This window comes from Manihot esculenta, chromosome 2 (assembly GCF_001659605.2).
Source record: "Manihot esculenta cultivar AM560-2 chromosome 2, M.esculenta_v8, whole genome shotgun sequence".
NCBI lineage: Eukaryota > Viridiplantae > Streptophyta > Magnoliopsida > Malpighiales > Euphorbiaceae > Manihot > Manihot esculenta.
The window spans coordinates 32,096,880-32,168,968 of record NC_035162.2 but is presented as its reverse complement, the minus strand read 5'-3'; the positions used below and the strand labels follow the sequence as shown (position 1 = coordinate 32,168,968).

The 72,089-nt window shown below is 40.0% G+C and overlaps 1 protein-coding gene across 1 annotated transcript; it reads right to left on the bottom strand.

Moving 5' to 3' along the window:
• Nucleotides 1-20,338: 20,338 nt before the first annotated feature.
• Nucleotides 20,339-26,400, bottom strand: LOC110607282 (3-ketoacyl-CoA synthase 11). The gene is made up of 2 exons (XM_043953486.1): nt 25,744-26,400; nt 20,339-21,226 (listed from the first exon to the last, which is right to left on the bottom strand). Exons 1-2 carry the CDS (start codon nt 26,374-26,376, stop codon nt 20,444-20,446), a joined length of 1,416 nt encoding a protein of 471 aa, XP_043809421.1. The 5' UTR covers nt 26,377-26,400; the 3' UTR covers nt 20,339-20,443.
• Nucleotides 26,401-72,089: the final 45,689 nt, after the last annotated feature.

Sequence of the window (72,089 nt, the reverse complement as noted above, 5' to 3'; positions counted from 1 at the left end):
AAGTAAATAATAAATGATTCAGCATGATTCATGCATCACGAATGCCATGTGATATAATAGGTTGTTGCATTAGAATCCACGAATATGTTGCACTGCATTCTTGTTGTGGATGTGGGTTAATGCTGTATGATCCAATTAGTCCCTGAGGAAAGGCCAGGACCCCATTCTACGGTCTGGCATGGTATGAAAGACCAGGACCCCATTCTACGGCCTTGCACGGTATGGAATGCAAAGACCAGGCGCCAGATGAGGCCCCTGGGCAATGGTAAGTAATGTTATGATATGACAGGAAGACAAGGACCCCATTCTACGGCCTGGCACGGATATGATGTTGGGACTATTTGGTGACAGGTTCACCCTTGATGTGAATTGTCTGTGATGTGAAGCATTTCATGAAAGCATGAATGTTAATATATGCTTTTACTATTCTGCTCACTGGGCTCTAGTAGCTCACCCCTCTCCCTTAACCCCCAGGTTTGCAGGTACAGGGTAGACCAAGAGGTCAGCAAGAGTATTGAAGTCATGGTCATGTAATAGCTAGAGTGGACATGATAAATGTTGTTATGTTATGGAGTACAGTCATGTAAAAGTATGATATAGGATGTCATGTAATAATGCTTATGAAAGTTTAGAGTTGTGCTTGACCATAGTATTATGTTAATCCCTTTCTAATACATGATCTTAATGTTTAATGATGATTATTGTCAACCAAACTCAATACATGTTATGTCACCCCAGTGGGGCAATGATGAGGCTCCAAAGAGGAGTTAATGTTTATGACTATGTTTATGTATAGTGCATGCACAGATTGAGTTTGGTGAATGAATGAAAGAATGATTGAATGTAAGGAAAAGTTCAAAATTTTTATATATGTGTTGATTATGTATGGGATTAAACAGGTTCACAGGATGATGGTTAGGCTTGCTACGGGTCCCGGCGGCCTTATGCCGACCTGGATCCTAGCGCCGGTAGCACTCCGGATTTTCGGGTCGTTACAGATTGGTATCAGAGCCCTAGGTTCATATGGTCGGACCTAGAGTGTTGGGCTCATAGATGTTCTAGAAGGTCAAGCACAATAGGAAGATCATGTCCACTAGGATAGGATGTAGAGTCCTGTCTTGAATGATGATGTGAAATGCCATGATTATATGCATGTGCATTAATAATATGATATGTATGTGATGTATGTGATGAGGGTTCATGTGTTTGCACATGAACCATTTGATGCTAATGTTTATGTGATGTGTGTTGTTTTTCAGTAAACAGGATGAGAGGAACTCGTCGATCTGCACGATTGACTGGAGTACCACCCCAGGACGAGGGCACTGATGCCCGTCCTCTTGCATTGCCTAGGGCAATGTCTAGTAGGTCCAGCAGAGAAAGAGCAGTAAGATACCCTAGAAGGTCTTTGGATCTGGGTAGAAGCAGATCAGTGAGGGGAACAGTGCAAGGGGATATGTCAGAGGATGTGGGGGATCAGATGGATGTGGATTAGAGGAGGGATGGCAGTCTCGGAGTAAGTATGTCGAAAGAGGGAATGGGAGAGTCCCAAGGAGGCACTCAGGCCTCGGGATTTGTTCAGCCACCTTACTACCCACCCTTTTCACATAATCCCGGGTATTCGATGGGAGGTACATCAGATTACCCCAATTTTAACCCTTATCACTCTCAGATGCCATACCCACCGTACCCACAGTACCCCATGTACCCACCCCCATCTTTCTATCCAGGTACAGCAAACCCTACCCTAGGGGATGCTGCACCTCCTCCACCACTAGCAGCACCTACTGTCCCAGAAACCCAAATGCCTAAGCCTAGCTCATCTGGTGGGAACAAGGTCAAGATGACCAACTACATGAAGCTGGGTGCTTCCCAGTTTGAAACCGGTGATGACCCGTTTGTGTACCTTGAGAGGGTCAAGACAATTACAGATGAGATAGGAGCTGATGACAGTAGAGCCATCCAGATGGCTGGGTTCACATTAAAATGCAAGAAGGCACGAGAGTGGTTTAAGAACTATGTGAACCCGAGGTTGGACAGCCTATCATGGGAGGAGTTTGCAAATGAGTTTGCAGGATGGGCTTTCCCTGACAGTTCCAAGGAGCTAAAAATGATTGAGTTTGAGCAGTTGAGGCAAACAGATGAGATGAGCATGGATGAGTATACAGACAGATTCTTGGAGCTGTTGCCGTATGCTGGGCAGAATCTGGACACAGATCAGAGGAAGTCAAGGAGGTATATCATGAGGCTCCATTCCAGGTATTCCTCCTTGATTCAGTCAGTAGAGAGGGAGAGTTTCCATGCCATAGTGGATATGGCTTGGAGGATGGAGGCTAGTGCTATCATCGAAGGGAAAGTCAAGCAATCAGTGGCACAGCCTTCTAGTTCCAAGACCCCAGGTGGGGGAAAGTTAGACCCTTCTTCTCTCAGTTCAGGCAGTAAGAGATGGGGTAAGGCCAAGTCTAAGAAGAACAAGTTCTGGAGCAAGATTAAGTCAGGTCTGGAATTAGGTAGTGGCTCAAGCTCTGGTGCAGATAATGCAGTTTGTGCAAGGTGTGGTAAGCCACACAAGGGAGTCTGCCGGGCTGGGACGACAGCCTGTTTCAGATGTGGGCAAGAGGGCCACATAGCTCGGGAGTGTCCTAGGGCAGCCTTTGGGGCATAGTCTCAGCAGACAGCTTCAGGTAGTGTGGCACAGCCCGTAACTCCAGCCGCGACTCCGGCTAGTGGCAGAGGCAGAGGAAGAGGGGCAGCCTCTTCTTCAGCGAGTTTCAGGAGTGAGGGTCCGTCAGCTCCAGCACGGATCTTCACCATGACTTAGCAGGAGGCAAACACATCTAACACCGTGGTGTCAGGTAATCTCATCATTGGTTGTTCAGATGTGTATGCATTATTGGACCCTGTGCATCTCATTCTTTCATTGCTCTGAGGGCCGTCGAGAGGTTGGGATTGATGGTCTCTGGGTTAGAGTGTCCCCTATGGGTCAGTGGACCCAAGTGTGACCCATCAGTGGTGTAACAGCCCGGAAATCGGTACCTCTCTGTTTGTGGGAAACGAAGGATGAATCCTTGAGATTTTGGAGTAACTTTAAGTGGTTACCAGGTATTCCTAGTTAGGATTGATTTAGTGGAACAACTAGTAAGAGCTGAGTGTGGTTTTCCTAGATAGATTAAAGATTTGAGTATCCTATTGAGAGTTAGAAAGTGAAAGTTAGAAAAGAGATCAGTGGTGAAAAGATGAATAGAAAACAAGGATAAAGATCAGAGTGCGCAGTGGAAGCTGTGGATTTCAGGAGTAGGTTGAGGACTTGATTGCTTATTTGTTTGTTTATTTGTTTGTTTTTAACATTCGAGGACGAATGTTTTTAAAGGGGGGAAGATTGTAATACCCGGCTAGATCAGGCATCGGAATTCTTACCGTCCGGTGGAATTCGAGGATGTCAGAGTTTTCTAGAAAGGTAAGAAAATAGTGGCAATTGTCCCCATAGTCTTTTTTTCTTCCAAACTTGATCCTATCTCATTCAAAATCTGTAAAAACTTAAAAACATTTTAGAACACTATTTTCTTACCTTTCTAGAAAACTCTTACATCCTCGAATTCCACCGGACGGTAAGAATTCTGATGCCTGATCTAGCCGGGTATTACAAGTGGCAGAGTCAGTCTGCCAGTGTAGTCCAGTTTTTGTGGAGGGAAGATGCTTGTCCGCCGACCTTGTGGTTCTAGATTTGACAGATTTTGACGTCATTCTAGGGATGGATTGGCTATCTACCCATGGTGCTACCTTGGATTGCAGAGACAAGGTAGTCAGGTTCAGATGTCAGGATGGGTCAGAGGTTGTCTTCAGAGGAGACAGGGGGAGTACACCTAGAGGTTTGATATCAGCCCTTCAGGCTCGTAGGCTACTCAAGAGGGGTTGTCAGGGTTTTCTGGCTCATGTGAGGGAGCTAGATAGTCATGTTAGAGAGTCCGCCTCAGTGCCCGTGGTCAGTGAGTTCTTAGACGTTTTCCCATACGAGCTGCCAGGTTTACCACCTGCTAGGGAGATAGAGTTCGAGATAGAATTGATGCCTGGAACTAGACCGATCTCTATCCCTCCCTACAGGATGGCACCAACAGAATTGAAAGAGTTAAAAGAACAGTTGCAAAAGCTGGTAGATAGGGGTTTCATCCGACCGAGTACCTCACCTTGGGGTGCTCCAGTGCTATTTGTGAAAAAGAAAGATGGATCCCTTAGACTTTGTATCGACTACAGGCAGTTGAACAAAGTCACTACCAAGAATAGGTACCCATTGCCAAGGATTGAGGATCTATTCGACCAGCTAGCAGGAGCAGGTTGTTTCTCCAAAATAGATCTGAGATCGAGGTATCATCAGCTGAGGATAAGAGAAGAGGATGTGCCGAAGACAGCATTCAGGACCAGATATGGGCACTATGAGTTCCTTGTAATGCCGTTCGGGTTAACCAATGCCCCTGCAGCATTCATGGATCTCATGAACAGAGTGTTTAGTCAATACCTGGATCACTTCGTTATTGTAACAGCCCAGAAACCAGTACCTCTCTGTAATGGCCCAAACTGCTCGGCGCTAGGATCCAGATCGGCTTAAGGCCGCCAGAACCCGTAGCAAGCCTAACCTGAACTCCAAACATCCCATACATGATCCGATTCGACTACTAGTCTTTTAAACTTTTTCTATAAAATTACCAGACTTAACCTTTAAAACATCAGACATCTCAATCTGAAATAGCCCTCAGGCTAAACCAGTGATACTCTACCAAGTAACCTCCATGCACTATGCTCTGAAACATAGAACCCACTCTGTAGGGTCAGCATATCTTAAATTAACCTTGGCTACCATAGAGTCACAGGAATCAAACCTGGTCTTCCCTCTGCACTGGTCTTGGGTCAAGGGAATTAAACCCTGTCTTCCCTCACAGTTATAATTCACTGGGTTTTCGCAACACAACATCTATTAAGTCTGGTTTGACTCATTTATCATCAAGAAACTGAAAACAGGATACATGCATACACTAGGGATCAACATACTATAAGGATCAACATACATTATAAGCAAAGCACATTCTAACTCATATATACACTCTCTTCCTCACTATTCCATGCCTTTACATCTATCTCTTTAATTTACATCATGTCCACTACTCTATTACACATGCAGTCCCATAGCTGATACACTCTGCTGCTTCTCACTCCCCAGCTAACTCGGTACCTGCAAAACTGGGATTACGGGAAAGGGATGAGCTATAAAGCCCAGTGAGTAGAAACACTGAAAACAGTTCATTAAATACACTCTGTCATGAAATGCGTCACAACACAATCATTCCACATCTTGGATTAGACATGACCTCAAAACTCCCTCGACGGGCTATTGATGTCGCCTTGGTCCAATCCTCACTGTCAATGAATAAAGCAATGCACCAACTTCGTGATTCTACTGTAAGCACCCTATATAAATCATAGCATTCATGATGCATGAACTATGCTCAAACATTATGTCTTTCTGTAAAAAGATTAAGATTAGTTCTACTCACCTCTGCTCCTCAAGCAGAAACCTGACTAACTCAGCAACTACTAATCCTGACGACCTCCCTGCACTGTCGGGTCCAATCCTACACAAATGGACTCGAATGAGGTGTCAAACATACTCTTATTAACTCACAAACAACTTCCCAAAATCCCTCTAAAAGCTCCTGAAACAAGCACACAAAGCATGCAAAAGAAGGCTGGACAGAACACATTCGGCGGCAGGTTCGGCGGCCGAATGTCCTCTCCAGAGCCGAAACTCATGCATGTTCGGCGGCACCTTCGGCGGCCGAATGTGCATGACAGATCCGAATGTCCATTCTTTCGGAGGCAACCTTAGGCAGCCGAAACTACCTCCACAAGGGGTTCGGCGGCCGAATCCTCCCTTCGGCGGCCGAATCCTCCCTTCGGCGGCCGAATCCTCCCTTCGGCGGCCGAACCTGAGGTCATCCAAAACTCAGCCTCGTGCATGAACAAGCCTGCCAAGCACTAACTCCACTCCACAAGAGGTTCGGCGGCCGAATCTTCACTTCGGCGGCCGAAGCTGGGTTCGCCAGAAGGCAGAACCTTGCTTCCTCTCATGCACAACTTCTCCAACACACTCTAATATGCATAACTCAACTCACATATACTCTGGTATATGCACAAAGGGGTCCAAAACTACCTATTAACCCCAACAAAACAACAACTATAACACACAATCATGCTTTCACCATTAAAACATCAAAACTAAACTCTAAAACCTAAACATGCAACTCTACCCTTAACCTCTTTAAAAGCTGTTAGAAATCATTAAAACAAGTATAAAGACCTCTCTTACCTCCTGAAACTAGAAGAGGAACAACTTGAACTCAGCAAATCCCCTTCACAAGCTTCAAACCACCAAAACCTCTCTTTTCTCTCACAACCTTCAAAACTCTTTGAAACACGACCAAACCTTCTGCATGAGCTGATAAAAGCTTGCAGATGAGTCAAGGGAGACGTGGCCAAACCTCTGGTCATGATCTGGAGGTGAACACCTGGCCAAACCACGGACTGAGGAGTGTGCACAACTAACCGACCACCTCAGCTTCGGCTGCCGAAACTGCATGCAAAACCATGCAACTTTCGGGGGCCGAACATAACCTTCGGGGGCTGAACATTGGGCACTTTCGGCGGCCGAACTTAACATTCGGGGGCCGAACATGACAGAAACTCCTTTGGCTAATTCTCCACAAAACTCAACTCTTTTCTTAATCAAATCCTTAACAATACTTAGAACAATCATTCTTAAAAATCTTTTAGAAAACCTTCACTCTACCCTTCTAGAAACCTCTGACATCCTTGAATTCCACCGGACGGTAGGAATTCTGATGCCTGATTTAGCCGGGTATTACAATCTTCCCCCCTTAAAAAACATTCGTCCTCGAATGTTAAAAACAAACAAATAAGCAAGTAAGCCTATCACTTCTCTCCAAAGAGAGAATTCCTAATTTCCTGATCTGAGTCCATACTCCAAGATATATCTTAATCCTTTTCTAAACTCCACAGCTTTCGCTGCGCTACTCTGATCCTTATCCTTTCTAACTTTCACTTTCCAATTGTCAACAGGTAATACTCAAATCTCTGATCACACCAAAACCATAATCAACTCTTTCACTGTTCTATAAGATCATTAATCTTAAGGATCTATCCTTCGTTTTCCACACTAACACTGGAAACATTCCAGGGTGAGGTACTAAGTCGGATAAAACTTTTATCTATTAAACTTCTACACTACTCTGACTATTCTCTCAACTCTGCAGGTACCATCCTGTAGGGTAAAGGGAAAGAAATGGTTCCGCGTCCAGATACCATTCTCATTCCAAACTTTAACTTTCTGACAGATGGTAAACCTGACAACTTGCCTGGGAAATATCTAGTACTCACTAGTAAAGGGCACTGAGGCTGATTCCCTTATCCTGACAAACTTGCTCACAAGAGCTAAAACAACCCTCTGATAACCTTTCCCAAATAACTATGAGCCTATAGGGCTGACATCAACTTCTAGGCTCCTCTATACGCTGTCCTTCTAAAGGACGACCACTGATCCATCCTATACTCTGAACTCTCCTACCTTGTCTCTATTGACACAGGTAGTATTGTGAGTAGCTAGCCAATCCGCCCTAGATTGACATCACACAGTCAACTCTAGACCCATAAGATCAGCTGGATTGCGTACACTACTCTCAACATACTCTGAACTGAACCGACAGACTGACTCTGCCACAGATGGATCACACTCGGGTCTACCACCCAAAGAAAACTCTCTAAGCCCAGAAGTCATCAAACCCATCCTATCAACAGCTCACAACAACAGGGAAAGCGAAACACTAGGGTCCAACACAAACAACATACACATCCGAATACTTACAAACGAACGTACCTAACGTCGCCGTATTCGATGTGTTAGCTTCCTACTAAGTCAGGGTGAAGATCCAAGCTAAGGCTAATGGAACTTCCCTCGGGAATCGACTGAAGAAAAGGCTCACCCTTTTTCCTTGCCTCACTACCACTGATCCCAGACTAATTCTAATCTCTTTCTGAACTCACTCTTACTTCTTCTTTTCTTATTCTGTTCTATTTCACTTATTCTTCTGCTTCTTGTTTTGTTCTCTGCCTTACTTACTCTATCCTTCTTCCTTTTACTCCTACTCTTTCTTTGAGAAATCAATTCTTACTATGCCTGAGTTTATGGAAATTTGAGATCATAAAATCTCACAGCAACTTGCTCTCTAACTCTTCTTTGGTTCACTAACCTCTAACTACCAATTTCTTTTCTATTTACCTTTTACTTTTGTCACATAACTACTATCTTACTATGATTCATACAAACACAAATCAGATCACTCAAACATGAGCATACCTGGCACAGAGGTGTCAGATGTGTCAGCCTCTCCTCCTTGCCTATTAGCCTGAGCTGCTCTACCTGTATCTACCCCCTGCTGTATATCTCTACCTGAAAATGTCCGCTGGGACTGAGCCAACTGGGGCGCAAAAGGACACTCACGCATCATATGTCCCTCCTGTCCACACCTATAACATCCTGTCGTGCCAACAAGACAAACTCCCTTATGCGACCTTCCACACCTCAAACATTTTGGTCTGCCTCTACCAGAACTTGCACCACCCTCATATCCCAGACTAGCCTTTTTCCTATTCCAGAACTCTCGCTTCTTTGACTCCTTAAGGCCTCTCACTTTTTTCTTGCTAGTGTTCCCCCATTTCACTCCTTTCCAGGTAGCGGTACTCCAAGTGGAGGGTTCACTCTCTCCTATCCTAGAGTCCTTGGTCTGAGCATCCTCTAAAACCTCTTCATTCAAATTCACCTGTATACCTACATCCTTTCTTTGCACATCTCCTCCTATCTCTCTCCTATTTCCTGACATTCTTCCTAGATCTATTCCTTCTCTAACTTCCTCAAAAGACTCTTCAGATGGATCTGATTCCACAAGGTAACCAGCATCACTCATCTTAGCTCTCCTGAAGAACAACACACAAGAAACAATCATTAGCACACATAGAGTTCATATGAAAACACATGAACCTACAAAATATATACATGCATACACAGTACAACATTTATGCACATGCATATATTCATGGCATATCACATCATCCTCAAAACAAAACTTAACTTCCTTATCCTAGTGGACATGAGTTTACTTATTGTGCTTGCCTTCCTAGCACATCTAAACCAACCTCTTTCCGATGTGGGATATCTCTAATCCTTGAACAAAAATGCTCAACACACCGTACTTAGGAGGCCCTATGCTCTGATACCATCTGTAACAGCCCGGAAACCAGTACCTCTCTGTAATGGCCCAAACTGCTCGGCGCTAGGATCTAGATCGGCTTAAGGCTGCCAGAACCCGTAGCAAGCCTAACCTGAACTCCAAACATCCCATACATGATCCGATTCGACTACTAGTCTTTTAAACTTTTTCTGTAAAATTACCAGACTTAACCTTTAAAACATCAGACATCTCAATCTGAAATAGCCCTCAGGCTAAACCAGTGATACTCTACCAAGTAACCTCTATGCACTATGCTCTGAAACATAGAACCCACTCTATAGGGTCAGCATATCTTAAGTTAACCTTGGCTACCATAGAGTCACAGGAATCAAACCTGGTCTTCCCTCTGCACTGGTCTTGGGTCAAGGGAATTAAACCCTGTCTTCCCTCACAGTTATAATTCACTGGGTTTTCGCAACACAACATCTATTAAGTCTGGTTTGACTCATTTATCATCAAGAAACTGAAAATAGGATACATGCATACACTAGGGATCAACATACTATAAGGATCAACATACATTATAAGCAAAGCACATTCTAACTCATATATACACTCTCTTCCTCACTATTCCATGCCTTTACATCTATCTCTTTAATTTACATCATGTCCACTACTCTATTACACATGCAGTCCCATAGCTGATACACTCTGCTGCTTCTCACTCCCCAGCTAACTCGGTACCTGCAAAACTGGGATTACGGGAAAGGGATGAGCTATAAAGCCCAGTGAGTAGAAACACTGAAAACAGTTCATTAAATACACTCTGTCATGAAATGCGTCACAACACAATCATTCCACATCTTGGATTAGACATGACCTCAAAACTCCCTCGACGGGCTATTGATGTCGCCTTGGTCCAATCCTCACTGTCAATGAATAATGCAATGCACCAACTTTGTGATTCTAATGTAAGCACCCTATATAAATCATAGCATTCATGATGCATGAACTATGCTCAAACATTCTGTCTTTCTGTAAAAAGATTAAGATTAGTTCTACTCACCTCTGCTCCTCAAGCAGAAACCTGACTAACTCAGCAACTACTAATCCTGACGACCTCCCTGCACTGTCGGGTCCAATCCTACACAAATGGACTCGAATGAGGTGTCAAACATACTCTTATTAACTCACAAACAACTTCCCAAAATCCCTCTAAAAGCTCCTGAAACAAGCACACAAAGCATGCAAAAGAAGGCTGGACAGAACACATTCGGCGGCAGGTTCGGCGGCCGAATGTCCTCTCTAGAGCCAAAACTCATGCATGTTCGGCGGCACCTTCGGCGGCCGAATGTGCATGACAGATTCGAATGTCCATTCTTTCAAAGGCAACCTTAGGCAGCCGAAACTACCTCCACAAGGGGTTCGGCGGCCGAATCCTCCCTTCGGCGGCTGAACCTGAGGTCATCCAAAACTCAGCTTCGTGCATGAACAAGCCTGCCAAGCACTAACTCCACTCCACAAGAGGTTCGGCGGCCGAATCTTCACTTCGGCGGCTGAAGCTGGGTTCGCCAGAAGGCAGAACCTTGCTTCCTCTCATGCACAACTTCCCCAACACACTCTAACATGCATAACTCAACTCACATATACTCTGGTATATGCACAAAGGGGTCCAAAACTACCTATTAACCCCAACAAAACAACAACTATAACACACAATCATGCTTTCACCATTAAAACATCAAAACTAAACTCTAAAACCTAAACATGCAACTCTACCCTTAACCTCTTTAAAAGCTGTTAGAAATCATTAAAACAAGTATAAAGACCTCTCTTACCTCCTGAAACTAGAAGAGGAACAACTTGAACTCAGCAAATCCCCTTCACAAGCTTCAAACCACCAAAACCTCTCTTTTCTCTCAAAACCTTCAAAACTCTTTGAAACACGACCAAACCTTCTGCATGAGCTGATAAAAGCTTGCAGATGAGTCAAGGGAGACGTGGCCAAACCTCTGGTCATGATCTAGAGGTGAACACCTGGCCAAACCACGGACTGAGGAGTGTGCACAACTAACCGACCACCTCAGCTTCGGCTGCCGAAACTGCATGCAAAACCATGCAACTTTCGGGGGCCGAACATAACCTTCGGGGGCCGAACATTGGGCACTTTCGGCGGCCGAACTTAACATTCGGGGGCCGAACATGACAAAAACTTCTTTGGCTAATTCTCCACAAAACTCAACTCTTTTCTTAATCAAATCCTTAACAATACTTAGAACAATCATTCTTAAAAATCTTTTAGAAAACCTTCACTCTACCCTTCTAGAAACCTCTGACATCCTTGAATTCCACCGGACGGTAGGAATTCCGATGCCTGATTTAGCCGGGTATTACAGTTATTGTCTTCATAGATGATATCTTAGTGTACTCCAGGAATGCAGAGGAGCATGCCCATCATCTGAGGTTGGTTTTGCAGACCTTGAGGGAACATGGCTTGTATGCCAAGTTCTCCAAATGTGAGTTATGGCTGAGGAGCATTTCGTTCTTGGGACATGTTGTGTCAGAAAATGGAATCGAGGTAGACCCCAAGAAAGTGCAAGCTGTAGCTAACTGGCCTAGACCCACTACAGTGACAGAGATCAAGAGCTTCTTGGGTTTGGCAGGTTACTACAGGAGGTTCGTTCAGGACTTCTCTAAAATTGCAGCTCCCATGACCAGACTGACTAAGAAGAACCAGAGGCTTGCGTGGACCGACCAGTGTGAGGAAAGCTTTGAGGAGCTAAAGAAGAGATTGACTTCAGCACCAGTGTTAGCTCTGCCATCTAGTAATGAAGACTTCTCAGTCTATTGTGATGCGTCCCGTGTGGGACTGGGTTGTGTGCTGATGCAGAATGAAAGGGTGATTGCTTATGCTTCTAGGCAGCTAAAGAAGCACGAGTTGAATTACCCTACACATGACCTAGAGATGGCAGCGGTAATCTTTGCACTCAAGATGTGGAGGCACTACCTTTATGGGGTAAAATGTGAGATCTTCACAGATCATAAAAGCCTGCAGTACATCCTGAGTCAGAGAGATTTGAATTTGAGGCAGAGAAGATGGGTAGAACTGCTCAGTGACTATGATTGCAAATCCAGTACCATCCGGGTAAGGCGAATGTTGTGGCAGACGCCTTAAGCCGGAAATCACTTGGCAGTTTGTCCTATATTTCAGCAGAGAGGAGGCCAGTAGTAAGGGAGTTCTTCGAGCTCATGAATGAAGGTCTACAGTTGGAGTTGTCTAGTATAGGTGCTTTAGTTGCCCAGATGAGAGTGGCACCCGTGTTTCTGGAGTAGGTGGCTCAGAAACAACATGGGGACCCAGAGTTAGTGAAGATTGCCAGGACTGTTCAGTCAGGCAAAGATAGTGAGTTCAGATTCGACAGCAAACGGATCCTCCGCTATGGGAGCAGATTGTGTGTACCAGATGACGTAGGACTGAAGGGAGACATTATGAGAGAGGCTCATAATGCCAGATACAGTGTTCACCCTGGAGCCACCAAGATGTATCAAGATCTGAAGAAGGTTTATTGGTGGCCAGCTATGAAAAGAGAAGTGCCACAGTTTGTGTCAGCCTGCGAAGTGTGTCAGAGGGTGAAGCTGGAACATCAGAAGCCGGCTGGAATGCTTAACCCACTACCTATTCCAGAGTGGAAATGGGAGAATATAGCTATGGACTTCGTGGTGGGGTTACCGGCGACATCCAACAGATTGGACTCCATATGGGTGATTGTGGACAGACTGACCAAATCTGCTCACTTCATCCCTGTCAGGAGTGGCTACTCTGTGGATAAGTTAGCGCAGGTGTATGTTGATGAGGTCGTCAGGCTGCATGGGGTTCCTATCTCAATAGTGTCTGATAGAGGGCCCCAGTTCACCTCCCGGTTTTGGCGGAGTCTGCAGAACGCTATGGGTACTAGGTTGGATTTTAGCACTGCATTCCATCCTCAGACGGACGGACAGTCAGAGAGGACCATCCAGACGATAGAGGATATGCTCAGAATGTGTGTGTTGGATTTTGGCGATTCTTGGAGGCAGCATCTACCTTTAGTAGAGTTTGCCTACAATAACAGCCATCATGCCAGCATAAGGATGGCCCCATATGAAGCTTTATATGGAAGGAAGTGCAGGTCGCCTGTCTGTTGGGAAGAAGTAGGAGAAAAGGCTGTGGCAGGGCCTGAGCTAGTAGAGATCACCAGCAGAGTGGTGCCCATAATCAGAGAAAGGATCAAGACTGCTGCAAGCAGACAGAAGAGTTATGCAGACATCCGCAGAAGACAAGTAGAGTTTCAGGAGGGGGATTTGGTATTGCTCAAAATGTCTCCAATGAAAGCGGTGATTCGGTTTGGGAAGAAAGGTAAGCTAGCTCCACGGTACATCGGACCCTTTGAAGTCTTGCAAAAGATTGGGAATGTATCATACAAGCTGGACTTGCCTGCTTCAATGGAGAGAATCCATCCGGTTTTCCATGTTTCCATGTTAAGGAAGTTCGTGTCAGATCCGGGCAAGGTTCTTAGTGAGCCTGATATGGAGATCCAAGAGGATCTCACCTATGTTGAGCAGCCGGTACGGATCCTAGACACCCAGATCAGGAAGCTAAGGAACAAGGAAATCCCGATGGTGAAAGTCCTTTGGAATCACCACAACATCGAAGAGTGTACCTGGGAGACACGGGAGTCCATGCTCCGGCAATATCCTCATCTCTTCTAAGGTGAGTTTTATGTGCTTTGTATGAATGTTTATGTTTTATGCTATGCATGTGTTGCTTGGTGAACATTCGGGGACGAATGTTCTTAAGGGGGGAAGAATGTAATACCCGGCTAGACTCCGGCATCGGAATTCCTACCGTCCGGTGGAATCGCGGATGTCAGAAACCTCTAGAAGGATAAAATCATGTTTTTATAAAATATTTTAATGTATTTTATGTTTTTAAGTGAAAAGGAAATTGAGTTTTGTATGAAAATGACCAAGGAGGCATTTCCAGGTTCGGCCGCCGAACGTGGGATAGTTTAGGGGGGCATGTTAGGCTTCCGAAAGTCTCAAAAGGTTCGGCCGCCGAACCTCATGTTCGGCCGCCGAACTTGCATGAGATGTGGGGGCACGTTCGGCTGCCGAAAGGTGGTCTGCCCGCCCTATAAAAGAGCTCCATGGCCGAAACGGGCGAGTTTTCTCCCCATTTTCGGCCACGGTGAGTGCATGCTCTCCTTTGGTTCGTTTTTGCTATTGTTCCTCCGATCTTTCATATTTTAACAAGCTTTATGTTGATTTGAAGAGTTTTGAGCAAAAAGAGCAAGTTTTGGAAACTTGGAGACTAAAGAGCATATCTCTCCCATCTCCGAGTCGGATCGTCTCTCCTCTCGTTCTACAAGAGGTAAGAGTAGATCCATAGTTCCTTTCATGTTTTAAGTAAGTTTTATGAAGTTTCTTGGGGTAGAAATGCATGTGTAAGTTTATGTTGAGTTTTTGGTTAAATGTGTGTTTATGAGCAATGTATGTTGGATATTTATGTTTGATGTGTTGTAGATGGGGTTTAGGATAGTTTGAGGCCCCTAGGAGCTTGTATGCTTGAGTATGCATGTTGTAGAATAGGAAAATGCATGATTGAATGAGTTGGGAAGCGTTTATGCATATTGAGCTGAGTTTCTGCCCTTTTGGGAGAAACCAGGTTCGACAGCCGAAGGTTCTTTCGGCCGCCGAACCTGCCTGTGGTGGCATGAATCGGCTGCCGAACCCTGCCCCCGAAAGATGACTTTCGGCTCTGGAAGGGACTTTCGACCGCCGAAGGTGCCGCCGAACATGCATGAGTTTCGTCTCTGGAGGGAACCTTCGGCCGCCGAAGGTGCATGAGTTTCGGCTCTGGAGGGCCTTTCGGCCGCCGAAACTGCCGCCGAAAGTGCCCTGTTCAGCCCTCCTTTGCATGTTTTCTATGGATGCTTTAAGGTGTTTTAGGGGGTTTTTGGGGAGTATTTTCAGAGTTACGTTCATAGATGTTTGGTCCCTCATTTGAGTCCACCTGTGTAGGTTCGGACCCGAGGAACCGAGGACCCCAGCAGTGAGTGAGCTGCCCCATTGTCTGGTCTGAGCTAACCAGAGGTGAGTGGAATAACTCTTTACATTTTAAAGTAAATAATAAATGATTTAGCATGATTCATGCATCACGAATGCCATGTGATATAATAGGTTGTTGCATTAGAATCCACGAATATGTTGCACTGCATTCTTGTTGTGGATGTGGGTGAATGTTGTACGATCCAATTAGTCCCTGAGGAAAGACCAGGACCCCATTCTATGGCCTGGCACGGTATGAAAGATCAGGACCCCATTCTACGGCCTGGCACGGTATGGAACGCAAAGACCAGGCGCCAGATGAGGCCCCTGGGCAATGGTAAGTAATGTTATGATATGACAGGAAGACCAGGACCCCATTCTACGGCCTGGCACGGATATGATGCTGGGACTATTTGGTGACAGGTTCACCCTTGATGTGAATTGTCTGTGATGTGAAGCATTCCATGAAAGCATGAATGTTAATATATGTTTTTACTATTCTGCTCACTGGGCTCTAGTAGCTCACCCCTCTCCCTTAACTCCCAGGTTTGCAGGTACAGGGTAGACCAAGAGGTCAGCAAGAGTATTGAAGTCATGGTCATGTAATAGCTAGAGTGGACATGATAAATGTTGTTATGTTATGGAGTACAGTCATGTAAAAGTATGATATAGGATGTCATGTAATAATGCTTATGAAAGTTTAGAGTTGTGCTTGACCATAGTATTATGTTAATCCCTTTCTAATACATGATCTTAATGTTTAATGATCATTATTGTCAACCAAACTCAATACATGTTATGTCACCCCAGTGGGGCAATGATGAGGCTCCAAAGAGGAGTTAATGTTTATGACTATGTTTATGTATAGTGCATGCACAGATTGAGTTTGGTGAATGAATGAAAGAATGACTGAATGTAAGGAAAAGTTCAAAATTTTTATATATGTGTTGATCATGTATGGGATTAAACAGGTTCACAGGATGAAGGTTAGGCTTGCTACGGGTCCCGGCGGCCTTATGCCAACCTGGATCCTAGCGCCGGTAGCGCTCCGGATTTTCGGGTCGTTACACATCACGTCTTCCACAAGGTGAGCTGCTGAATTTTACACCTGGTTTCATAATAATTAGCTCCTTGCTGACCATAATCTCCATGCACAGACCATTACAAAGGTTTTTCGAACCTTATCTTGGGACTTCAAAATCTGAAGTAAAAAATTAAAAAAATTATCATTAGGCTGCAAATCTCCCACTCCTCCTAACCTCCAAACTTCCTTGGACACAAGACAATGCAACAAAATATGATTGACACTTTCATCTTCATGGCACCAAGGACATCTAGCATCTATAACCACACCCTTTTGCCTTAAATTATCCTTTGTAGGCAATATATTTATACAAGCTCTCCAACAGAAATCCTTCACTTTTGGAGGGACCGAAACATTCCACAAACTAGTCCACAACTCACCCCCACATTAAAAGATGATCTTCCTAGCAAGTCCATACACACAAAATATGCGGACTTTACCATATATACACCTCTTTTATTAAAGTGTCACAAGAAGGAATCTTTCTTATTGGTAATACTAATAGGAATACTAGTAACAGCTCTGGTATCTCTTGAAGAAAAAAGTGTCACAAGAAGGAATCTTCCTTATTGGTAATACTAATAGGATTACTAATAATAGCTCTAGTATCTCTTGAAGAAAAAAGGTCCATTAAAAGAGCAATGTTCCAAACCCTCCCATTACCTTCAAAAAGATTACAAACACGCAAATGTGGTTTAATAAAATCGGGGCCATCATCTGCAAAAAAGGTATCCTCATTAGGAATCCAGGGAGCTGAAGCCACTAAAATCTTCTCTCCATTACCCACCCTCCACCTTGTATCCCTTCGAATCAACTCTCTTGATGCCATCACACTTTTTCAAGCAAAGCTAGCTCCATTTACATTGGCGAAAAATAAATCACCATTTGAAAAGTACTTTGCTTTAAACATTCTATAACAAAGAGTATTAGGATTTGTTAAGAACCTCTACAATTGTTTGCCAAGTAAAGACAAATTAAAACTCCTAAAGTCCCAAAACCCCATACCCCCCTCCTTCTTTCTACTACACATCTTCTCCCACGCTAGCCAATTAATACCCCTCTGCCCTTCTCTTTTACCCTCCCACCAAAAGCCATTGACCATTCTATGCAATTCATTCAAAATAGTAACAGAAATCAAAAAAAATATTCATGCAATATGCAGGTATAGCCTGCAACACAGATTTTATGAGAACCTCCTTGCCTGCTCTAGATAGGAATCTACTGCTCTAAAAATTAATCCTCTTCCATATTATTTCTTTCAAAAAATCAAAAATTGCTTTTTTGTTCCTTCCAATAAGAGAAGGTAACCCCAGATAGGCACTATGACTCAATGGTGTTTGAACATCCAAGATATTACTGATATTAGACCTTACAGAGGAGACCACATTGGGACTGAAGAAAATGCCAGATTTGTTGAAGTTCACCACTTGTCCAAAAGCAGCCACATAGGTATTGAGAATAGATTTAATACTATCTGCTTCCTCCAGTTTAGCATTAAAAAATAGCAGAGAATCATCTGCAAAAAATAAATGTGAGATATTTGGGCATCTAGCACCTGCCCTACAGCCTTGCAACCAGCCCTTAGATTTAGTTTCTTTAAGTAGTAACGATAAGCCTTCCGTACACACCAAATAGAGATACGGAGAAATAGGATCCCCTTGTCGAAGACCTCTACTAGGCACAATAGGACTAATCCAATCACCATTAAAATTGATATTGTAAGAGACTTTCGAAAAGCACATAGTCAACCATTTAATCCATTGAGTAGAAAAACTAAATTGTTCCAGCATGCCTTTTAGAAACCCCCACTCTAACATATCATAAGCCTTAGAAATATCAATTTTAAGTGCACAATTACCATCATTTCTGCCCTTATTAGTTTTCATATTGTGTATCATTTGAAACGCAACCATAGCATTATCGGTAATCAACCGATGAGGGACAAAGATCAGCATTATCGGTATCACTAATTACCAACTCAAAAACCCGTTCACAATCCACAGAACCACCATAAAAAATAGACTGAAAATAATGCAGAACATGATTTTTAATTTCCTACTCATCCTCAATCCAAGTACCCGATGACTCCTTTAATTTAGTAATATGGTTTATTCTTTGTCCACCATTAATTTGTACATGAAAAATTTTTTTATTTCGATCCCCATTTTTAAGCCAAAAGCACTTTGCCTGCTGTTTAAGTCTAACTTCTTCCTACTCAATGAGACAATTCCAATCTTCCTTTAAAGAGGCGTGAGAAACAGTACTGGGCCTATTATCCAATAATCTCTGTATAGTCTTCTTCTTTTGCCAAAACTCTTTATTTCTACTCCTACCCCACAACGAAAGAGTAGAAACTAAATCATCACATTTCATCAAAAGGTTGCGTGGTATAGAATTAACCCAAGCTTCTTTAACAACCTCAGCAGACCCCATCACATAACCATGCATTATCAAATCGAAATCTCCTTCTATCTCCCATATTATCCTTAGGAGCTGTATTAATCACCAACGATTTGTGATCTGATCTAGGAACATGAACAACCGAGCAGACAACATTAGTGAATTTACGAGCCCAATCCTCAACAGCAAGGGCTCTATCAAACTTCTCTCTAACCAGATTATTCGACTCCTTGCCCTTCTCCCATGTGAAGAAAGAGCGAACAGTGGGTATTTGAACAAGATCACTGTCCTCAAGTGCCTGTCTAAACCCCTGCATAAGATAATTTGGCAAAGTTGCTCCTCCTTCTTTCTCATCTCTCGAGCATAAATCATTAAAATCTCCTGAACAAAGCTACGGAAGAGAGTTTCTATGAGATAAAGCTCGAATAAAGTTTCAAGATTGACGTCGTCGTTGCGATTTTGAAAACCCATAATAACCAGTAAACCTCCATTGGACATTACCTTGCGAAACAACCGAATCAATAAAATTTGAAGAAAAGCAATCATAGAAACAGACACATTGACTCTTCCACATTAACGAAAGGCCTCCTCCCAATCCTTGTCTATTGACTGAAAAGAAACCATCAAAATGTAAAAAATTACGAAAAAATTCCATACGAGAACTAAGAGCTTTTGTTTCCATTAAAAATAAAATGTCCGGCTTGTAACTAGTAACCAAATCCTTCAATGCATTAACTGTCCGAGGATTGCCGAGTCCTTGGCAGTTCCAACACAGGACGATCATTGCTTTCGACTATCTTGACCTTTGACAAGATGAACAGCTTCGATAGTCAATTGACGCAGATCGTCTTCCATGGGAGAAGGGAAAAGAAGAAGTTAGATTTAGAAAGAGAAAAATGCGAGTATCAAGTCACAGAGAGACAGAAGGAAACCTGGTCAAAAAATATTTTATTATTTTTTATGAAGTAAAAAATACACAAACTTTTAGTTATAAAATTTCAATATATTATTATTTATTTTTATTAATCATTATGAAATTTAAATTTTGCAAGTATTTTTTATTATATAAAATTGAATACTATATTTTGGATAATTTGAACTTATTGTTATAATTGTAACTTTTCTTTAAGTTTTATTGGTTTATATAAAATTAAATAATAAATTTTATGACTTTTTGTAGTTTTATAATTTTAAAATTAATATTAAATAATTTTGTTATCATGATTTGTATTCCTCATAATATAAAATTATAGATTTCCAAAAATTTTCAGATAATTTGTATTATATAATTAGCTTCAACTGTAACTCGAATTTAAGACTTTAAAATTAAAATTCTGAAAATAATGTCAATATCAATGAGTTAAAATTTATTGATAAAATTTAATTGAATTTAAAAATAAATTATCATTTATAAAAAAAGCCATTGTTATTATAAATTATATTTTTTGAAATCTAACTAGAGCTTAAATTCGAAACCTTTACGGTAGAAAGCCCATTAATATTATTATAAGTTATAATACTATTACAAAACGCTGGAATTTCTAAAATGAAAAGTTTAGCCCAAAACAAGAGAAAGAAAGATTTAATATATTACAGGTGTAACTTTAGGTACGACAACAGGAAAATCATTAATTTCATCAATCCAAGGGTTCTTCTCATTGGCTGGATTGATAGGCCTTATAGCATGCCACACAACGCTGTTGCACTTGAACCCTGAACCAAAACCTAATTGCAACACCTTATCACCCTTCTTGATCCTTCCCTTAGCTTCTGTGTAAGCCAATTCATACCACAATGAACTACTTGAAGTGTTTGCAAACCTAAAGAGAGTCATTCTTGAAGGCTCCATGTGCCATTTACTGAGACCAAGGCTTTTTTCTACCTCATCTAAAACAGCTCTTCCTCCAGGATGTATGCAGAAGTGTTCAATTGCCAACTTGAAATCTGGAATATATGATTTTATCTTCATTTTGAAAATCCTTTTCATTATTAAATTTGCAAGAAATATCAGTTGCTCAGACAATGGAAGAACTAATGGTCCAAGTGCGGTGATGTTTGCCTTAAGGGTATCTCCAGCAACCCTTATGAGTTCTTTTGACAATGAGACTCCCAATATGTTGTTCTCATCTTCTTGTTGCATTATACTATTGTAGGACTTATCATCAGCACCATTGTGTGTTCGTACACTATACATGAGCCGATATTTAGAATGTCGACGATCAGATGGTAGGTTGGACAGAAGAATTGCAGCTCCTCCAACGCGAAATAGGGAGTTTGTAACAAGCATCATGCGTTCATTGCCGGCATACCAACTACTAGTGACATTTTCTGTACTAACCACTAGGGCATAAGAGTCTGGATGGACCTACACAGAGAATAATAGAGATTATTTATTATTGAAAAAGTATGATAGAATAATAAAATTTGAATCGTGTTGGACACTAGTTTTAAAGATTTATTTTGCAGTCTCTTATCATAAACCAGTTCTTTTAGAATTTTAATTTTCATGATCAAAATAACAAGAATTTTTTTTTAAATTTTTCATCCAACATAAAGCATAGAAAATGAAAAAAATAAAGTAGAAAATAGGTATATTTTCTCGGAAAAAAAAACATGCTATTTATATAGTGAAAAAATTAGCTGTCATGGACTGTGTAAAAATCTGGAGATAATCTAATTAAATATATACAATATCATAATAATGAGATATAATATTAGATTTTAATGCCACACCTGCAATAGCAAAAGAAATCTCACAAATAAAAATCTTCAATGACAATAAAATCTTACAAGATGAGATAATTATATTTGAGATCTAAAAATATTTGAAATGTGAAAAATAAATATTTATTGGTAAGTAAAATCTTTTCAAATATAAACCCATTTTTACAATAATGGCCTACATATTTCAAAAGATTTTTCATTGTTGAGTTTAAGATTTAAGTGTATATGCTTCGAATCTGATATCTTTTGGACTATAAACAAGATCTAGACTAATAAGATTTAGCAGACAGAGTAATTGGAAAAACTTCTACTTCAATGAACTAAAAACTCTTTTTGGTAGGCTAATATGTCATTAATCTCTTAATACTCCATAGATTTTATTGTCTATAATGTTTTGTGCTAGTAGACCATGCACATGCTTAGTAGTCTATACGTGCTTTAGAGATTATGCCACAATCTTATAAAAGCAGTCCCATTCCATACTGTTATTATCAAGTGCATACTATAATGCATACTATACCCACAAGAGATATGAATATTATTAGGAGCTTTTAATTCATCACCTTATTTAATGCAGTCTAGCATTTCTCACACTATAGAAAGGAACAAGAATAAATAGTACTAGCAGAATTAACAAGTGACTTGTTATATCTATATAAACCTTTGTCATGGGATCTCTAATTACAAAGGTTGGATTCTTATCATTATTATTTTGGTCAAGTCTCGTTCCCTTTGATATTTCATTTATTAACTTCTTCCTTGAAGTTTTAGTCAGAGAATTGACTAAATTCACTCTAACTTCACGCAATTAATGGAAATAATTTCATTTCTCAGTAGCTACTTAACTATATTATGTATTAGACGAATATGTCTATTTTTACTATTGAAAATTTTATTTTTTTGCAATAGCTATTACTATTTGGAAATCACAATGCATGGACACATATTGTGTTGGTTTTATTTCCAATATAGTATTTGCTAAGAAATTTCTCAATCACTCAGCCTCATTGCTAGTTAATTCCAGTGCAATAAACCCTAACTCTATTGTGGTTTTGGCAATAATAATTTATTTAGTTTTTTTTCAAGTAACTGTACCATCACTTTGAGTGAATATAACACCACTAGTGGATTTCAAATTCAAATTTTATCTTATTTGAATCCAAAATTTAATTATCATTACTGTATTCTTCTAATATAATGGGAGTTCACTTTATAGAATACTATAATTCATGGTACCTCTCAAATAATTCAAGTTTGACTAATGCAGCCTTATGATCATGACTGAGATTATATATGCTCAATCTATCTAACATAAGGAAACTATGTCACGCTTAGAAAAAAATTCATAAATGCAATGTGCTTCGAATAATATGTGTACATTTAAATTGAGTAATAAGATCATCTAGCATCATAAGGCTACGCACGGATTTAACATTGACATATCCAAACTTCTTTAAAAGTTTCTCAACATAGTACTTATGTGATATAATTATGCTATCATTCCTACTTATGATTTTAATACATCAAATCACATTTGCATCATTTATATATTATATATTAAATTTATAAATAGAGAAACATTTTGTTTTATATGATACATTATAACTTGTGTCAAATATAAGTGTATAATTCATATATAAATAAATAATCACACATTCATTATATATAAACTTTGTAAACATATAGACTAACCAAAGCTTCGTCAAATATCGCATACTTATTTCAAATCATATAAAGATTCAAGAATTTTGTAAATTTTATTTTATTGATTAGAAACAAGACAACTCTTAGATTGTACCACATAAAATTTTTCTTTCAAATCTCTAAAATCTAAAAATCGATTTGGTGAATAAATTTTTACATAATAAAACTAAAATAATTAAATTTCAACCTTTTATTTTTTAGGATAAAAAAACATACTTTTTGCAAAATATCCTCCACACTTTTAAATATTTTGGGTCAGTCTTATAATTTTTTTTTTCCATAATGCATAGAGGCTTATCAATTTATTATTTTATTTTCTTCTATTGAAGTATTTTTAATGTGACTATGAATAAAATAAATGTAAGTATGTGTAATAGTAAAAATACTTTATAATGATTTATTCCTCTAAAATTTTCGAAAATAAAAAACCACTAAAATCCATAAAACTAAAAAAACATTTGGGTGCAACTATTAGGGGTGAGCATTCGGTCGGTTCGGTTCAAAACCGAACCGAACCGAATAAACCGAAAATCAAAATTTTAGTTTTTATGAAAACCGAACCGAACCGATTTTGGTCAAAAACCGAATCAAACCGAACCGGTCTGATTCGGTTTGATTCGGTTCGGTTTGATCGGTTTCGATTTTTAATATTTTTTTAATTTTTTACATTTTATTTTTAGTATTTTAAAATTTAATTAAAATATTTTAATTTTAATATAATTTAATTTCTCTATATTATTGAAAAAACATATTATTATTCCTAATCGGTTCGGTTCGGTTTTTTCGGTTTTTTTCTGATCAAAACCGAACCGAACCGAACCGAAATAACCAAAATTTCTGAAATTTAATACCGAACCGAACCGAAATGTATAAAAAACCGAACCAAAATTTCAAATCGGTTCGGTTCGGTCGGTTTTTTCGGTTTGAACCGAATTCTGCTCACCCCTAGCAACTATCATCACTATATGATTTTTTTGGTTTGAACCGAATTCTGCTCACCCCTAGCAACTATCATCACTATATATATATATATATATATATATATAGTGATGATATATGGAAATGATACTCATGATATTGTTAAATTACCTAAAAAATAAATATATAATTTTACTTAATGCCCTAACTTGATAACAAAAAAATATATCATTTTATTCGTTTGTAATCAAATTTAATAAATCATTTATTTTATTAATTGATTCATATTCATCCAAACATCAAATAGCAATTGCAAACATCAAATAGCAATAGCAATTGCAAATACTAAACATCAAATAGAATGAGGTTGAATCAAGCAAATTTTTTCTTTAATTATTTTTACCTTCTAATTCTTATCCAGTGAAAGAAAAACCGTTATTGTGATTATAATGTTTAATTTTTTAAACACACAACACATATATTTCTTAAATTTTTAAATTAACTCTATTGATTTAATATTTGATCAATACCTATTATCTCCGGTTGACTAAAAAAAAATAAAATAGCATTTAAAGAAAAATAATAATAATAAAAAAACTCAACTTGATAAATTCATTCACCAACACGGTTTTCGACGACAACAAATTTCTAATAATCTAGACCTTTTACTTTAGACCTTTTACTTTAGGGTAGGCCTTTAATTATTTTTCAAGAGTTTTGGTATTACTTTTATTTTTTTTCCCTAATTTTTCCATTTTTAATTATTGTGCTTCTCTTCCACCGTTGAAAAATAAAATAATTCTTTAAAATTATTGAAAAAATATGATAGAATGATAAAATCTGAATCGTATTAGACACAGTCTTTAAGGATTTATTTTGTAATTTTTAGAATAAAACATGTTTTTTTTGAAATCTTAATTTCTAGTCAAAATAATAAAAATATATTTTTTTTTACTCAATAGAAAGTATATAAAAAAAAAAGTAAAAAATATGTGTTTTCTCTCCAAGTGCATGCTGGACAAAATAGTTATTATAAAGCGTTATAAAAATCTAGACATAATCTAATTAAATCTATACAATATCATAACAATAAGATATAATATTAGATTTTAATATTAATCCCACAACAACAAAAAAAAATCTCACAAATAAAAATTTTCAACTGCTAAAAAATCTTATAAAATAAAATAATTATATTTGAGATCTAAAAATATTTAAAAAATAAAAAATAAATATTTATTAATTATATTAATGTAGCTGGACTTTTTTGCAAAGGTAAAATATGACTTTTGGAACTTGATTTTTTTTTTTTTTTTTTGTGCTTTATAGGTTGAGGAAGGGAACAAAATAAATAAATATGACTTTCAGATTCTAAGAAATAAGTGTTAACTAATTATATTTTTATAAAGATTACATGTCAAAAATTAACAATGAAAAAAATTGTTAATTGGCAAAGCTAGAATTTGAATTTAAATAGACGTGCAATTAGTAAATATAATTTTTTATTATTTAAAAAAAATAATAAAAATAATAAACCTGTAAAAGATCTTTGGCGAGCTGTATAGAAATAAGTCCAGCACTGCATCCCATACCAGCAAGATTAAAGCTCAAAATATTCGCTCTTAACTTGTAGTGATTGATAATTATGGCCGAGAGAGACGGCTGAGGATTGAACAGACTGCAATTCACTACGAGTATTCCTATATCTGCAAGCTTCACCCCAGTTTTACCCAGCAGCTCATCAATTGCTCCAAAAATCACCATTTCTGACTCCCTTCTTGCCTCGGCCATGGAAAAGTCTTGAGGGTTTTGCAATATTCCATTAGATGCGTATGTGTCTTGACCAATCCCAGATCTCTCTAGAATTTTCTTTGCAAACTCTAAACTTTCCTTTGTGAACACTCTCGCACTTTCAGCTATCTTCAGGCAATGCTCTTTGGAGCACTTGTAAGATGGCTCTGGCTTGTAGCAAGCAAAATCAACTAAGTAGACTTTTCTTGGCTTTCTCATAAAATATAGAATGATTATAGTCAGTAAAAAAGTTGAGCATATAACTAATGTTTCAGAATTGAGTTTGGGTTGGTTCCATAGCTTACTGAGATTTTCAAGGGTGAGCATTGAACAATGAACCAAAGTCATGCCAAGAAATGGTGTGAGAAAGAGGAACATGGGATTGGAGGGCAAGCAGTTTTAGCTATGATAATTTATCAGATGATGGTGCCTTATATATATATTGGTGGCACATATCTTTTTCTTTCTCTTTTTAACTCTTTTTTTTTAAATTTAATTAATAGAAAATTAATATCCATAATTTAATAAAGTCTATTATAATTTTAAATATAATAGACTATACTAGAAAGTGAGGTTTTCTTTTCTTTTACTCATAGAACTCGAGTTATGAATACTGGTATAGAGTATTTTTAATTCTTAAAAGAAAAAGTTTTATCCTTTAATTATTAATTAAAAATAAAAATATAAAATTTAAATTATTATTACTAATATATATTCATAATAAATATTATAAACTTATCATTACAAATATAAATTTAGAAAGTGAAATAAATTTAAGAATAAAATTTAAATAAAAAAATTAATATATATATATATATTAAATAAAAAAAATTAATATAAAGTGAAATACAAATATTACTGCAATGACATATTTAGTCCGGTAGTAAATGCATCTGAATAAATTAATATAAAGTTAAATACAAATATTACTGCACGGAATTGTATTGTATCTGAAAAAAGAAAGTGAGGTGACTGACATTTATAGCCGTTATTCTAACGCTCAAGTAAGTATATTAAATAAAAGGGCAAGTGTAATGAGATATTTTAAATTTAAAAGTAATTATGTAAGAATGTATATCTTGATCTCTGTATTGATAGGTTTTTATACTATAAAAAGGTGTAGTTAGTTACTAAATTTTCTAGAAATTTGACTAACATCAAACTAGTAGATAAGAAATCTCGCAATTATAGATACAATAGGAATCTGTTAGATTGTGTTTTCTAAAGGTAACTTTCTATGAAACGCTGCCCAACTAAAAAGAGGGCGAATTTCAGTAAGGACGAAGGACTATTATATTCGGATAGTTCTTTCAATGAGTGGAACCGTATATCATCTTATTAGAGTTTTTATCACATCATCTTATTTTATAATGACAGCTCATAATTTATTTTAAATGATTATTGTATTATATCAATTTTTTAACATAAATATTTTTTTATATAATATATATATTTTTTATATAATATAATTAATTTTTAATAATCCCTTGACTAAAAAAATAAAGCAAAACCTTAACTATGAAAACTATAAAACTAAAAAACAAAAGATATTTGTAAAGTATTTATTAAATATTTATTTTTTGTATTAGTACATGTTATATAAAGTTATTGTCTTTTTATTTTAATTGTACTAAAAAAAATTTATTATGCTAAAATTGTAAATGATAGATTTATAAATTAAATATTATAAATTTGCATATAGATTATATGTTATATTTTAGAGCAATTGAAAAAAAAATTCAAATAATTTATAATAATTCAATATAAATGCTTTAAATTTTATATAATAAATTTAAATCTTTTCAATTTACCACAATTATAGTCAAGCGAATTAAATTAAACTTATATAAGTTAATGATAAGTTACAATATAATCTCTAAAATTTTATTTAAATAATAAAATAATCTTTAAATACATATTTTTATTACAATAATATTATTTTTTTATTAATATTATTATTCACTCCTTATTTTCACTACGAAATTATTAATAAAAACTTTAAATATGGAAAAAAAAATAAAACTTCACAGTTTATAATATATAATATTTTATTTTATTTAAAATATTACTAATGAAAAGTAAAATTTTTTAAATATAAAAAATATTGAATATAAACATTGAGCGAAATAATTTAATATATATTATCAATATGATATGTTTTATATAATAAAAATTTATTTGTAATAAATATTTATTTAATATAATATATTTAATATTGTATAAAATACATATGAAATATATTAATTTTAATATAAAATTTAAATTAAAAATTAAATATTTTATTAATAATATAAAATTTTAAGAACTATATTATAATTTATCATTAATTTATATAAATTCAATTTAATTTTTTTAACTATAATTGTGCCAAAATTGAACATTCAAAATTTAAAATATTGAATATAATTGTGAATTACTTTTTTTAGTAGTCCAATATTTTAATTTTATTTTAAATATGACATACTACGATCTAAAAAATTAAATATAAATTTAAAATTTTATTATTGTTAATTTATAATCAATATTTATTCAAATAAATTTAAAAGAAAAAAACTATTTTTTTACAAAAAAAATATCTAATTTTACATTACATGTTAAAATCATTATTTTATGTTTTTTGGTTTTACAATGTGAAAGTAATGTTTTGTGCGCATCTTTAAATTAATTTTAATAAAATCAGTTTAAAAGAAAAAAATATTTTTTTAGTTTTATTTTTAAAAAAATATTTAATGTTATGTTACATATTAAAAATATTATTTTAATTTTTCAGTGAAAGTAACTTTTATTGTCCTTTTAGATATGAACTATATACTATAAACATAGGCAAAATAAAGACTATAAAAATATATTTAAAAATACACTGAGTTTCATTATATTTTTATAATATTATCAAATTTTCTGAGAAAATATGATTTGCTTAAATTTTAAAATGAATTGATCAATTGTTTTTTCATGTAAAACATATTCTTAAGAAATTTCATACTTTTTATTAATTTTATAAACTTTTATTTTCTAGTGAAGTTTTTATAGAAATATTAAAAATAAAAAATTTAAAAATAAAAATTATAATTGTAAATAGCTTAATTTTTTAAGGACATCTTTTCATAGTGATACTATGCAAGAATCATTCAAAATAAAATATGAGTTATCATTACAAAATAGGCCACATTGTAAGGATTCGATAAGCTAATGTCTAGTTCTACCCGAGAAAAGAAGATCCTGGCACTGTTACACCCGGTTCTTTACCAAGACTCGCCCTCCTCTGAAGAGATCGAGTCTCGGCATAAAATTACTATTTCGCAGGATCATCGATCGATTAGCTAGCGAAATTCCTTATCAAATAGTCGGCCAAATCATCGCTGAATTTTCAGAAAATACTACATTAACTCCATTTTCTTACAGTATAAAAGCTAACGATCACAGAGATAAAAGTACACAATTTTCTTGCACAACTACTCTCAAGTTTTACATTCGCCCTATTCTCCAGTTTACTGACTTGAGCGTTGAAGTGGCTACCGTAGGCGCCAACCACCCTAATTCTCTTTCTTGCAAGTTTAGCTAATCGTAGCACAACTCTCTTTTTAGCTGCATCATTTGGTTCCATTGCCGGCAAATCTATTGAATTCTTTCTGTTCATTTGGATTAAAACCGTTATCTTACTCCTTTTTTTTGTGAAAGAAATCTCTCCCTTCTTTCTCTCAAAATGGCCGAAAATACTCGAGCTACTGCTAAGGTTACTACCAATGAGGGTACTATCATTTCTTTCACCCTTGGTAGTAGGCAAAACATGCCCTCAATGGTCAATGAAGCAGATCTCAACAATCTGAACAATGAGTAAAAAGGTTACAGGCTACTCTCGAGCAGTACAAGACTAAGGGGGAGCATTAGTCATGGCTCCCACAGGAAGGGAGGAACCCTCCGTTAACACCTTAAGGACTCGGATAGAGGCGATCAGGATGCATTCCAAAGAGAAGACCGAGTTCAAAGAAGATGAATAAGACGGTGCTCTGAAAAATGTCAACTAGAAGCTGGTACGGGCTGTTCAAAAGTACCAGAAAGAGCAAAAGGAGGACTTTGGCATAGATGATGTCTTGCCTCTTTCAGAAGAAATTTTAGCAAAAACTTTTCCAACTAAGTTCAACCTACATAGCTTGCACAAATATGATGGAATAGCATATCCCAAAAGTCATTTGGCGATTTTTAGGACGACCATATAGTTTTAGGATGTCAACGACTTTGTGTTGTGCCGAGTCTTTCTATCAACACTCATAGTATTGGCTTAAAATGGTACTAATATCTGTGTCTAGGTTTAATTCAAAACTTTATGCAGTTCGCTACACTATTTAAATCTAGATTTATTACCTGTATATCTCCTAAAAACCTCTCTTCTGACTTGTGAAAAATCTGCCAAGGATAGGGCGAGTCTTTAAGAAACTTTATCTCGCAGTTCAATGCAGAAGCAGTACAGGTGGAGGAGTTAAATATTGAGATAGCGTGTGAAGCATTAAAGAAAGTAATACGCAACTTCAAGTTGATGGATTTCTTAATAAAAAAATGTAGTCGCAACGTATCAACAGTTGATGGACAAAGCCCAGAAGTATATCAAGCTGGATAATAAATTCTAAGCACTAGGAGAGGACAAGAGGGCGAACAAAAAAAAAAAGAAAGCCAGAGAGGTAAGAATATGAAGGAGACCATAGGAGTTACCCTATCTCCTAAAGAAATGATGACCAAAGTAAGTATAAGAATTATACTCTATTGAATGACTCACAGACACATATTCTAATATGGATTAGGAAAAAACGACAAGGAGGTCAGACGGCCTCCTAAGCTCAATCTCGAGAAAGCGGAAAGGCGAGATAGGACCAAGTGCTGCCATTTTCATGAAGACCACATACATGCAGATTCTATAACAAAAACCAAGTACACTTCCGTGTCCTAGCAGCAAAGGAGACAGTTTTAGATCAAGAAGCTCATTTCTGAACCTGGTGTGGTTCCTGTTAGGAAATCCAGATATTACTGCAATCCAAAGCAAGCAACGGAAAAAAAAATCTCTGTTTCTCTTACAGGATCCGAGTGATTCGTTTTTTTTCGAAAGGAAGGATAAGAGACTAACCTGTTAGACTCAACGAGAAGATACAGTTCCAGACTGATGGTGCTGCTTCTGAAATGAACACCCTCAATGATATCCACACGAACGCTTTCCGTCTAGAGTGCTAGCTTTCTCAACGGATGGATAAGCTATATGCTCCCCAATTTGCAGAAAAACGATCACTCCAAAAAACTTTACTCTGGCAATTCGCAGAAGAAATTTTATTCATTTTTCAGTCTTTTATTTTTCTATAGTACTTTTTGTAAAAGAGTTGTGTTCATCACCAACTATCACAATCTCGTAGATACTCAAATATCTATGTGATAAGTCCTTTTTCAAAAAGAAAAATGAGAAAATCCTTTATCTGTAACAGTTACAGATAGACTGCAGATCTTTTAAATATTATTATCTTATAATAATAAATAATTAATATTATTAATAATAATATATTTATTATTATTAATTATATTAATGGATTTTTAGCCCATTAATATGACATAGCACATCAATGACGTTCTTTTGTGTGTGACCCAATAGACTCACATTAATTGGCAATAGGCCCAGTTATACAAGACCCATAAGTCATAAGCGGCCTCTAGCAATGTAACGACCCGAAAATCGGACCGCTACCGACGCTAGGATCCAGATCGGCTTAAGGCCGCCGGGACCCGTAGCAAGCCTGACATGTAACCTGTAAACCTCTTTAATCCCATACATGGTCAACAAACATACATAAAAATTTAAAACTTTTCTTTCATACTTTCTATCATACACCAAACTCAACCTGTGCATGCACTGAACATAGCCATAATCATAACTTGACCCCTCTGTGGGATCTCATCAATGCCCCCAATGGTGGCATAACAAGTGTTGAGTTGGCTAAACATAGACATCAATAACATTAAGATCATGTTTCAAAAAGGGATTACATTATACTATGGTCAAGCACACTTCTAACCTTAATATCGTTACATTACATATCTATACATCATTATACAATCTGTCATGTCCACATTCTAACTATTACATACATAAGACTTTATTACTCTTCTTGACTTCTCTGTCTAACCCGTACCTGCAAACCTGGGGAATTTGGGAGAAGGGTGAGCTACTAGAGCCCAGTGAGCAGAATCATAAAGCATTTAAAACACATGCTATCATGGAATGCATCACATCACAACTAATCACATCAAGGATGAACTTGTCACCATTTAGCCCTCTACATATTCCAATCATGCCAGGGGCATAGTACAGGCCACACCTGGTCTTTCTCTTATACATAACATAACATAACATACATAATCCATGGTGCCGGGGGCGTAGTGCAGGCCACGTCCGGTCTTTCTCTTACATAGTGCCAGGGGCGTAGTGCAGGCCACACCTGGACTTCCATATCATATCATCATGTCATAACATATGAGGGCTAATGGATCATTCAACATTCATCCACATCAACAACATATTATGCAATGCAACATATTCGTGATTTCTAATGCAAACAACCTAAAATATCACATGGCATCCGTGATGCATGAACATGCTCAAAACTGATTTATTTATTTATTTAAAAGCATAAGAGTTATTCCACTCACCTCTGGCTAGCTCTGACACTGACTGAAGCTGCTGACTCACTGCTGAGGTCCTCGGTTCCTTGGGTCCGAACCTACACATGTGGACTCAAATGAGGGACCAAACAACTAGAACATAACTCTAAAAACATCCCCCAAAAATCCCCTAAAACATCATGAAACAACCATAGAAGAACATGCAAAGGAAGGCTGGACAGGGCACTTTCGGCGGCAGGTTGTGCGGCTGAAAGTCCCTCCAGAGCTGAAAGTCAGGCAGGTTCGGCGGCACCTTCGGCGGCCGAAACTCCCAGACAGAGGCGAAACTCATGCATGTTCGGCGGCACTTTCGGCGGCCGAAACTCCCAGACAGAGACGAAAGTCTCCTTTAGGGGGCAAGCTTCGGCAGCCGAAGGCTGCCTTCACAAGAGGGTTCGGCGGCCGAAAGTCCCTTCGGCTACCGAACCTGGTTTCTCCCAAAGGGCAGAAACTTGGTTCAAACATGCACAAATGCCTCCAACTCAAACCATCATGCATTTAGCTCAACCAAAACATGCATACAAGCTCCTAGGGGTCTCAAACTGCCTTAAACCCCATCTACAACACATCAAACACACATTACAAGCCATATTGCTCAAAAACTCATCAAAAACCCATAAACTCAACATAAGCTTACTCATGCATTTTCTACCCCATGAACTTGCATAAAACTTGTTTAAAACATAATGTAAGCTAGAGATCGACTCTTACCTCTTGAAGATCGAGAGAGAGACGACCTAAAACTCGGAGGTGGGAGAGATTGGGTTCTTGAATCTCCAAGCTCCAAAACTTTGCTCAAAAGCTCAAATCTTCAAAACAAAGTTAAAACAAGTGAAAATCTTGAAAGATCTAGAGGAAAAACATCAAAGATCGGTGAGGGACGGCGGAGAGCTCACCTTGGCCGAAAATGGGGAAAAGCTCACCCGTTTTCGGCTAAGGGACCCTTTTATAGTGGCTGGCCAGGCCACGTTCGGGGGCCGAATGTGCCTCCGCATGCATGCCATGTTCTGCGGCCAAACTTGAGGTTCGGCGGCCGAACCTGGGCTCCCCTCACTTATGCCTTCGGGGGCCTAAGGCTCACCCGAAATGCATGCATGTTCGGCAGCCAAACTTTGAGTTTCGGCGGCCGAACCTGAGCTTTCCTCCAAGGTTGTTTTTATTCAAAAACTCATTTCCTCTTTATTTAAAATCATCAAAAACACTAAAACATTTCATAAAAACATGGTTTTACCCTTCTAGAGGTCTCCGACATCCGAGATTCCACCGGACGGTAGGAATTCCGATACCGGAGTCTAGCCGGGTATTACATTCTCCCCCCCTTAAGAACATTCGTCCCCGAATGTTCCTCAACTAGCACATAGCATGGCATACAACACAACATACACATAAAACACATAAGAAGCTAACCTTAGAAGAGATAAGGATATTGCTGGAGCATGGACTCCCGTGTCTCCCAAGTGCATTCTTCTATATTGTGGTGGTTCCACAGGACTTTCACCATCGGGATTTCCTTGTTTCTTAGCTTTCTGATCTGGGTGTCTAGGATCCGTACTGGCTGTTCAACATAGGTGAGATCCTCTTGGATCTCCACATCAGGCTCACTAAGAACCTTACTCGAATCTGACACAAATTTCCTCAACATTGAAACATGAAAAACCGGATGAATTCTTGCCATTGAAGCAGGCAAATCTAGCTTGTACGATACATTCCCAATCTTTTGCAAGATTTCAAAGGGTCCGATGTATCGTGGGGCTAGTTTACCCTTCTTCCCAAAGCGAACCACTCCTTTCATTGGAGACACCTTGAGCAATACCAGATCCCCCTCCTGAAACTCCACCTGTCTTCTGCGGACGTCTGCATAACTCTTCTGTCTGCTTGCAGCAGTCTTGATTCTCTCTCTGATTATGGGTACCACCCTGCTGGTGATCTCTACTAGCTCAGGCCCTGCCAAGGCCTTTTCTCCAACCTCCTCCCAGCAAACAGGTGACCTGCACTTCCTCCCATACAAAGCTTCATATGGAGCCATCCCGATGCTAGCATGATGGCTGTTATTGTAGGCAAACTCCACCAAAGGTAGATGCTGCCTCCAAGAACCGCCAAAGTCCAGCACACACATTCTAAGCATATCCTCGATAGTCTGGATGGTCCTTTCGGACTGTCCGTCCGTCTGGGGGTGGAAGGCAGTACTGAAATCCAATCTAGTACCCATGGCATTCTGCAGACTCCGCCAAAACCTGGAGGTGAACTGGGGCACTCTATCCGACACTATCGAAACAGGAACCCCATGCAGCCTGACGATCTCATCCACATATACCTGCGCCAACTTGTCCACAGAGTAGCCACTCCTGACGGGGATGAAGTGAGCAGATTTGGTGAGTCTGTCCACAATCACCCATATGGAGTCCAATCTGTTGGACGCCGCCGGTAACCCCACTACGAAGTCCATAGCTATATTCTCCCATTTCCACTCTGGAGTAGGTAGCGGGTTAAGCATCCCAGCCGGCTTCTGATGTTCCAGCTTCACCCTCTGACACACTTCGCAGGCTGACACAAACTGTGCCACTTCTTTCTTCATAGCTGGCCACCAATAAACCTTCTTCAGATCTTGATACATCTTGGTGGCTCCGGGGTGAACGCTGTATCTTGCATTATGAGCCTCTCTCATAATGTCTCCTTTTAGCCCTATGTCATCTGGTACACATAGTCTGCTCCCATAGCGGAGGATCCCTTTACTGTCGAATCTGAACTCACTATCTTTGCCTGACTGAACAGTCCTGGCAATCTTCACTAACTCTGGGTCCTCATGCTGTTTCTGAGCCACCTGCTCCAGAAACACGGGTGCCACTCTCATCTGGGCCACTAAAGCACCTGTACCAGACAACTCCAACTGGAGACCTTCATCAATAAGCTTGTAAAACTCCTTTACCACTGGTCTCCTCTCTGCCGTGATGTGGGATAGACTACCTAGTGACTTCCGGCTTAGGGCGTCTGCCACAACGTTCGCCTTACCCGGATGATACTGAATCTTGCAATCATAGTCACTCAGTAGCTCCACCCATCTCCTCTGTCTTAAGTTCAAATCTCTTTGACTCAGGATGTACTGCAGGCTTTTATGATCTGTGAAGATCTCACATTTTACCCCATAGAGGTAGTGCCTCCACATCTTGAGTGCAAAGATTACTGCTGCCATCTCAAGGTCATGTGTGGGGTAATTCAACTCATGCTTCTTTAGCTGCCTAGAAGGATAAGCAATCACCCTCTCATTTTGCATCAGTACACAACCCAGTCCCACACGGGACGCATCACAAAAGACTGTAAAGTCCTCATCACTAGATGGCAGAGCTAAAACTGGTGCTGAAGTCAACCTCTTCTTAAGCTCTTTAAAACTCTCTTCGCACTGGTCGGTCCACAGAAATTTCTGATTCTTCCTGGTTAGTCTGGTCAGAGGAGCTGCTATTTTCGAGAAGTCCTGAACGAACCTCCTGTAGTAACCTGCCAAACCCAAGAAACTCTGGATCTCCGTCACTGAAGTGGGTCTAGGCCAGTTAGCCACAGTTTCTGTCTTCTTGGGGTCCACCTCTATCCCATTCTCTGACACTACATGCCCCAAGAACGAAATGCTCCTCAGCCAGAACTCACACTTAGAGAACTTGGCATATAAGCCATGTTCCCTCAAAGTCTGCAAAACCGACCGCAGATGATGGGCATGCTCCTCTGCATCCCTGGAATACACCAAGATATCATCTATGAAGACAATAACAAAGTGATCCAGGTACTGGCTAAACACTCTGTTCATGAGATCCATGAATGCTGCAGGGGCGTTGGTTAACCCGAACGGCATTACAAGGAACTCAAAATGCCCATATCTGGTCCTGAAAGCCGTCTTTGGCACATCCTCATCTCTGATCCTCAGCTGATGGTACCCAGATCTCATATCTATTTTGGAGAAACAACCCGCTCCTGCTAGCTAGTCGAATAGATCGTCGATCCTTGGCAAAGGGTACTTGTTCTTGGTAGTGACTTTGTTCAACTGTCTGTAGTCGATACAAAGTCTAAGGGATCCATCCTTCTTTCTGACAAACAAGACTGGAGCACCCCAGGGTGAGGTACTCGGTCGGATGAAACCCTTGTCTACCAGCTCTTGCAACTGTTCTTTCAATTCCTTCAACTCTGCTAGAGCCATCCTGTAGGGAGGGATAGAGATCAGTCGGGTTTCAGGCATCAATTCTATCTCGAACTCTATCTCCCTAGCAGGTGGTAAACCTGGCAGCTCGCCTGGGAAGATGTCTAGAAACTCTCTAACCACTGGCACCGAGGCGGGTTCTCTAACCTGACTGCTAAGCTCTCTCACATGAGCCAAATACCCCTGACATCCCCTCCTAAGCAACCTACGAGCCTGAAGAGCTGATATCAGACCTCTAGGTGTACCCCTCCTGTCTCCTCTAAAGACTACCTCTGACCCATCCTGACCACTGAACCTGACTACCTTGTCCCTGCAGTCCAAGGTAGCACCATGGGTAGATAACCAGTCCATCCCTAGAATGACGTCGAAATCTGTCAAGTCTAGAACCACAAGGTCGGCGGACAAGCATCTTCCCTCAACAAACACAGGACTACATTGGCAGACGGACTCTGCCACTGATGGATCACACTTGGGTCCACTGACCCAAAGAGGACACTCTAACTCAGAGATCATCAACCCTAACCTCTGGACGGCTCTCGGTGCAATAAAAGAGTGAGATGAGCTCGGGTCCATCAAGGCATACACATCTGAACAACCAATGACTAAGTTACCTGCCACCACGGTGTTAGATGCATCTGCCTCCTACTGTGTCATTGTGAAGATCCGTGCTGGAGCTGATGGACCTTCACCTCTAAAACTCGCTGAAGAAGAGGCTGCCCCTCTCCCTCTGCCTCTGCCACTGGCCTGAGTCGTGGCTGGAGCTGCTGGCTGCGCTACACTACCTGAGGCTGTCTGCTGGGACTGTGCCATCGGGGCTGCTCTTAGACATTCTCGAGACATATGCCCCTCCTGACCACATCTGTAACAGGCTGTCGTCCCAAACTGACATACTCCCCTGTGTGGCTTACCACACCTTTCACAAACTGCATTATCCACACCAGAGCTTGAGCCACTCCCTAGTCCCAGACTGGACTTAACCTTGTTCCAAAATTTGTTCTTCTTAGACTTCCTGGGACCTCTGTCCCACTTCTTGCTACCTGAAGCTGCTGCACTCATTGAAGAAGAGCCTGGGGTCTTAGAACCAGAAGGCTGTGCCACTGACTGTTTAACTGTCAACTGAACGATGGCACTGGCCTCCATTTTCCGGGCCATATCCACTATGGCATGGAAACTCTTCCTATCTGCTGACTGGATCAAGGAGGAATATCTGGAGTGGAGTTTCATGATATACCTCCTTGACCTTTTCTGATCTGAATCAAGGTTTTGCCCTGCAAATGGCAACAACTCCAAAAATCTATCTGTGAACTCCTCTACGCCCATCTCATCAGTCTGTCTCAACTGCTCAAACTCTATCATCTTCAGCTCCCTTGAACTATCTGGGAAAGCCCATCCTGCAAACTCGTTTGCAAATTCCTCCCAAGACATGCTATCCACTTTCGGGTTCACATAATTCTTGAACCACTCTCGTGCCTTCTTGCACTTAAGTGTGAACCCAGCCATCTGAATGGCTCTACTATCATCAGCCCCAATCTCATCTGTGATCACCTTGACCCTCTCAAGATACACAAACGGGTCATCCCCTTTTTCATACTGGGGAGCACCCAACTTCATGTAGTCGGTCATCTTGACCTTGCTCCCACTGGCTGAGCTAGGTCTAGAAGGTTGAGTAACTGGGGCTGCTGGTTCTGCTGGAGGAGGAGGTGCAGCATCCCCTGGGGTAGGGTTTGCTGGATTTGGATAGTAAGGTGGGGGTGGATACATTGGGTATTGTGAATATGGTGGATAATAAGGTGGGTATGGCATCTGTGTGGGATAAGGGCTAAAGCTGTGGTAGTCTGATGTGCCTCCCATCGAATACCCAGGGTTTTGTGAGAAGGGTGGGTAGTAAGGTGGCTGAACAAATCCCGAGGCCTGAGTGCCTCCTTGGGATTCTCCCATTCCCTCTTCTGACATGCTAACTCCCAAGCTGCCATCCCTCCTCTGCTCTACATCCATATCATCCCCCATCTCCTCTGACGCTCCTCCCTGAATTGTTCCTCTGACTGATCTGCTTCTACCCAGATCCAAAGACCTTCTAGGGTCTCTTACTGCTCTTTCTCTGTTAGACCTACTAGACATTGCCCTAGGCAATGCTGGAGGACGGGCGCTCGTGCCCTCATCCTCAGGTGGTACTCCAGTCAATCTTGCTGATCGACGAGTTCCTCTCATCCTGTTTTCTGAAAAACAGTACACATCACATAAACATTAGCATCATATGGTTTATGTGGGCACACATGAACCCGCATCACACATCATAGCATATCATTAATGCACATGCATATAATCATGGCATTTCACATCATCATACAAGACAGGACTCCACATCCTATCCTAATGGACATGATCTTCCTATTGTGCTTGACCTTCTATCACATCTATGAGCCCAACACTCTAGGTCCGACCATATGAACCTAGGGCTCTGATACCATTTTGTAACGACCTGAAAATCGGACTGCTACCGGCGCTAGGATCCAGATCGACTTAAGGCCGCCGGGACCCGTAGCGAGCCTGACATGTAACCTGTAAACCTGTTTAATCCCATACATGATCAACAAACATACATAAAAATTTAAAACTTTTCTTTCATACTTTCTATCATACACCAAACTCAACCTGTGCATGCACTGAACATAGCCATAATCATAACTTGACCCCTCTGTGGGATCTCATCAATGCCCCCAATGGTGGCATAACAAGTGTTGAGTTGGCTAAACATAGACATCAATAACATTAAGATCATGTTTCAAAAAGGGATTACATTATACTATGGTCAAGCACACTTCTAACCTTAATATCGTTACATTACATATCTATACATCATTATACAATCTGTCATGTCCACATTCTAACTATTACATACATAAGACTTTATTACTCTTCTTGACTTCTCTGTCTAACCCGTACCTGCAAACCTGGGGAATTTGGGAGAGGGGTGAGCTACTAGAGCCCAGTGAGCAGAATCATAAAGCATTTAAAACACATGCTATCATGGAATGCATCACATCACAACTAATAACATCAAGGATGAACTTGTCACCATTTAGCCCTCTACATATTCCAATCATGCCAGGGGCGTAGTGCAGGCCACACCTGGTCTTTCTCTTATACATAACATAACATAACATACATAATCCATGGTGCCGGGGGCGTAGTGCAGGCCACGTCCGGTCTTTCTCTTACATAGTGCCAGGGGCGTAGTGCAGGCCACACCTGGACTTCCATATCATATCATCATGTCATAACATATGAGGGCTAATGGATCATTCAACATTCATCCACATCAACAACATATTATGCAATGCAACATATTCGTGATTTTTAATGCAAACAACCTAAAATATCACATGGCATCCGTGATGCATGAACATGCTCAAAACTGATTTATTTATTTATTTAAAAGAATAAGAGTTATTCCACTCACCCCTGGCTAGCTCTGACATTGACTGAAGTAGCTGAATCATTGCTGAGGTCCTCGGTTCCTCGGGTCCGAACCTACACAGGTGGACTCAAATGAGGGACCAAACAACTAGAACATAACTCTAAAACCATCCCCCAAAAACCCCCTAAAACATCATGAAACAACCATAGAAGAACATGCAAAGGAAGGCTGGACAGGGCACTTTCGGCGGCAAGTTCGGCGGCCGAAAGTCCCTCCAGAGCTGAAAGTCAGGCAGGTTCGGCGGCACCTTCGGCGGCCGAAACTCCCAGACAGAGGCGAAACTCATGCATGTTCGGCAGCACTTTCGGCGGCCGAAACTCCCAGACAGAGACGAAAGTCTCCTTTCGGGGGCAAGCTTCGGCAGCCGAAGGCTGCCTTCACAAGAGGGTTCAGCGGCCGAAAGTCCCTTTGGCTGCCGAACCTGGTTTCTCCCAAAGGGCAGAAACTTGGTTCAAACATGCACAAATGCCTCCAACTCAAACCATCATGCATTTAGCTCAACCAAAACATGCATACAAGCTCCTAGGGGTCTCAAACTACCTTAAACCCCATCTACAACACATCAAACACACATTACAAGCCACATTGCTCAAAAACTCATCAAAAACCCATAAACTCAACATAAGCTTACTCATGCATTTTCTACCCCATGAACTTGCATAAAACTTGTTTAAAACATAATGTAAGCTAGAGATCGACTCTTACCTCTTGAAGATCGAGAGAGAGACGACTTAAAACTCGGAGGTGGGAGAGATTGGGTTCTTGAATCTCCAAGCTCCAAAACTTTGCTCAAAAGCTCAAATCTTCAAAACAAAGTTAAAACAAGTGAAAATCATGAAAGATCTAGAGGAAAAACATCAAAGATCGGTGAGGGACGGCAGAGAGCTCACCTTGGCAGAAAATGGGGAAAAGCTCGCCCGTTTTCGGCTAAAGGACCCTTTTATAGTGGCTGGCCAGGCCACGTTCGGGGGCCGAATGTGCCTCCGCATGCATGCCATGTTCGGCGACCGAACTTGAGGTTCGGCGGCCGAACCTGGGCTCCCCTCACTTATGCCTTCGGGGGCCTAAGGCTCACCCGAAATGCATGCATGTTCGGCGGCCGAACTTTGAGTTTCGGCGGCCAAACCTGAGCTTTCCTCCGAGGTTGTTTTTATTCAAAAACTCATTTCCTCTTTACTTAAAATCATCAAAAACACTAAAACATTTCATAAAAACATGGTTTTACCCTTCTAGAGGTCTCCGACATCCGAGATTCCACCGGACGGTAGGAATTCCGATACCGGAGTCTAGCCGGGTATTGCAAGCAAGACATTATGAATACCCAATTAATATGAGGATCGATAGTCTGATAAAATCTAATAAATAGAATATGTATTAATCCCTTTGTTACACGATATCTAGTTTGAACATAAGTCATGGTCAATGTCAAACTTATAATGTTCAAACTTGTGAGTTCTCGATCTCTAGGTAGATTGATAAAATAAAATGATATTGATCACACTATTAAATTATTTGAGTACGGCCATGCATTTCTCAGTCTCACTTATCGAGGGCCCTAGAAGATATCTCTCTTAAAGAGAGGGATAAATTCTATCTTGATTGTTCAATATCCTCTACATAATTTCTATTATGCTCAATCATAACCTTTATGATTATCCGATTAAAGATAATATTTGGTTATGTCAAAATATAACAGTCCTTATGTTAGGAATTATGACAATCTCAAGTCAAAAGATTAAGACATAACTACTTTGATATTCACTTATGACAATAACCCATGTAGTGATCTCAATGCGGGTCCATCCAATAATTTGTTCTCTAACAAGTATCTATGATTATTGAATTATATCAACATATACATAATCATCTCATAATTATCAATCAATAATCATACTAGTCATATTTTATTATTATCACCATAATAATAAATAACTAGGGATGTTGATCATTATTATGAAATATGCAAATAAATAATAATGATAATAAAACCTCTTTTATTAATAATCAAAATGACATACAAAAAAGATTCAAGATAATGGTCTAGGGCAAATATACTAACAATCTTCCACTTGCACTAGGCTTAATCATATAAATATCTAATATCCATAGACCTAGTGTACTGATCATGCTTGACCGGTGAGAGAGACTTGGTCAGTGGATCTGCAATATCTTGATATCTCCTCTATCAATGATCTCTCGAATAAGGTGAAATCACCTGAGTATATGCTTAAACCTCTGATGAGATCTGGGCTCCTTTGCCTGTGCTATGGCACCATTGTTATCACAATAAAGGTCCATAGGATTTACAATGTTGGGAACCACTCCCAACTCTGTGATGAATTTCTTTAACTAGACTGCCTTCTTAGCTGCATTTGATGCTGCTATATACTTGGCTTCTGTTGTAGAATCAGCTACAGTGCTTTGCTTGGAACTTTTCCAACTAACAGCTCGACCATTTAAAGTGAATACAAATCCTAACTGCGATCTGAAGTCATCTATGTCGGTTTGGAGACTAGCATCTGTGTAACCTTTTACAACTAGCTCGTCTTCCAAACCTTCATAAACTAGAAATACATCCTTAGTCCTTCTAAGGTACTTTAGGATATTCTTAATAGTTGTCCAGTGACTTTCACCGGCATCTACCTGATATCTGTTTGTTGTGCTTAATGCATATGAGACGTCTGGTCTAGTACATAACATGGCATACATGATAGATCAAATAGTAGAAGCATAAGGAATCTTATTCATCCATTCTCGCTCATAAGATGTAATAGGACATTGTTTCTTGCTGAGATGAATACCATGAGATATGGGAAAGAATCCTCTTTTGGAATCTTGCATGCTGAACCTTTTCAGCACTTTATCAATATAAGTACTTTGACTCAAACCGATTATCCTCGTGGATCTATCCCTATAGATCTTAACACCAAGGATATATCCAGCCTCGCCTAAGTCCTTTATTGAAAAAGAATTCCCTAACCAAGTCTTAACCTTTTGCAAGGTAGGGATATCATTTCCAATGAGTAATATGTCATCCACATATAGGACTAGAAACACAACTGCACTCCCACTAACCATCTTGTAAACACAAGGTTCATCTTCATTCTTGATGAATCAAAAGTCTCTGACTGTCTCATCAAAACGAAGATTCCAACTCCGAGAGGCTTGCTTCAATTCATAAATGAATCTTTGAAGCTTGCAAATCTTTCCCGAATTCTCAGGGATTACAAAACCCTCAGGTTGTGTCATGTACACATACTCGAGCAAGTTTACATTAAGGAAAGCTGTTTTGACATTCTTTTGCCATATCTCGTAATCATAGTACACAACAAAGACAATGAGAATTCTAATCGACTTAAGCATTGCAACTTGCGAAAAGGTCTCATTGTAGTCTATACCATGAGTTTGTTTGAAACCTTTTGCAACAAGCCTTGCCTTGTAGGTATGCACATTTCCATCCATGTCAGTTTTCTTCTTGAAAACCCATTTGCAACCAATGGTCTTAACAGCCTCAGGGGGATCAATTAATGACCAAACTCGATTGTCATACATGGATTGCATTTCAGATTTCATGGCAGAAAGCCATTTCTCATAATCTAGACCTGACACAGCCTCTTGATAGGTAGTAGGCTCATATTGATCAATGAGCAAAACTTCACGACTATTAGTCATAAGAAATCCATATCTCTCAGGCTGATGATGCATCCTATCAGATCTGCGTGGGACTTGTGTCACTCTTTCAGCTTCCACAACTGTTTGTGGTTCTGGAAGTGGTTCTACTTACGGTTCAATACTCTTTTGTGGTGCTTGAGTTTCCTCAAGTTGCACTGTACTCCCACTGATTCTTTGAGAGATAAATTCCTTTTCTAAAAATGTACCATTTCGAGCAACAAACACTTTGTTCTTTGAGGGAATATAGAAATAGCATCATTTGGTTTTCTTAGGATACCCCACAAAATTGCATTTGATATATTTTGAAGCTAATTTATTTGAAATTGGGCATTTCACATAAGCCTTACAATCCCAAATCTTAAGAAAAGGCAAACTGGGCATTTTTCCAGTCTATAACTCATATAGTGTTGATAGAGCATACTTTTGTAATACCCTGCTAGACTCCGGTATCGGAATTCCTACCGTCCGGTGGAATCTCGGATGTCGAAAACCTCTAGAGGGGTAAAATCATGTTTTCATGAAATGTTTTAATATATTTTATGTTTTTAAGCTAGAAGGAAAATGAGTTTTTGCATGAAAATAATATTGGAGGAAGACCCAGGTTCGGCCGCCGAACCTCAAGTTCGGCCGCCGAACCTCAAGTTCGGCCGCCGAACCTCAAGTTCGGCCGCCGAACATGCATGCACTTCGGGAGTGCTTTAGGCCCCCGAAAGCATAAGTGAGGGAAGTCCAGGTTCGGCCATCGAACCTTATGTTCGGCCGCCGAACATGGCATGCATGCAGAGGCACGTTCGGCCCCTGAATGTGGCCTGGCCAGCCACCTATAAAAGGGCCCCTTAGCCGAAACGGGTGAGCTTTTCTCCCCATTTTTGGCCAAGGTGAGCTCTCCGCCGTCCCTCACCGATCTTGAGTTTCTTCCTTCCATTCTTCATGATTTTTATGAGTTTGCAACTTTGTTTTGAAGATTTTCGAGTATAAAGCAAGTTTTGGAGCTTTGAGGTTCAAGAAACTCAATCTCTCCCATCTCCGAGCTAAGGTCGTTTTCCTCTCGATCTTCAAGAGGTAAGGGCCGATCTTGAGCTCACTATATGTTTTAAACAAGTTTTAAGTTGATTCATGGGGTAGAAATGTATGTTTATGCTAGTTGAGCATTGTTAGGTTTTATGTGTTTTATGGACAATGTATGTTGGATATGCATGTTTGATGTGTTGTAGATGGGGTTTAGGATAGTTTGAAGCCCCTAGGAGCTGTTATGCTTGAGTATGCATGTTGTAGAATAGGAAAATGCTTGGTTGAAGGTTTTGGGAGGCAAATGTGCATGAGGAGCCGAGTTTCTGCCCTTTTGGCAGAAACCAGGTTCGGCAGCCGAAAGACTTTCGGCCGCCGAACCTGCCTGGGAGGCAAGCCTTTCGGCTGTCGAAGCCTGCCCCCGAAAAGAGACTTTCGTCTCTGGAGGGCACTTTCGGCCGCCGAAGGTGCCGCCGAAGCTGCCTGACTTTCGGCTCTGGAGGGACTTTTGGCCGCCGAACCTGCCGCTGAAAGTGCCCTGTTCAGCCTTCCTTTGCATGTTTTGCATGATGGTTTTGAGGTGTATTAGGGGGTTTTTGGGGGATGTTTTAGAGTCATGTTCTAGTTTGTTTGGTCCCTCATTTGAGTCCACCTGTGTAGGTTCGGACCCGAGGAACCGAGGACCCCAGCAGTGAGTCAGCAGCTTCAGTCATTGTCAGAGCTAGGTGAGGTGAGTAGAATAAACTTTTACATTTTAAAGCGAATAAATTATAAAGTTTTGAGCATATTCATGCATCATGAATGCCATGTGATATCTTAGGTTGTTTGCATTAGAATTCACGAATATGTTGCATTGCATTCTATGATGTTGATGTGGATTGGTTATTGAATGATCCTTTAGTCCTCATATGATATGATGTGATATGGTACGGTATGTCATGGTATGGAAGTCCGGTTGACCCATTCTACGTCCCGGCACTATGTAAGAGAAAGACCGGTTGACCCATTCTACGTCCCGGCACCTTGGAAATGTTATGTTATGATATGTTTAAGAGAAAGACCGGTTGACCCATTCTACATCCCGACACTTTGGAATGTAGAGGACTATTGGTGACAATACCATCCGTGATGTGATTTGTCTGTGATGTGTTGCATTCCATTATGGCATATGATTTAAATGTTTTTATTATTCTGCTCACTGGGCTCTAGTAGCTCACCCCTTTCCTTAATCCCCCAGGGTTGCAGGTACGGGCTAGACAGAGAAGTCAAGATGGATGAAGTCATGTGTATGTAATAGATAGAATGTGGACATGATAAATTGTAAAATGATGTAAAAGTTATGAATAGTTACGTCATGTAAATGTTGATTATGAGACTGAGGTTTAGAAGTTGTGCTTGACCGAGTTTTTATAGAAATCCCTTTTGTAAATATGATCTATGTTTTATGATGCTTATGTTCTACCAAGCTTGTGTACGATGAGATACCCCATTGGAGCATTTGCTTAGAGCTCCAGTGTGAGGTTTATGTTTATGTTTATGTATATGCTTATGTGCATGCACAGGTTAAGCTTGGTAAAAGAAAAGAAAAGTTCAAATTTTTATGTATGTTGTTGATCATGTATGGGATTAAACAGGTTTACAGGATGTATGTTAGGCTTGCTACGGGTCCCGACGGCCTTATGCCGATCTGGATCCTAGTGCCGGTAGCGGTCCGATTTTCGTGTCGTTACAGAGTGGTATCAGAGCCCTAGGTTTATATGGTCGGACCGATAGTGTGTCGGGCTCATAAATGTTATAGAAGGTCAAGCACAATAAGAAAATCATGTCCACTAGGATAGGATAAAGAGTCCTGTCTTGAATGATGATGTGAAATGCCATGATATGTGATGTATGTGATGCGGGTTCATGTGTTTCCACATGAACCATATTATGCTAATGTTTATGTGATGTGTACTGTTTTTCAAAAACAGGATGAGAGAAACTCGTCGATCTGCACGATTGACTGGAGTACCACCTGAGGATGAGGGCACGAGCGCCCGTCCTCCTGCATTTCCTAGGGCAATGTCAAGTAGGTCCAGCAGAGAAAGAGCAGTAAGAGACCCTAGAAGGTCTTTGGATCTAGGTAGAAGCAGATCAGTGAGGGGAACAGTTCAGGGAGGAATGTCAGTTGATTTGGGGGATGAGATGGATGTGGACCAGAGGAGGGATGGCAGTTTAGGAGTGAGCATGTCAGAAGAGGGAATGGGAGAGTCCCAAGGAGGCACCCAGGCCTCGAGATTTGTTCAGCCACCTCACTACTCACCCTTTTCACAAAATCCCGGGTATTCGATGGGAGGTACATCGAATTACCCCAGCTTTAATCCTTACCCTTCTCACATGCCATACCCATCTTACTACCCACCATACCCACAGTACCCCATGTACCCACCTCCACCTTACTATCCAAATCCAGCAAACCCTACCCCAGGGGATGCTGCACCTCCTCCTCCACCAGTAGAACCCACAGTTCTAGAAACCCCAGTACCTAAGCCTAGCTCATCTGGTGGGAGCCAGGTCAAGATGACCGACTACATGAAGCTGGGTGCTCCTCAGTATGAAAAAGGGGATGACCCGTTTGTGTATCTTGAGAGGGTCAAGGTGATCACAGATGAGATTGGGGCTGATGACAGTAGAGCCATTCAGATGGCTGGGTTCACGCTTAAGTGCAAGAAAGCACGAGGGTGGTTTAAGAATTATGTGAACCCGAGGGTGGACAACATGTCTTGGGAAGAGTTTGCAAACGAGTTTGCAGGATGAGCTTTCCCTGATAGTTCAAGGGAGCTGAAGATGATCAAATTTGAGCAGTTAAGGCAGACAGAAGAGATGAGTGTGGATGAGTTCACACACAGATTCTTGGAGCTGTTGCCATTTGCAGGGCAAAATCTTGACTCAGACCGGAAGAAGTCAAGGAGGTATATCATGAAACTCCATTCCAGGTATTCCTCCTTGATTCAGTCAGCAGATAGGGAGAGCTTCCATGCCATAGTGGATATGGCTCGGAAAATGGAGGCTAGTGCCATCATTCAGGGGACAGTTAAACAGTCAGTGACACAATCTTCTGGTTCTAAGACCCCGGGTGGGAGAAGGCTAGATCCCTCATCCTTGAGTGCAGCAGCTTCAGGTAGCAAAAAGTGGGGTAACACCACTAGGAAGCCGAAGAAGAACAAGTTCTGGAATAAGATCAAGTCCAGTCTAGGATTAGGGAGTGGCTCAAGCCCTGGTGCGGATAATGCAGTTTGTGCAAGGTGTGGTAAGCCACACAAGGGAGTTTGCCGAGCTGGGACAACAGCCTGCTTCAGATGCGGGCAAGAGGGACACATGGCTCGGGAGTGTCCTAGGACAGTACCTATGGCTCAGTCCCAGCAGACAGCTTCAGGTAGTGTAGCGCAGCCAGCAGCTCCAGCCACGACTCAGGCCAGTGGCAGAGGCAGAGGGAGAGGGTCAGCCTCTTCTTCAGCGGGTTTCAGAGGTGAAGGTCCATCAGCTCCAGCACGGATCTTCACGATGACTAAGCAGGAGGCAGATGCATCTAACACCGTGGTGGCAGGTAACTTAGTCATTGGTTGTTCAGATGTGTATGCCTTGATGGACCCTGGTGCATCTCATTCTTGTATTGCTCCGAGAGCCGTAGAGAGGTTGGGTATGATGATCTCTGGGTTAGAGTGTCCTCTCTGGGTCAGTGGACCCAAGTGTGATCCATTAGTGGCAGAATCAGTCTGCCAGTGCAGTCCAGTGTTTGTTGAGGGAAGATGCTTGTCCGCCGACCTGGTGGTTCTAGATTTGACAGATTTCAACGTCATTCTAGGGATGGACTGGTTATCTACCCATGGTGCTACCTTGGACTGCAGGGACAAGGTAGTCAGGTTCAGAGGTCAGGATGGGTCAGAGGTTGTCTTCAGGGGAGACAGGAGGGGTACACCTATAGGTCTGATATCAGCTCTTCAGGCTCGTAGGTTGCTTAGGAAGGGATGTCAGGGGTATTTGGCTCACGTGAGAGAGCTTAGCAGTCAGGTTAGAGAGCCTGCCTCGGTGCCAGTGGTCAGAGAGTTCTTAGATGTCTTCCTAGACGAGCTGCCAGATTTACCACCTGCTAAGGAGATAGAGTTCGAGATAGAATTAATGCCTGGAACCAGACCGATCTCTATCCCTCCCTACAGGATGGCTCCAGCTGAGTTGAAAGAATTGAAAGAGCAGTTGCAAGAGCTGGTAGACAAGGGCTTCATCCGACCGAGTACCTCACCTTAGGGTGCTCCAGTGCTGTTTGTGAGGAAGAAGGATGGATCCTTTAGACTTTGTATCGACTACAGGCAGTTGAACAAAGTCACTACCAAGAATAAGTACCCATTGCCAAGGATCGATGATCTATTCGACCGGCTAGTGGGAGCGGGTTGTTTCTCCAAAATAGATCTGAGATCTGGGTACCATCAGCTGAGGATAAGAGAGGAAGATGTGCCAAAGACAGCTTTCAGGACCAGATATGGGCATTTTGAGTTCCTTGTAATGCCGTTCGGATTAACCAACGCCCCTGCAGCATTCATGGATCTCATGAACAGAGTGTTTAGCCAGTACCTGGATCACTTTGTGATTGTCTTCATAGATGATATCTTAGTGTATTCCAGGAATGCAGAGGAGCATGCCCATCATCTGAGGTTGGTTCTGCAGACCTTGAGGGAACACGGCTTGTATGCCAAGTTCTCCAAGTGTGAGTTATGGTTGAGGAGCATCTCATTCTTGGGGCATGTTGTGTCAGAAAATGGGATAGAGGTGGACCCCAAGAAGATAGAAGCTATGGCTAACTGGCCTAGACCCACTTCAGTGACAGAGATTAGAAGTTTCTTGGGTTTGGCGTTACTACAGGAGGTTCGTTCAGGACTTCTCAAAAATCGCGGCTCCTCTGACCAGATTGACCAGGAAGAATCAGAAGTTTGTGTGGACTGACCAGTGCGAAGAGAGTTTTGAAGAGCTTAAGAAGAGGTTAACGTCAGCACCAGTGTTAGCTTTGCCGGCTAGCAATGAGGATTTCACAGTTTTCTGTGATGCATCCCGAGTGGGATTGGGTTGTGTGTTAATGCATAATGAAAGGGTGATTGCTTATGCTTCTAGACAGCTGAAGAAGCATGAGTTGAATTACCCCACACATGACCTGGAGATGGCAGTAGTAATCTTTGCACTCAAGATGTGGAGGCATACCTCTATGGGGTTAAATGTGAGATCTTTACAGATCATAAGAGCCTGCAGTACATCCTGAGTCAAAGAGATTTGAACTTGAGACAGAGAAGATGGGTGGAGCTGCTGAGTGACTATGATTGCAAGATTCAGTACCATCCGGGTAAGGCAAATGTTGTGGCAGACGCCCTAAGCCGGAATTCACTAGGCAGTCTATCCCACATCACGGCTGAGAGGAGACCTGTGGTGAAGGAGTTTTACCAGCTCATTGATGAAGGTCTACAGTTGGAGTTATCTGGTAGAAGTGCATTGATTGCTCAAATGAGAGTGGCACCCGTGTTTTTGGAGCAGGTGGCTCAGAAACAGCATGAGGACCCAGAGTTAGTGAAGATTGCCAGGACTGTTCAGTCAGGCAAAGATAGTGAGTTCAGATTCGACAACAAGGGAATCCTCCGCTATGGGAGCCGATTGTGTGTACCAAAAGACATAGGGCTAAAAGGAGACATTATGAGAGAGGCTCATAATGCAAGATACAGCGTTCACCCCGGAGCCACCAAGATGTGTCAAGATCTGAAGAAAGTTTATTGGTGGCTAGCTATGAAGAGAGAAGTGGCATAGTTTGTGTCAGCCTGCAAAGTGTGTCAGAGGGTGAAGCTGGAACATCAGAAGCCGGCTGGAATGCTTAACCCGCTACCTATTCCAGAGTGGAAATGGGAGAATATAGCTATGGACTTCGTAGTGGGGTTACCGGCGGCGTCCAACAGATTGGACTCCATATGGGTGATTGTGGACATACTCACCAAATCTGCTCACTTCATCCCTGTCAGGAGTGGCTATTCTGTGGACAAGTTGGCGCAGGTGTATGTTGATGAGATCGTCAGGCTGCATGGGGTTCCTGTTTCAATAGTGTCCGATAGAGGACCCCAGTTCACCTCCAGGTTTTGGCGGAGTCTGCAGAATACCATGGGTACCAGGTTGGATTTTAGCACTGCTTTCCATCCACAGACGGACGGACAATCAGAAAGGACCATCCAGACAATAGAGGATATGCTCAGAATGTGTGTGCTGGACTTTGGCGGTTCTTGGAGGCAGCATCTACCTTTGGTGGAGTTTGCCTACAATAACAGCCATCATGCTAGCATCGGGATGGCTCCATATGAAGCTTTGTATAGGAGGAAGTGCAGATCACCTGTGGGAAGAGGTTGGAGAAAAGGCCTTGGCAGGGCCTGAGCTAGTAGAGATCACCAGCAGGGTGCTACCCATAATCAGAGAAAGGATCAAGACTGCTGCAAGCAGACAGAAGAGTTATGCAGACATCCGCAGAAGGCAGGTAGAGTTTCAGGAGGGAGATCTGGTATTGCTCAAGGTGTCTCCAATGAAAGGAGTGGTTCGTTTTGGAAAGAAAGGTAAACTAGCCCCACGATACATCGGACCCTTTGAAATCTTGAAAAAGATTGGGAATGTGTCGTACAAGCTGGATTTACCTGCTTCAATGGAAAGAATCCATCCGGTTTTCCATGTTTCCATGTTGAGGAAGTTCGTGTCAGATCCGGGCAAGGTTCTTAGTGAGCCTGATGTGGAGATCCAAGAAGATCTCACCTATGTTGAACAGCCAGTGCAAATTCTTGACACCCAGATCAGGAAGCTGAGAAACAAAGAAATCCCGATGGTGAAAGTCCTTTGGAACAACCACAATATGGAAGAATGCACCTGGGAGACACGGGAGTCCATGCTCCAGCAATACCCTTATCTTTTCTAAGGTTAGTCTTATGTATGTTATGTTGTGTGCCTTGCATGTGCTAGTTGAGGAACATTCGGGGACGAATGTTCTTAAGGGGGGAGAATGTAATACCTGCTAGACTCCGGTATCGAAATTCCTACCGTCCGGTGGAATCTCGGATGTCGGAAACCTCTAGAGGGGTGAAATCATGTTTTCATGAAATGTTTTAATATATTTTATGTTCTTAAGCTAGAAGGAAAATGAGTTTTTGCATGAAAATAATATTGGAGGAAGACCCAGGTTCGGCCGCCGAACATGCATGCACTTCGGAAGTGCTTTAGGCCCCCGAAAGCATAAGTGAGGAAAGTCCAGGTACGGCCGCTGAACCTTATGTTTGGCCGCCGAACATGGCATGCATGCGGAGGCACGTTCGGCCCTCGAATGTGGCCTGGCCAGCCACCTATAAAAGGGTCCCTTAGCCGAAACGGGTGAGCTTTTCTCCCCATTTTCGGCCAAGATGAGCTCTCTGCCTTCCCTCACCGATCTTGAGTTTCTTCCTTCCATTCTTCATGATTTTTATGAGTTTGCAACTTTGTTTTGAAGATTTTCGAGTATAAAGCAAGTTTTGGAGCTTTGAGGTTCAAGAAACTCAATCTCTCCCATCTCCGAGCTAAGGTCGTTTTCCTCTCGATCTTCAAGAGGTAAGGGCCGATCTTGAGCTCACTATATATTTTAAACAAGTTTTAAGTTGATTCATGGGGTAGAAATGTATGTTTATGCTAGTTGAGCATTGTTAGGTTTTATGTGTTTTATGGACAATGTATGTTGGATATGCATGTTTGATGTGTTCTAGATGGGGTTTAGGATAGTTTGAAGCCCTTAGGAGCTGTTATGCTTGAGTATGCATGTTGTAGAATAGGAAAATGCTTGGTTGAAGATTTTGGGAGGCAAATGTGCATGAGGAGCCGAGTTTCTGCCCTTTTGGCAGAAACCAGGTTCGGCAGCCGAAAGACTTTCGGCCGCCGAACCTGCCTGGGAGGCAAGCCTTTCGGCTGCCGAAGCCTGCCCCCGAAAAGAGACTTTTGTCTCTGGAGGGCACTTTCAGCTGCCGAAGGTGCCGCCGAACCTGCCTGACTTTCAGCTCTGGAGGGACTTTCGGCCGCCGAACCTGCCGCCGAAAGTGCCCTGTTCAGCCTTCCTTTGCATGTTTTGCATGATAGTTTTGAGTTGTTTTAGGGGGTTTTTGAGGGATGTTTTAGAGTCATGTTCTAGTTTGTTTGGTCCCTCATTTGAGTCCACCGTTGTAGGTTCGGACCCGAGGAACCGAGGACCCCAGCAGTGAGTCAGCTGCTTCAGTCATTGTCAGAGCTAGCTGAGGTGAGTAGAATAAACCTTTATGTTTTAAAGCGAATAAATTATAAAGTTTTGAGCATATTCATGCATCATGAATGCCATGTGATATCTTAGGTTGTTTGCATTAGAATTCACGAATATATTGCATTGCATTCTATGATGTTGATGTGGATTGGTTATTGGATGATCCTTTAGTCCTCATATGATATGATGTGATATGGTACGGTATGTCATGGTATGGAAGTCCGGTTGACCCATTCTACGTCCCGGCACTATGTAAGAGAAAGACCGGTTGACCCATTCTACGTCCCGGCATGTTGGAAATGTTATGTTATGATATGTTTAAGAGAAAGACCGGTTGACCCATTCTACGTCCCGGCACTTTGGAATGTAGATGACTATTGGTGACAATACCATCCGTGATGTGATTTGTCTGTGATGTGTTGCATTCCATTATAGCATATGATTTCAATGTTTTTATTATTCTGCTCACTGGGCTCTAGTAGCTCACCCCTTTCCCTAATCCCCCAGGGTTGCAGGTACGGGCTAGACAGAGAAGTCAAGATGGATGAAGTCATGTGTATGTAATAGATAGAATGTGGACATGATAAATTGTAAAATGATGTAAAAGTTATGAATAGTTACTTCATGTAAATGTTGATTATGAGACTGAGGTTTAGAAGTTGTGCTTGACCGAGTTTTTATAGAAATCCCTTTTGTAAACATGATCTATGTTTTATGATGCTTATGTTCTACCAAGCTTGTGTATGATGAGATACCCCATTGGAGCATTTGGTTAGAGCTCCAGTGTGAGGTTTATGTTTATGTTTATGTATATGCTTATGTGCATGCACAGGTTGAGCTTGGTAAAAGAAAAGAAAAGTTCAAATTTTTATGTATGTTGTTGATCATGTATGGGATTAAACAGGTTTACAGGATGTATGTTAGGCTTGCTACGGGTTCCGACGGCCTTATACCGATCTAGATCCTAGCGCCGGTAGCGGTCCGATTTTTGGGTCGTTACAATTTTAGTCCATTTTATCTTGATATTATTGATGATTATTTACATGATTTCTGCTTAATTTAGTGCTCTTGGCATTGTTTTGCAAATATTGGCAAAAAAGTACACTTTGGAGAAAATCCCCCTAAAACTGCCTTAAATGGAGCAAAGGAGAGCAACCTGCCAAGTTGGAATCAAGTCAAGCTAAATAAGGAAAGTTCTAAATAAGGAAAGTGGTAAATATGGAAAGAACATTCAGCCAAGGCAATTTGAAATTCAAATTTTAAATCTCCAAGTAGCCCTTTCCTTATTCAAGAAGCCATATCTCAAGCTGCCTTATATGAAGAGCCAAATAAGGAAAGTATTTTGAAATTCAAATCTCCAAGATTCATATTCAGATTTTGGATTTCAAGATCTAGCTTACTAAGGAGATTCATATTCAGATTTTGGATTTCAAGATCTAGCTTACTAAGGAAGCCAAATCCAAAGATCACATGTTTCCCACTTCATGCCTTGCACATTCAAAACTCAAGATTGCAAAAGGAGGCTCCACCTTCCTTAATTATGCATGGGCGGCAAAGGGAAGTGAAGAGGCAACTTGGGCAGTATCTTGAAGACCTTGGGCAGCAATTAAAAGACCAAAGAGCCCATCCCTTGCAATTTGATACATTCTCCACGTTTTTGCCTTCACACATGTACATAGAAGGCACATATTGGACCAAGGGCATTTTGGGCAGCCTCTAAAAGACTCATGGACTGCCAAGAAACCCTAGGCAGCCTCTCAAGACATATTAAAAGGCTTCAAGAAGGCAAGAGAGGCAATTTTTGGACAGACCCCCACTCCTCCAAGATTCGGCCGCCGATCGCCCAAGCCTTCCTCCACCGCCGGTTCTTCATCTCATGCTCTCTTCTTCTATTTTCTATTTTGGTTCAGCCATGAGTGGCTGAAACCCTTAATTCTAGTTGAAGATTGGTTGAAACTAAGGTTGTTTAAAGGATTGTGAGATCTGAACATAAACTATTTCTCTTTGATTAGTTCAATATTCATGCAATAGTGTGTTTAAATCCATGATTGCTTTGTTGTTTTGATCAAAATGGTGTAATGACCCGAAAATCGGACCGCTACCGGCGCTAGGATCCGGGTTGACTTAAGGCCGCCGGGACCCGTAGCAAGCCAAACATACATCCTGGAAACCTGTTTAATCCCATACATGATCAAGAACATACATAAAAAATTTAAACTTTTCCTTACACATCCAACTCAACCTGAACATACATGTACATAGTCATGATCATAATCGTGATCCCTCTGTGGGATCTCATCAATGCCCCAACGGCGATACAACCTGAGATGAGTTGGCTTACATAAACATTATAAGACATTTCTATAGATCATGTATCAAAAGGGATAACAATACTCATAGGGTCAAGCACATCTATAACCTCAAAATACCTCATTACATAACATACTGTAATCTCTTACATTACATCATAATACAATTGTCATGTCCACAATCTAGCTATTACATAAGCATACTTCAAACTCTGGCTAACCTCCTAGTCTACCCTGTACCTGCATATCTGGGGTTAGGGGAGAGGGGTGAGCTACAAAACCCAGTGAGCAGAATAGTGAAATCATATATTAAAATTTCATGCTTTCATGAAATGCAACACATCACAACAAATCACATCTCGGATGGTATTGTCAACAATAGTCCTCTACATAGTCCAACTGTGCCGGGACGTAGAATGGGTACAACCGGTCTTTCTCTTAACATAACATAACATATCATACAGTCCAACTGTGCCAGAGACGTAGAATGGGTACAACCTGGACTTCCTCTTACATCGTGCCAGGGACGTAGAATGGGTACAACCTGGACTTCCATACCATATCTGTAACACCCCTTACCCGTCTATACAATAACTTAGTAAAGGATGCCACATACTATACTATATGCAATTACATATGTGGACTTAAGATAGCTTTGACCTTATAAATTGTTCTTTAGTTTGTTTAAATGCATATTGATTCACAAAATAATTTTCAATGGTTTCTCCACAAAAGTCTCCCCTGTTTATTAGCAATTATCCCTGTGAAAACTAGTCATAAAATCTCAATATTTGCTCATTTCACATTATCAAATCCATAAATAGAACATAATAACTTAAATTAGTCAACACATTTGTATATATTTGTACTATTTACAACACTCATTTACAGACTCTTGGTAGACTATTAATGTACATGCCAACCATAAACAACCTCTGTACAAATCTTGTGACTGACTGATTATGATGATGTCTCTGTGCTGATGCAGAACCAGACCTCCTAACTGTTGCTTCCTCTATCTATTACCTGCGCATGGAAAAGTCCAATGCGCTGAGCTTATGCCCAGTGGGTGAATAACAACATATATACTCATTCACATATAATAGGAATACTCATGACAGATATAATGAAATCATTTTATAAGGCAAATGAAATTTTTATGTGTCAGTGGGTGATAAGTGCCAAATCAAGTCATGCAGTTGTATAAATGTAAGGTCATTTATATTTTTGTAACCATCTTATGTGCATGCTAGTAAAGCATTAACAAGTCATATAATTAAATCTTAGCCCCTATAAACTCTTCACAGGATCATTTAGCTAGATAAGGGAAACTGTATCTGTATAGCACAAAGTGCCAAACTGTATGGCCCAGGGGCCGAATGTTGTGCCTGTATGGCTAAAAAGCCGGGAAACTGTATGACACATAATGTGTCGATAAGATCATATCATGTAGCCCATTAGGGCGCAGTACTGCTAAACTGTATATGGCATGCCATACCCTTATGCTATCTATGACTCCCACTGAGGTTTACTAGGGCCAAGAATGCATAGTTTTATGTTAAATATTTATTGGTACTAAATAAGCAATCACATCAATAAAAAGAGTCCTTAAAAGCATTCATATATATGTAATAGAACATATTCACTTATGAGCATATTATTCAGCCATAAACATTTTACTATGTCATCAAGAATATGCATGAAAAGTTTTAGTCTCTTAAGCTAGCACGTGCGTAAAGCAGGCATGTCAAGGTAGCATGTGCGTAATTTGGCCACAAAGCTAGCATGTCAATCCCTTTTAGGTCAATATTTATATTTAGCTTTGTTTCTGTCTGAGATTGTATCACATTTTTAAGTATCTTATGGACACAATTAGACTCACTTTTCTTCATGAACGTTGTGTATTTATGTCTTAGCTTTCTAACAAGATATATTACATCTAATTCTGACCTTTCTAACTTAAGTTATGAATTTTTCTTTGCAAGCTGCTCAATCAGGTCCTAACCAGTACAGTTTTGGTATCTGTTTTTAATCTAACAAAACCTATCATATGCATACATTTTCATACAGATTCAAGCTTAACTTTCTTGTACAAAGTTTTAGGTATACTTGTCAGGGTTCATTTGGAACTGGTATTAATTCATTTCATTGAGTAAATCATTAGTTATGATCTAGGAGATACATACTGCTCCGGATGCACAATTCCCTGTGACCAGCTTAGGTTCACTAGCCATTTTCACATAATTAGCTACAGATTCAGAATTTGGTCACTTCATGAAAGTTTGAGATTTGTGTCTTAGCTTTCATTTGGTATATGTTAGGCTTAATTTCAATGATCACACAATAAGTTATGAGGCTTCTAACACAGACTGTCCTGTTGGAACCTATTCTGCCAGTTTTATGTTTTTGGCTTCCATGTTGTATCTATGTACTTTAAGCCTTCCAATCATCATTTCAACATTCATATTACATATCCATACAATCAAAAGAGCATTTCCAGCAAACAAAACCAATCCCTAATGTTACATATTCATGAGAAAATCAAAGGAAAAACAGAAGTTCATACAATCACCAAACCTTTTGCACAATCTTTTCAAAAGCTTTAGGTACACCTTAGTTACTCTCTTTCCTTGCCTTTCCCCTTTGATGTACCTTCCTCCCTTTGAGTTTGTTCTTTACAAAGAATAAGAAAAACAGGAGCTTTAATTCATTTAACAACATATAATTAATTGAAACATGAAAGAATATGTTTACCTAACCTAGTTTTCAATTTCATCACTTACCACTAAAGCACCTTAACTTCTCTCCTTCTTTCCTCCCTTTCTATGGTTTCCTTGCTGGTTATTACACTTAAGAACAGATTTTGTGTGGCTGGAGATTTTATCTTTTTGATGAACTATGGTGGAAATGGAAGATAAGAAAGCAAAAGCTTTTTCTCTTTCCTTTTGGTGTAGCCACGGCAATGATGGACCAAATGAATGACAACTCTTTTCTTTCATGCTTAGTCATGCATGGCTAGGTGTCATATGGTGGGTTAGGTGTAAATATAGAAAAAGGTGGAGGGCAAACTTGGAATTTTACTTTTAAACTTTCCATATTCACACTTTCACCTACTAAACTTTTCCACATGTTTCAATTTAGTTTTTAAACTTTCAATATTCATAGATTGACCTACTAAACTTACATTTTTAACATTTAGAAGTTCATTTCATTTAAGCAAGCACGTCGGTTGTAGGAAGCACCTCAAGCTAGCACGTCGGGAAACCCTTAAGCACCTCCCGATAGCAACTTGATTCCGACCTGCTTATCGCATTAGATACTTTATTTTAAGATATGTCTGTTTTCTTATTTGGGTTTTCTATGATTCAGTTATTACAGTTTGAAGATGTTAAAATACTATTACTGGTCGTTCTTATTTTAACTCTACCTTTGGACGAATAACTCTATATGAAATGCAAGTTAGACCTCTAAACACAACTTTTAGTGCTCTATCTATAAACCAATTGTGTGTCAGACGGCTATGGATAAGCTAACACCTCCCCTATTTAGCTCGAGGTCAAGCTAGCACCTCCCCTGAAGCTAATTACTCTAACTTCGGAATGGTACAATTGAAAGCTAATGGTTGCTCTATTTCTATCTGCAGGTTTTGGAATGTTACAATTCTCCCTTCCTTAAAAAATTTCGTCCTCGAAATTTACCTGTCATGAATAGCTGAGGGTGTTGTTGCCTCATTAAGTCCTCACTTTCCCATGTAGCTTCCTCTGTTTTGTGGTTTCTCCAAAGAATCTTCACTAATGGAATCTTCTTATTCCTAAGCTCCTTTATTTCTCGTGCTAAAATCTTCACTGGTTCCTCCTCATAAGTCAAATCAGGTTGAATATCAATTATCTCAGAAGAAATGACATGAGAAGGATCAGATCTGTATCTTCTCAGCATGGATACATGGAAGACATTATGTATCTTATCTAATCCAGGGGGTAATGCTAACCTGTAGGCTACCGGACCCACACGTTCAATTATCTCATATGGACCGACAAACCTAGGACTTAACTTTCCCTTTTTGCCAAATCTGAGCACCCTTTTCCATGGAGAGACTTTAAGAAACACTTTATCTCCAACTTCATATGCTATATCTTTTCTCTTCAAATCTGCATAAGACTTCTGTCTATCTGAAGCTGCTTTCAACCTTTCCTTGATAGTTCTCACTTTCTCTTCTGTTTCCCTCACCAAGTCTGGACCTATCACTTTCGCTTCATTGAGTTCTGTCCAGCACAATGGAGTTCTACATTTCCTTCCATATAATGCTTCATAAGGTGCCATTTTGATACTTGCTTGATAACTGTTGTTGTATGCAAATTCAACCAATGGAAGGTATCTCTCCCAGCTCCCTTCGAATTCAATAACACAACTTCTAAGCATATCTTCCAGTGTTTGAATTACCCTTTCAGATTGCCCATCTGTTTGAGGATGAAAAGCTGTACTAAAATTCAACTTAGTACCCAGTGCTTCATGCAATTTCTCCCAAAATCTGGAAGTGAACCTCGGGTCTCTATCTGAAATAATGGAAAGAGGTACTCCATGTAATCGAACTATTTCAGTGATATATAATTCTGCATATTTCTCCAATGAGTAATTAGTTCTCACTGGCAAGAAATGAGCTGACTTAGTCAATCTATCTACAATCACCCATATGGCATCTTTTTTCCTTGGTGTCAGTGGCAATCCCACAACAAAATCCATAGTGATCCTATCCCACTTCCATTCTGGTATGGAAATAGGGTGTAAAAGACCAGATGGAACTTGATGCTCAGCTTTCACCTGCTGACAAGTTAGACATGTAGCCACAAATTCCACTATATCTTTCTTCATACCTGGCCACCAATAATGCAGTTTCAAATCTTGATACATTTTAGTGCTACCAGGATGCATAGCATATGAACTACTGTGTGCTTCCTCCAGAATGTTCTTCCTCAGGTCATCAACATTAGGTACACATATTCTGCCTTCATAATACAAATAGCCATCATCCTGAACCACATGTTTCTGCTTTTTCCCCTCTTGGACTTGCTTTATCCATAAAGCTGTTTCAGTATTCCCTTTCTGTGCTTCCTGGACTTGTTGAAGTAGATTGGGTCTAAGCTTTAGTTCTGCTATGATAGCCCCATTATTAGCTAAAGATAGACGGGCATTCAAAGCTCTTAAAGCAGCAAAGGATTTCCTGCTAAGTGCATCTGCTACCAGATTAGCTTTACCTGGATGATAGTCAATAATGCAGTCATAATCCTTAAGCAACTCTAACCATCTTCTCTGTCTCAGGTTAAGCTCCTTTTGTGTGGGCAAATACTTTAAACTTTTATGATCTGTATAGATATAACATTTTTCTCCATACAAGTAATGCCTCCATATCTTTAATGCAAAGACTATGGCTGCTAACTCTAAATCATGGGTAGGGTAGTTCTTCTCATGTGGCTTTAATTGTCTTGAAGCATAAGCAACTACCTTTCCTTCCTGCATGAGTACACAACCCAGCCCATTATGTGAGGCATCACTGTAGATCACAAAATCTTTACCCGATTCTGGCTGTGTAAGGACAGGTGCCTCTGTAAGCATCTTTTTAAGCTTTTCAAAACTCTTCTGGCATTTGTCATCCCAGTCATATTTAACATTCTTGTGTAGCAATTTAGTCAACGGGGCAGCAATGATTGAAAATCCCTTTACAAACCGCCTATAGTATCCAGCCAAACCCAGAAAACTCCTAATTTCTACTATGTTCTTAGGTGGTTTCCACTCAAGGATAGCTTCTATCTTTTTAGGGTCTACTCTGATTCCTTCAGCTGACACAACATGTCCAAGAAAGGATATATCATTTAGCCAAAACTCACATTTACTAAGCTTGGCATAAAGTTGTTTCTCTCTCAGAGTTTGTAATACTATCCTCAAATGTTGATCATGTTCTTCCTTAGTCTTTGAATATATTAAGATATCATCTATGAACACTACTACAAACTGATCCAGGTAGGGATGGAAGATGCGATTCATCAGGTCCATGAAAGCTGCAGGAGCATTAGTTAACCCAAAAGGCATAACAAGAAATTCATAGTGTCCATATCGGGTTCTAAAAGCAGTTTTAGAGACATCTGTTTCTTTTATCTTCAATTGATGATAACCCGATCTCAAATCGATTTTAGAAAAGACACTGGCTCCTTTTAGCTGATCAAACAAGTCATCTATTCGGGGCAAAGGGTATTTATTTTTAATTGTCACCTTATTTAGTTGCCTATAATCTATACACAACCTTAGTGTCCCATCCTTCTTTTTTACAAACAATACAGGTGCGCCCCAAGGTGAAATACTAGGTCGTATGAAACCCTTGTCAAGCAATTCTTGTAATTGTATTTTTAACTCTTTCAATTCTGTAGGTGCCATCCTATAAGGAGCAATAGAGATAGGTGCGGTGCCTGGTATAACATCTATGGCAAATTCCACCTCTCTCTCTGGTGGTAACCCAGGAAGATCATCAGGAAAAACATCAGAGAAATCACACACTGTGGATATGTCATGCACACCTGGATTCTCCTTTTTGGTTTCAAGTGCACAAACAAGGTAGGCTTCACAACCCTTACTGATTAATCTCCTAGCTGTAGCGGCCGATATAATATTAGACAAGTAATCTGATCTCTCCCCTACAACTACCACATCATGATCTGCAAGTGTTTTTAATGTAATTCTTTTTGATCTGCAATCTACTATTACCCGATGCTTAGATAACCAGTCCATGCCAAGGATTACATCAAATTCTCTAAAGGGTAACTCTATCAAATCACCATGGAAAGTCTGATCATGAATGGATATAGGACAATCCCTATATACTTTACTCACTATCACACTATGACCAAGGGGGTTGGTTACTATTATATCTTGGTTTAGAGAATCTGCCTGTAATTTCCCCTCATTGACAATGGGTAAACATATGTATGAATGTGTAGATCCTGGGTCTATCAATGCATGCACAGGTTTATCAAAGATTGAGAATGTACCAACAATCACGTCTGGGGAGTCTCTGTCCTCTTTAGCCCTGATGGCATATGCTCTAGCAGGTGTTCTGAAGTCTGGTCTATCTACTGTTTCAGACACCCTTTGACTGGCTGAAGTTGCCCCTTGATTACCTCTACCCCTTCCTCTTCCTCTAGATCCAGCAGGAATAGGCCTCTCTATAGGTGGTGCTGATGATACCTGTCCCCTAGGACAGTCTCTCATAAGATGCTCAGTGGATCCACACCTGAAGCATGCCCCTGTTAGTTTTCTGCAGGGTCCCAAATGCCTTCTACCACAGTGCTCACATATAGGGTATTGTCCCCTGCCTGCACTTCCTGAACTGGCTACAGAAGTACTAGTTTGCTGCCCAAACCTCCCTGCAAAACTCTGCGCTAGTGGCTGCCTTTGTCTTTGTACTTGACTCTGCCCTGATGACTGAGCACCTCTTTGTCTCTTCATAGGTGCTTGAGAGGCTGAGGATTGCCCCTGCATCTGGGTTTGCCCTCTCTTCTGTTGCCCTTTCTGTCTCCAGCTCTGTTCTTCTTCTTTTATCTTCTCTATATTCAACGCTGCATTTACCAGAGTAGAGAACTCTTTGAGGGAATGGGCTGCCAAAAGCACCCTAATGTCATTATGCAAACCCTGCTCAAATTTCTTACATTTAGCTTCCTCTGTAGGCACCATTTCCCGGGCATACTTACTCAGTCTGATGAAATCTTTTTCATACTCGCTAACAGTCATCCTGCCCTGTCTCAAATATAGGAACTCTTTTCTCTTCTCATCCATATACAAATCTCCTATATACTTCTTTCGAAACTCAGCCAGAAAGAATTCCCAAGTCCGCTGCTCAGATTGAACTATCTGTGATGTGGTGTCCCACCACTGATAGGCCTCTTCTTGTAACAAAGCAACTGCACAAGCCACACTGTCTGGTGGTGTGCACTGAAGCTGCTGCAACACTCTCTCTGTACTTTGCAGCCAGTACTCTGCTACTGGAGCATCATCTTCTCTTCTGCCTTTGAATTCCATAGCTCCATATTTTCTAAGCTTGTCTATTGGTGGTCTAGTAGGAGCCTGCATAGGTACTGCAACTGGTGGTGGCACCTGAGGTGCTGCCCCTGAAACTCGTCTAAACATATCTGCCAACTGTTGTAAAAATGCATCCTGTCCTGGCCTATCTTCGCCATGAGGGGCTGGTGCAACTGCTGGCTCAATGGGTTCTGAGGGGGCATGACTTCCCACCTCCTCATCTATAGCACGTTGTGATTCCTCAGACATCCTCTGTAAACAATTAAAAACACAAAATAGGCCTGCATCAATTTTACAGAGATACATCATAACCTTGACACACTTGGCATGTACATTAAATTATGCTATATCCTAGAACCGCCTAAACCTATGCTCTGATACCAAAAAATGTAACACCCCTTACCCGTCTATACAATAACTTAGTAAAGGATGCCACATACTATACTATATGCAATTACATATGTGGACTTAAGATAGCTTTGACCTTATAAATTGTTCTTTAGTTTGTTTAAATGCATATTGATTCACAAAATAATTTTCAATGGTTTCTCCACAAAAGTCTCCCCTGTTTATTAGCAATTATCCCTGTGAAAACTAGTCATAAAATCTCAATATTTGCTCATTTCACATTATCAAATCCATAAATAGAACATAATAACTTAAATTAGTCAACACATTTGTATATATTTGTACTATTTACAACACTCATTTACAGACTCTTGGTAGACTATTAATGTACATGCCAACCATAAACAACCTCTGTACAAATCTTGTGACTGACTGATTATGATGATGTCTCTGTGCTGATGCAGAACCAGACCTCCTAACTGTTGCTTCCTCTATCTATTACCTGCGCATGGAAAAGTCCAATGCGCTGAGCTTATGCCCAGTGGGTGAATAACAACATATATACTCATTCACATATAATAGGAATACTCATGACAGATATAATGAAATCATTTTATAAGGCAAATGAAATTTTTATGTGTCAGTGGGTGATAAGTGCCAAATCAAGTCATGCAGTTGTATAAATGTAAGGTCATTTATATTTTTGTAACCATCTTATGTGCATGCTAGTAAAGCATTAACAAGTCATATAATTAAATCTTAGCCCCTATAAACTCTTCACAGGATCATTTAGCTAGATAAGGGAAACTGTATCTGTATAGCACAAAGTGCCAAACTGTATGGCCCAGGGGCCGAATGTTGTGCCTGTATGGCTAAAAAGCCGGGAAACTGTATGACACATAATGTGTCGATAAGATCATATCATGTAGCCCATTAGGGCGCAGTACTGCTAAACTGTATATGGCATGCCATACCCTTATGCTATCTATGACTCCCACTGAGGTTTACTAGGGCCAAGAATGCATAGTTTTATGTTAAATATTTATTGGTACTAAATAAGCAATCACATCAATAAAAAGAGTCCTTAAAAGCATTCATATATATGTAATAGAACATATTCACTTATGAGCATATTATTCAGCCATAAACATTTTACTATGTCATCAAGAATATGCATGAAAAGTTTTAGTCTCTTAAGCTAGCACGTGCGTAAAGCAGGCATGTCAAGGTAGCATGTGCGTAATTTGGCCACAAAGCTAGCATGTCAATCCCTTTTAGGTCAATATTTATATTTAGCTTTGTTTCTGTCTGAGATTGTATCACATTTTTAAGTATCTTATGGACACAATTAGACTCACTTTTCTTCATGAACGTTGTGTATTTATGTCTTAGCTTTCTAACAAGATATATTACATCTAATTCTGACCTTTCTAACTTAAGTTATGAATTTTTCTTTGCAAGCTGCTCAATCAGGTCCTAACCAGTACAGTTTTGGTATCTGTTTTTAATCTAACAAAACCTATCATATGCATACATTTTCATACAGATTCAAGCTTAACTTTCTTGTACAAAGTTTTAGGTATACTTGTCAGGGTTCATTTGGAACTGGTATTAATTCATTTCATTGAGTAAATCATTAGTTATGATCTAGGAGATACATACTGCTCCGGATGCACAATTCCCTGTGACCAGCTTAGGTTCACTAGCCATTTTCACATAATTAGCTACAGATTCAGAATTTGGTCACTTCATGAAAGTTTGAGATTTGTGTCTTAGCTTTCATTTGGTATATGTTAGGCTTAATTTCAATGATCACACAATAAGTTATGAGGCTTCTAACACAGACTGTCCTGTTGGAACCTATTCTGCCAGTTTTATGTTTTTGGCTTCCATGTTGTATCTATGTACTTTAAGCCTTCCAATCATCATTTCAACATTCATATTACATATCCATACAATCAAAAGAGCATTTCCAGCAAACAAAACCAATCCCTAATGTTACATATTCATGAGAAAATCAAAGGAAAAACAGAAGTTCATACAATCACCAAACCTTTTGCACAATCTTTTCAAAAGCTTTAGGTACACCTTAGTTACTCTCTTTCCTTGCCTTTCCCCTTTGATGTACCTTCCTCCCTTTGAGTTTGTTCTTTACAAAGAATAAGAAAAACAGGAGCTTTAATTCATTTAACAACATATAATTAATTGAAACATGAAAGAATATGTTTACCTAACCTAGTTTTCAATTTCATCACTTACCACTAAAGCACCTTAACTTCTCTCCTTCTTTCCTCCCTTTCTATGGTTTCCTTGCTGGTTATTACACTTAAGAACAGATTTTGTGTGGCTGGAGATTTTATCTTTTTGATGAACTATGGTGGAAATGGAAGATAAGAAAGCAAAAGCTTTTTCTCTTTCCTTTTGGTGTAGCCACGGCAATGATGGACCAAATGAATGACAACTCTTTTCTTTCATGCTTAGTCATGCATGGCTAGGTGTCATATGGTGGGTTAGGTGTAAATATAGAAAAAGGTGGAGGGCAAACTTGGAATTTTACTTTTAAACTTTCCATATTCACACTTTCACCTACTAAACTTTTCCACATGTTTCAATTTAGTTTTTAAACTTTCAATATTCATAGATTGACCTACTAAACTTACATTTTTAACATTTAGAAGTTCATTTCATTTAAGCAAGCACGTCGGTTGTAGGAAGCACCTCAAGCTAGCACGTCGGGAAACCCTTAAGCACCTCCCGATAGCAACTTGATTCCGACCTGCTTATCGCATTAGATACTTTATTTTAAGATATGTCTGTTTTCTTATTTGGGTTTTCTATGATTCAGTTATTACAGTTTGAAGATGTTAAAATACTATTACTGGTCGTTCTTATTTTAACTCTACCTTTGGACGAATAACTCTATATGAAATGCAAGTTAGACCTCTAAACACAACTTTTAGTGCTCTATCTATAAACCAATTGTGTGTCAGACGGCTATGGATAAGCTAACACCTCCCCTATTTAGCTCGAGGTCAAGCTAGCACCTCCCCTGAAGCTAATTACTCTAACTTCGGAATGGTACAATTGAAAGCTAATGGTTGCTCTATTTCTATCTGCAGGTTTTGGAATGTTACAATATCATGCCATAACATCATCATATCATATGAGGACTAAAGGATCATCCAATGACCAATCCACATCAACATCATAAATGCAATGCAACATATTCGTGAATACTAATGCAAACAACCTACTATATCTCATGGCATTCATGATGCATGGATCATGCTCAAAATTCATATTTCATTTATTTTAAAACTTAAAGTTTATTCCACTCACCTCTGGCTAGCTCTGACAAACTCTGTAGCAGCTGGCTCACTGCTGGGGTCCTCGGTTCCTCGGGTCTGAACCTACACGGGTGGACTCCAATGAGGGACCAAACATACATAGACATAACTCTAATATACTCCCCAAAAACCCCCTAAAACATCATGAAACAATCATAGGAAAACATGTAAGAAATGGCTAGACAGGGCACTTTCGGCGGCAGGTTCGGCGGCCGAAAGTCCCTCCAGAGCCGAAAGTCAGGCAGGTTCGGCGGCACCTTCGGCGGCCGAAACTCCCAGACAGAGGCAAAACTCATGCATGTTCGGCGGCACCTTCCGAGGCCGAAAGTCCTAGACAGAGACGAAAGTCTCCTTTCGGGGGCAACTTCGGCAGCCGAAAGGCCTGCCTCCCCAGCCATGTTCGGCGGCCGAAAGTGCCTTCGGCTGCCGAACCTGGTTTCTGCCAAAGGGCAGAAACTTGGCTCCTTTATGCACATTTGCCTCCTAACTCTCCAATCATGCATAGACTTGTTCTAAAACATGCATACATATCATACATTACACCTAGGGGTCTCAAACTAGCATATACCCCAACTAAAACACTTCAAATACACAAAAATCAACATACATTGTTCATCAAAACATCAAAACCCATAAACTCATCAACAAGCCTAAACATGCATCTCTACCCATAAAACAACTTAATGCTTGTTTAAAACACCTAACAAGGGTGGATCCGAGCTTACCTCTTGAAGAAACGAGAGGAAAGGCGATCCTAGCTTGGAGATGGAGAGATTGAGCTCTTTGAACCTCCAAGTACCCAAAACTTGCTCTTTACTCACAGATCTTCAAAACAGAAGTTAAAACCTGTGAAAATCATGGAAGATCTAAGGAAAACACTCAAGATCGAGGGAGGGGTGGCGGAGACTCACCTTGGCCGACAACGGGGGAGAAAAAGCTCGCCCGTGCGGACCTAAGGGACCCTTTTATAGGTGGCTGGCCAGGCCACGTTCGGGGGCCAAAAGTTCCTCCGCATGCATGCCATGTTCGACGGCCGAACTTGACTTTCGGCGGCCGAACCTGGACTTCCCTCACTCATGCTTTCGGGGGCCTAACGTGCCTCCAAAACGCATGCACGTTCGGCGGCCGAACTTGACTTTCGGCGGCCGAACCTGGGTTTTCCTCCAAAGACTTTTCATGCAAAAACTCATTTAATTTTTATACTTAAAACCATGAAATGCTTTAAAACATTTTATGAAAACATGTTTCTACCCTACTAGAGGCTTCCGACATTCGAGATTCCACCGGACGGTAGGAATTCCGATACCGGAGTCTAGCCGGGTATTACAATTGGCCACTTGATTCTTGATTGCAAAGTTAATTGATTGTTAGTTGGGATATTTTTTAGTCCGTACTTGCTGGAAATATTCTGACCTAAGAACACTTGGTGTAAAAACTAAGGAATTGTATGATCTAGTAACATCTCATGCCTTGGAGTAGCTAGGATTCGATCTCTCTCTTTCTTCATGCAATTGACAATTATTTTGATGCCTATGGCTCAAGGATGTTCCTTGGCAATTTGTTAATTAGTAATTGATTAGAGGACGTTCCCTAATTGATTTAATCCTAAGGAGAGACATGGTGGTGAGAAGCGTTTTCTATCTCCATAACTAATCTATTGAACCAATCAAGAGAACATAAGTTTCAATGATCAATCCAAGCAACCAAGGTGGATCCATATCTTCAACTAGACCTTTCTCATATTGATTTCCTCTTTTATTTTAATTACTTGCTGATTTAATTGCTTTCAATAGTTGTTAGTCAAATCAATCTCAAAATCCCCCCTTTTTACTTTATTGCACTTTACTTTTATTCTGCTTTCAGTTACCTGCTTTCAGTTACTTGCTTTCAGTTGTGCTTTCAGTTGATTCTCTTAATCTTATTGGGAAAAATAGATAAGTATTCAATTCTCTGTGGATTCGATCCTTTACCACTATCTGCAGTTGTAAAATTGTTGATAACTGGAAAGTTTATTTTTGACCGGCTTCGACAATCGCGAGTCAAGTGTCTTTCAACTGCTTTCGATGGTACTCGGTTTAAAATGAATGCAGCTGTCTCCAAGGCATAACCCCAAAACGGTAAAGGGAGATTTGTTTGACTCATCATAGATCAAACCATATCTAATAAAGTTCAATTTTTCCTTTCAGAAATAACATTCCATTGTAGAGTTCCTAGAGGAGTTAATTGTATAACAGTTCCACAATTTCTAAGATGTTCATCAAACTCTTGGCTCAAATATTCACCACCTTGATTAGATTGAAGTATTTTAATAGTTTTACCAAGTTGATTTTGCACTTCATTTTAAAAAGTTCTAATCATTTCAAAAGATTCATGTTTATGTTTCATTAGGTAGGCATAGACATACCTACTGAAATCATCAGTGAATGTAATGAAGCACTGATAACCTTCCCTAGCACTAATTCTTAGTTGGCCACATACATATGTATGTATTAAGCCCAATAAATCTGAAGCCCTTTGACCTTTTCTAGTAAAAGGGTCCTTTGTCATCTTACCAAGCAAATAAGTTTCACAATTTTCAAATGATTCAAAATCAAATGAAATTAATAAACTATCCTTATGGAGCTTAGATATGCGATTCTTATTTATATGGCTAAGACGACAATGCTATAAATATGTTGAGTTTAACTCATTTGACTTAGTTTTCTTAAAAGTTATGTTAAAGATATTATTATCTCTAGAATCATCTAGATTAAGGACATAAAGGCCATCTTATGAATTTGCAATATAATAAAGCAAATCATCTTTATTATAAACAGAGCATTTCTTATTCTTAATGAGAAATGAAAAACCTTCATCGTCTAAAACAAAAACTGAAATAATATTCCTACTCAAAGTAGGAATATAAAAGCAATTGTTCATAATTAACAAAAGCCCATTGGGCATAACAAGTTCATAAGTCCTTACAGCTAAAACAATAACTCTTGCTCCATTGCCTACACGTAGGTCCACATCGCCCTTTTTCAGTTTTCTACTTCTTTTGAGACCCTGCACATTTGTACAAATGTGAGAACCACATCCAGTATCTAATACCTATGAAGTAGAAATAGATAAATTAATATTTATAACATAAATACCTGAAGTCGTAGTCTTACTACTCTTCTTTTTCTTGCACTCATCCAAATAGAGCTTGCAATTTCTCTTCCAATGCCCCAGTTCCTTACAATGGAAGCATATTCCTTCTTTAGGAATTATTTCCTTAGGAGCTTTTGCCTTGGATATGCGGTTTAGGCTTGCCTCGTCCCTTAGGCCTATTATCATTTTTAGACTTGGGCTTCCATTTATTTTTCATGGGCTTACCCTTATTGACATTCAAAATTTAGGTAGGCCTTTTCTTGACATTCACCTTAGCTATTTGTAGGATCCCATGCAGCTCAGGAATGGATTTTTCCATATTTTTCATGTTATAAATGATCAAGCATAATTTAGCCACATTTTTATTATCATTATTACTGTTTAATTACACATTTTTCTAGTTTAATTCATATTTTTATGATGTTTTTGCAGAAAAGGAGAAAACTGGAAGCAAGGAGAAAAATTGCAGAAAAAGTTGAAAAATCGATTTGGCTGAAGTAATTTGGCCAAATCGCTCGCAGAAAGCTAAGGCAGAAAACTGGAACTTACTTGCAGAAACAATTTGGGCAAGCAATTTGCCCAAATCAACTGCCCAAATCAAACTGACGCAGAAGAGTCCACCAGTGCGGGAAAAAGGGAATTCATAATTTAAAAAGTATTGAAGTCCTATCCTACTTCAAACACCACAAGACCAATCCTATGACAACTCCAAAGGAAGACTTTCTCCAGAAGAAGATTTGTTCATGATTAAATACAAAGGCAAAGAAGGAATAAAAGACTACAAAAGACCAAGCCAAATTAGGATTCCAAATCCTAATTGGACTAGGACTCTTCACCTATAAAGAGGGATAGCAACCAACCAGCAGGGGGCATCACAATTACTGCAGAATTTTGGCAGCTCTCCTTCTCCACTTTTCTTCTTACTTTTTGTGTATTTTTGCCAACCATGAGTGGCTAAACATCTTCTTTTCTGGTTGAAGTTGGTGAATTTTTAATTTGTGATGAATTGAGAGATTTAAACTCTATTGTTAAGCTTCTATTTTTCAATATTTATGCAACTTGATCTTCATTCTATTGTTGCTTTGCTATTAGAATCAATTAAGGCCTGTTGCTTTTAATTGCATAAGTAATATATTGTTAGTTTAAATAATTTGGGTCCGTAATTACTTAGATTGTTTGAACACAAGCACACTTGGTTGCATAATCTAAACTTGACTACGCGGTTGGCAAGGTTAGAATTAGGTTTCTCTAAGTCTTAATGGATTTAACAGTTGAAAAGTAAAAAATCCCAAGGACGTTCCTTGGCAACTTGTTAACTAGTGTTTGATTAGCGAACGTTTCCTAATCGAACTAAAACTAAGGAGGAATTTGGTTGTGAGAAGCGTCTTCCACAACCTAAACTAATTTATTGAAATAAATAGGAGTATCAAAGAATCAATGATCAATTCTAAAAACTGAAATAGATCCATGCTTCAACTAGAGTCCTTTTTCCATTGAATTACTCATCTTTTTATTGCTCTCTTACTACTTAATTTTAATTCTAGTTCACTAT

Bases quoted from the DNA above. Each gene is read 5' to 3' on its own strand.
- LOC110607282 (XM_043953486.1), bottom strand. From the start codon at position 26,376: ATGTTCCTCTTTCTCACACCATTTCTTGGCATGACTTTGGTTCATTGT. The intron at 21,227-25,743 runs GTTTATTATTTT...TTCTCTGTGTAG, and splicing joins TCGCCAAAGATCTTTTACAG to GTCCATCCAGACTCTTATGC.